This window comes from Balaenoptera musculus, chromosome 7 (assembly GCF_009873245.2).
Source record: "Balaenoptera musculus isolate JJ_BM4_2016_0621 chromosome 7, mBalMus1.pri.v3, whole genome shotgun sequence".
NCBI classification, from domain to species: domain Eukaryota; kingdom Metazoa; phylum Chordata; class Mammalia; order Artiodactyla; family Balaenopteridae; genus Balaenoptera; species Balaenoptera musculus.
Genome location: NC_045791.1, coordinates 11,042,123 through 11,114,211, shown reverse-complemented (window position 1 = coordinate 11,114,211; position 72,089 = coordinate 11,042,123). Strand labels below are relative to the sequence as shown.

The following is a 72,089-nucleotide window of genomic DNA, read 5'->3' as shown; positions in this document are numbered from 1 at the left end:
GAGATATTGTTCAATGGGTATAAAGTTACAGTCACGAAAGATGATTAAGTTCTAGAGGTCTGCTGTACAATTTTGTGGTTACAGTTAACAATACTGTAATGTATACTTAAAACTTTTTTAAGAGAATAGATTTCATGTTATGTGATTTTTAATGTGTGTGTGCACGCACACACACATGCATGATAAAAAAGAGTGGGAGTTATTTTGGTGGGGCTAGTGGTGGACTCAAGGAGGGCTCATGTCAAGGGGTGCTTCCCAGAACTTCTGCTGCCAATGTCCTTGTCCCCATGGTGAGCCATAGCCACCCCCATGCCTCTGCAGGAGACACTCCAGCACTAGCAGTTGTGGGGTTGACAGGGTCTAGGTGCTCTGGCTGGGTGTCAGGCGGGAGCCTCTGAGGTGGGAGAGCTGAGTTCAGGGCATTGGTCCACAAGAGACCTACCGGCCCCACGTAATATCAGTTGGCAAGAACTCTCCCAGAGACCTCTGTCTCAACGTTAAGACCCAGCTCCACTCAATGACCAGCAAACACCAGTGCTGGGAACCCCATGCCAAACAATTAGAAAGACAGGAACACAACCCCACCCATTAGCATAGAGGCTGCCTAAAATCATAATAAGTTCACAGACATCCCAAAACACACCACCAGATGCGGTACTGCCAACCAGAAAGACAGGATCCAGCCTCATCCACCAGAACACATGCACCAGTCCCCTCCACCAGGAAGCCTACACAACCCACTGAACCAACCTTACCCACTGAGAGCAGACACCAAAAACAATGGGAACTACGAATCTGCAGCCTGTGAAAAGGAGACCCCAAAAACAGTAAGTTAAGCAAAATGAGAAGACAGAGAAATACACAACAGATGAAGGAGCAATGTAAAAACCCACGAGACCAAACAAATGAAAAGGAAATAGGCAGTCTACTTGAAAAAGAATTCAGAGTAATGATAGTAAAGATGATCCAAAATCTTGGAAATAGAATGGAGAAAATACAAGAAACATTTAACAAGGACCTAGAAGAACTAAGGAACAAACAAACTATGATGAACAACACAATAAATGAAATTAAAAATTCTCTAGAAGGAATCAATAGCAGAATAACTGAGGTAGAAGAACGGATAAGTGACCTGGAAGATAAAATAGTGGAAATAACTACCACAGAGAAGAATAAAGAAAAAAGAATGAAAAGAATTGAGGACAGTCTCAGAGACCTCTGGGACAACATTAAACACACCAACATTCAAATTATAAGGGTCCCAGAAGAAGAAGAGAAAAAAAAAGGGACTGAGAAAATATTTGAAGAGATTAGAGTTGAAAACTTCCCTAATATGGGACAGGATATAGTCAATCAAGTCCAGGAAGTGTAGAGAGTACCATACAGGATAAATCCAAGGAGAAACACGCCAAGACACATATTAATCAAGCTATCAAAAATTAAATACAAAGAAAAAATATTAAAAGCAGCAAGGGAAAAGCAACCAATAACATACAAGGGAATCTCCATAAGGTCAACAGCTGATCTTTCAGCAGAAACTCTGCAAGCCAGAGGGAGTGGCAGGACATATTTAAAGTGATGAAAGGGAAAAACCTACAAACAAGATTACTCTACCCAGCAAGGATCTCATTCAGATTCAATGGAGAAATTAAAAACTTTACAGACAAGCAAAAGCGAAGAGAATGCAGCACCAAACCAGCTTCACAACAAATGCTAAAGGAACTTCTCTAGGCAGGAAACACAAGAGAAGGAAAAGACCTACAATAACAATACAATAACAAACCCAAATACAATCAAGAAACTGGTAATAGGAACATGCATATCGATAACTGCCTTAAATGTAAATGTAAATGGATTAAATGCTCCCACCAAAAGACATAGACTGGCTGAATGGGTACAAAAACAACACCCATATATATGCTGTCTACAAGAGACCAACTTCAGACCTAGGGACACATACAGACTGAAAGTGAGGGGATGGAAAAAGATATTCCATGCGAATGTAAATCAAAAGAAAGATGGAGTAGCAATTCTCATATCAGACAAAATAGACTTTAAAATAAAGACTATTACAAGAGACAAAGAACGACACTACCGAATGGTCAAGGGATAAATCCAAGAAGAAGATATAACAATTGTAAATATTTATTCACCCAACATAGGAGCACCTCAATACACAAGGCAAATGCTAACTGCCATGAAAGGGGAAATAGACAGTAACACAATCATAGTAGGGGACTTTAACACCCCACTTTCACCAATGGACAGATCATCCAAAATGAAAATAAATAAGGAAACACAAGCTTTACATGATACATTAAACAAGATGGACTTAACTGATATTTATAGGACATTCCATCCAAAAACAACAGAATACACTTTCTTCTGAAGTGCTCATGGAACATTCTCCATGATAGAGCATATCTTGGGTCACAAAGCAAGCCTTGGTAAATTTAAGAAAATTGAAATCGTATCAAGTATCTTTTCCGACCACAACGCTATGAGACTAGATGTCAATTACAGGAAAAAAATCTGTAAAAAATATAAACACATGGAGGTAAACAATACACTACTAAATAACCAAGAGATCACTGAAGAAATCAAAGAGGAAATAAAAAAATACCTAGAAACAAATGGCAATGAAAACACGACGACCCAAAACCTATGGGATACAGCAAAAGCAGTTCTAAGAGGGAAGTTTATAGAAATACAATCCTACCTCAAGAAACAAGAAAAATCTCAAATAAACAACCTAACCTTACACCTAAAGCAATTAGAGAAAGGAGAACAGAAAAACACCAATGTAGGCAGAAGGAAAGAAATCATAAATATCAGATCAGAAATAAATGAAAAAGAAATGAAAGACACAATAGCAAAGATGAATAAACTAAAAGCTGGTTCTTTGAGAAGATAAACAAAATTGATAAACCATTAGCCAGACTCATCAAGAAAAAAACGGAGAAGACTCAAATCAATAGGATTAGAAATGAAAAAGGAGAAGTAACAACTGGCACTGAAGAAAAAAGAAAGGGTAATGAGAGATTACTACAAGCAACTATATGCCAATAAAATGGACAACCTGGAAGAAATGGACAAATTCTTAGAAAATCACAACTTTCTGAGACTGAACCAGGAAGAAATAGAAAATATAAACAGACCAATCACAAGCACTGAAATTGAGACTGTGATTAAAATCTTCCAAGAAACAAAAGCCCAGGACCAGATAGCTTCACAGGCAAATTCTATCAAACATTTAGAGAAGAGCTAACACCTAACCTTCTCAAACTCTTACAAAATATAGCAGAGGGAGGAACACTCCCCAACTCATTCCATGAGGCCACCATCACCCTGATACCAAAACCAGACAAAGATGTCACAAAGAAAGTAAACTACAGGCCAATATCACTGATGAACATAGATGCAGAAATCCTCAACAAAATACTAGCAAACAGAATCCAACAACACATTAAAAGCATCATACACGATGATCAAGTGGGGTTTATCCCAGGAATGCAAGGATTCTTCAATATATGCAAATCAATCAATGTGATAAACCATATTAACAGATTGAAGGAGAAAAACCATATGATCGTCTCAATAGATGCAGAAGACGCTTTTGACAAACTTTAACACCCATTTATGATAAAAACTCTCCAGAAAGTAGGCATAAAGGGAACTTACCTCAACATAATAAAGGCCATATATGACAAACCCACAGCCAACATCATTCTCAATGGTGAAAAACTGAAACTACTTCCACTAAGTTCAGGAACAAGACAAGACTGCCCACTCTCACCACTATTATTCAACATAGTTTTGGAAGTGTTAGCCACAGCAATCAGAGAAGAAAAAGAAATAAAAGGAATCCAAATGGGAAAAGAAGAAATAAAACAGTCACTCTTTGCAGATGATATGATACTATACATAGAGAATCCTAAAGATGCTACCAGAAAACTACTAGAGCTAATCAATGAAGTTGGTAAAGTATCAGGATACAAAATTAATGCACAGAAATCTCTTGCATTCCTATACACTAATGATGAAAAATCTGAAAGAGAAATTAAGGAAACACTCCCATTTACCACTGCAACAAAAAGAATAAAATACCTAGGAATAAACCTACGTAAGGAGACAAAAGACCTGTATGCAGAGAACTATAAGACACTGGTGAAAGAAATTAAAGATGATACAAACAGATGGAGAGATATATCATGTTCTTGCATTGGAAGAATCAACATTGTGAAAATGACTATGGTACCCAAAGCAATCTACAGATTCAGTGCAACCCCCATCAAACTACCAACAGCATTTTTCACAGAACTAGAACAAAAAAATTTCACAATTTGTATGGAAACACAAAAGACCCAGAAGAGCCAAAGCAACCTTGAGGGAAAAAAATGGAGCTGGAAGAATCAGGCTCCTGGACGTCAGACTATACTACAAAGGTACAGTAATCAAGATAGTATGGTACTAGAAAAAAACCCAGAAATATAGATCAATGGAACAGGATAGAAAGCCCAGAGATAAACCCACACACATATGGTCACCTTATTTTTGATAAAGGAGGCAAGAATATACAATGGAGAAAAGACAGCCTCTTCAATAAGTGGTGCTGGGAAAACTGGACAGGTACATGTAAAAGAATGAAATTAGAACACTCCCTAACACCATACACAAAAATAAACTCAAAATGGATTAAAGACCTAAACGTAAGGCCAGACACTATAAAACTTTTAGGGAAAAACATAGGCAGAACACTCTATGACATAAATCACAGCAAGATCCTTTTTGACCCACCTCCTAGAGAAATGCAAATAAAAACAAAAATAAACAAATGGGACCTAATGAAACTTGAAAGCTTTTGCACAGCAAAGGAAACCATAAACAAGATGAAAAGACAACCCTCAGAGTGGGAGAAAATATTTGCAAATGAAGGAACTGACAAAGGGTTAATCTCCAAAATATATAAGCAACTCAATATCAAAAAAACAAACAACCCAATCCAAAAATGGGCAGAAGACCTAAATAGACATTTCTCCAAAGAAGATATACAGATTGCCAACAAACACATGAAAGGATGCTCAACATCACTAATCATTAGAGAAATGCAAATCAAAACTACAATGAGGTATCACCTCACACCGGTCAGAATGGCCATCATCAAAAAATCTGCTAACAATAAATGTTGGAGAGAGTGTGGAGAAAAGGAAACCCTCTTGCACTGTTGGTGGGAATGTAAATTGATACAGCCATTATGGAGAACAGTGTGGAGGTTCCTTAAAAAACTAAAAATAGAACTACCGTATGACCCAGCAATCCCACTACTGGGCATATACCCTGAGAAAACCATAATCAAAAAGAGTCATGTACCACAGTGTTCATTGCAGCTCTATTTACAATAGCCAGGACATGGAAGCAACCGAAGTGTCCATCAACAGATGAGTGGATAAAGAAGATTTGGCACATATATACAATGGAATATTACTCAGCCATAAAAATAAACGAAATTGAGTCATTTGTAGTGAGGTGGATGGACCTAGAGTCTGTCATACAGAGTGAAGTAAGGCAGAAAGAGAAAAGCAAGTGCTGTATGCTAACATATATATATGGAATCTATAGAAAAAATAGTTCTGAAGAACCTAGGGGCAGGGCAGGAATAAAGAGGTAGACGTAGAGAATGGACTTGAGGATGGGGGAGGGGGAAGGGTAAGCTGAGACGAAGTGATAGAGTGGCATTGACATATACACACTACCAAATGTAAAATAGATAGCTAGTGGGAAGCCGCTGCATAGCACAGGGAGATCAGCTTGGTGCTTTGTGACCACCTAGAGGGGTGGGATAGGGAGGATGGTAGGGAGACGCAAGAGGGAGGGGATATGGGGATATATGTATATGTATAGCTGGTTCACTTTGTTATAAAGCACAAACTAACACAACATTGTAAAGCAATTATACTCCAATAACGATGTTAAAAAAAAAAAAGAGAATGACAAGCTGAAATAATCAAATGGAAAACTCAGGAAACAAAAATAAAAAAACACCTTTAACTTGCTATTGAAGTAAAGATGTTACAAAAGTAGATATTGGTGATGGATGGCCAACTCTGTAAATACCATTGAACTGAACACTTAAATGAGTGAACTCTATGTAATGTAAATTATATCTCAATAAACTTCTTAAAAAAAAACTAGAGTAAGATTAAAATTTACAGCCAGGCTGGTAAACGAACGTTGGTCCTAGGATTTTGGGCAGGTATTAGAGGTTGGTACAAATTGGGTTCTGAACTTCCTAGCAGCCAAAGCAAAGAAACTCTATCCACCCAACTCACAGTGTCATTAGAAAAATAAAATCTAAATTCTTAGCAAAATCTGAGTTTCCTGTTACTGAAAGCCTATAAATTTTCACGAAAGGGTGGAGTATCCCACTATCCTTGACATAGCCACAGTAAAACCAAGACGGGTTTGTGGTAGGGAGTCATGCTTGGGGTGTGTGTGCGCGCCGTGTGTTTGTGTGTTGGGGTAGGTGCAGGCTGGAGGGGTCCGTAGGGAGCCGAGTCTCTGTGGGAAGGTGAGTGGGTTCCCTTGCTGTACCTGGTTCTCCAAACCTTGAAAGAGGACCTTGGACACCACGTCCCTGTCCGGGCCAACTTGGATATCTGAGCAGACTCAGAAAAGGGCTCCGTGCCCACAGGGACCCCTTAGAGAGCATACATGTCAGGGCTGGGTATGAGCCCTATCTGTAATAGGAAGAACAAATCAGATCTGTTTCTTTTACTTTAACCTTTGTATTCTATGGCCTTTGCTTCCAGTTAAGAATGTTGCCTCTAGCCTGAAATATACAGCATAGCCCATTTTCAAGACTCTGACCTTCAAGCATATAATACTTTTCCATTAATACAGAGATTAAAAGTTGCAGAACAGAAAATACCATTTGTCCTGTTGGAGGATTACAGGAACATCGTGACCTGACGTGCGTGGACGGCTGCAAGAACAAAGGATTCTGACACCAAGATGTTTGCCACAAACGGCCATGCCCCTCCCTCACCTGGCCTTTAAAAATGCTTTGCTGAAACCCTTGGAGGAGTTTGGGGCTTTTGGGGCATGGGCCCCCTGTTTCCTTGCATGGCCCTGCAATAAACTGTTCTCTGCTCCAAACTCCGTCATTCTGGTATTGTCCGGCCTCACTGTGCGTCGGACACACGATCTTCCATTTGGTAACATATCTTGGCTACCACAGGCCCCCCTGATCTTCTGCTCCAGCCGTGTATGGCCTGGAGCAGCTGTAGGACTTCCCCTGCACTTGGATTTCCTAGAACAAGGGCAGTCTGGGCGGTCCTCACTGCTGTGCAGCCTCTGATCTGCTGTGTAAGGAGCAAAGCAGGTGCCAGGCACCTCAGGGAGGCTGTGCCCTCCTAACACACAGGGATGCCATTTTCTCGGAATCAAATGCGTCAACTTGTTGATAAGATTTGTTCGGAGATGCATCCCGAACATGAGATAACAATGTGGATGGGGTCATCTTTTCAGCCAGAGAGACGGATTCCTGTGTTTTGACAATCACTCGTGATGCAAATAGACTTAAATATCTTTGGCTCTCCTAGTGAGTGGGGGTGAAATTCTGTCCCCCAAAGGCAAGAGTGCCTTGTATGCTCTCTGATGGCCATCCCTCCACCAACAGTCTCGCCCTCACTCTGATGACTGACCTGGGATTATTTTCAGTTTCCCGGAGCAGTGTCCTGAGGTTAAAGCACTGCTCCTGGCACTGCAGATAAGCACGTCCTTTCCATCTGGGGCTTAGGAACCTACACAGTGGTGTGAATGCTGGGATGCCCACGGCTCTGACTTGCATGATTCCTGTGGTCTCTGGTAGCTTTCAACACGACTGTTACAGAAACTTCTGGTTCAAAGAGACACTTCACACTCGAGATAATTTCTCTGCAGGAGTGATCAGGCCTTAAGATACAAAAAGTGTTTATTGGGCGGCTGCTGAGTACTTTCTGCCACATGACACTACCTGGGGCGTGGAGAGCTTTTTGTGCGCTTCAGAGTGTTTTTCCTCGCTTAATTCTCACCACGCCTCCGTGAGGAAGTACATCTGTTAGCGTGTATCTGGTTGTAATTGACATAAAATACTCCAACTGGCTTGATCTATAAAGGGGATTTGCGGGCTGGTTCTTGTAACGGATATGCTCAGAGGTACTCAGTCTTCAGGGGAAGACTGATCTGGGCTCAGAAGGGCTCCCTGAGGGCTGGAACTCCTCCTGTTCCTGCTCTGCCTTCCTGGCCCAGGCTTATCCTCAACATTATACTGAAGGCTCCTGGCAGCTCAGGATACCTTACAGTTTCAAAACAGTTGCTGGAGTTCTAATCCTCGCCACCTCTTATTATGTCATCCAGTTGTCAACTGAAAAAAAATGCACAACCTAGGACTTCCCTGGTGGTCCTGTGATTAAGGCTCTGCACTTCCAATGAAGGGGGCATGGGTTCAATTCCTGGTCAGGGAACTAAGATCCCATATGCTGCATGGTGTGGCCAAAAAAAAAAAAAAAAAAACTTAATTAAAGACAACCAGACATGTCAAGTTAATGAATTTAGCCAGGCCCCTCAGGGAGGCTGTGTTCTCCTAACACACAGGGATGCCGTTTCTATGTATGGGAAAATGTAAGAGTCTAGGCTCATTGAAATCATTCCTTTGATGTGCACCTTAGCTACCTAGGGCCCAAATCCTGCTTTTCCCCCTCCTGAATCCCCGCAGGGTGCCCAGTTGGGGGGTGGCTGCAGTGGTCGCTGGCTTGACGGCTGCAACTTTGTTTGTTTACTGATATGGCAGGCGACATTTTTCATTCACACAGTGGAAGAGAAAAGGTTTCTTATAACAGATTTACAGGAACAAGGAGAGATTTTTGAATTTCCCACAAGCCCCAGCTCCTTGCCTCTGACTAATTTATGCGTCCATTCTTGCAGGCCAGAGGCATGGGATTCCATGACTGACCCAAGAACACTTTCTGGGACCTGGGGATGGGTTTCAACCTCATCAAGTCACATGGCTAAGAATGGGGAGGGAAACAAAGCATTCTCTTCCTGAAAGGAGGGGGGATTTGTATGCAGGTGGGTAAGGACGAGGCTTGTACCAGTTAACAGAGGAGAACTCGGGGCTTTTCTAGGGTTGGATAAAAAGGTGATGACACGTATGGGGCTATTTTTCCTCTCCACTGTTACCTGTGAGTTCATGGAGGGCCTGGGTCCACAGATTTCTTTTCTCTGTTTCTCCAAGACCTAGGACAATGCAATGCCCTTAAAGGGTGCTTACTAAGTATTTGCTGAGGGTAGTTAGGGATGCATGAGGCAGAGAGATGGAAGTGGTTTGATGCAAGTTGGGGATTAAAACGGAGTCTGAGGAAGTAAATCCGAACCAACTTTGAAACTCCAAGCAGCTGAGAGTCTGGGCTTGATCAACAGAAAGTGAGATATTCTGTAGCAGAAGAGGGGGGTGACTTCATGAGAGGAGGGGAGCAGAATATGAGCTGAGCTGGTGAGAAGGCCAGGGAGGAGGTGGTGACAGCTCCACCAGCTCCAGCCTGTGGGAAGAGAGAGGCTGTACCAGAGCCCGTACTGCCTCCCCCCACCATCCCCTCTCCCTTATCCTCTGCTGTAGCTCCTCTCTGAAGTACCCAGATAATAGCATCTCAGGCATATTTCCTAAGTTTTTCAGATGCTAAAAACCACCACCAAATGGAAGAAATTAACTACTTGATGATCATGAACCTGTAGCCCCCAGACCTTCTGGTGCCTAAGGATTGATCACCATCAATCAGTCAGAGAATTGTGCATGAGCTGATCCCATACCCTGGGACTCTCCTCCCTTACCTGGCCTTTAAACATGTTTTGCCGAAACCCTTTGAGGTGTTCTGGGTTTCTGGGGAGCATGAGCCACCCATTCTTCTTGCATGGCCCTGCAATAAGCCTTTCTCTGATCCAGACTCCGATGGTTTTGGTATGGTTTGACCTCGCTCGGCCTGAGGCACACAACTTGTGTTTGGTAACACATTCACTTCAAGAAAGAAGTGACTGTCTTGGAATTTAGGGCACAGTGGATAGAAGACATTGACAGCAGAACCACACAATTCATTTTTCCTTCCTGTAGGATTGGAAGTACTTGAAGCTAAACAGTGAAACTTGGGTGGAACTTTGGGTCCTGAGTTTTGAACCAAGAATGCAATGTTGGCATCGACTTGTTTGCTTGGAGTTGGATGGGGAAGTTCAGCCAAGTGGGCTCCAGGGGCCTCCCACAGGCATGAACAGGTGGCTAAGGGACGCATTTAGCAGGTGTTCTAGAAATGTGACCTCCCTCAATGTGCTTTGTGTCCTGGCCCTGCTGCGGAGCCACTGCAAGCTTCTCAGACCTGTCTACTGTCTGCACCTCCTGCAGGGTGAGGGGTGAGAGATCTCCCTGGGTTCCCAGCCTCGTGGTGCTGGGTCTTCTAGACCCCCAGTAGGGTGTCCTCTCAAGGACACCTTGGCAACGCTTGCAGGCCACGTCTCCAGGCTCATTCTGACTTCCTGATACACCACGTTGTCGCTGGGCAGCCTCTATCAAGCTTAACTCCGCTGAGAACCACAGGAGGGAATAAACCAGGCGTGATCTACCAACCCGATGCCCACCCTCTGGGGAGTACAGGACACTTGGGATAACTATTCAGCCTCAGACTTGGATGTGTTAGGACACAGCCCTGGTGTTTTCTCTTTTCTGCCCTTAAAGGATTCAGAATGATTTTGCAGGTGACACACATTCTGTGGATTAGGATAATAAAGTTATCTTTAAACCTAGAATTCTATCAGAGCAAAAAGAATATTAGTCATCTTTGAGATCAAATTGGTCGTCTTTCATTGGTCCTCTGAGCCCCCAGAGGAAAGTTGCAGCCTGGCAGGCAAGTGGGCAAGGGCCCTCTTTTAGTTTCATAAGACTCTTTAATTAAATAGTTACTCTTTCTACAAAGGCCCAGAGGCAATTTAAAACAGGAACACATAAAAGAAAACAATGTAACTATAACAGCAAAGACTTAGGTCCAAGGAAAAGAAGAATAAGCAACATACATTCAGCCTGGAGAAGGCAGGAAGAGCACCCATGGAAGAACCTGCTTTGTTGCTTTCAATCTGACTCTGAGCTCCCTGGTAGCCAAAGTGAAGAAGGAGACAGGTCGGGTTGTACTTCTCAGAAAGAAAAGGACAGCTAAACACGTGATCTCATTTAATCTTTGTAACAGTTCAACAAACTTACATCCACCTTCTAGATGAAGAAATTGAGTCCTATTGAGTTTAAGGGACCTTGGAATTACATGGTTGTCAAGTGGTAGAGAGGGGATTTGAACGCATGTCTGTCTGGTTCCGTATTCTATGCTCTTGATCACTAGGCTCCGCGTTTCTGCGATGAAGGGGGCAAGCAGATAGTGATGTTGGTGCTATTTGATGCTCTCAAAGGACCCATTCTGACCCTCTGGCCTGGATGGATGGTCCTCGCACCTGGATCTTCAGAGGAGCCACCAGAACAAGCCCTGTGGCCCTCAGTGATCTGTAGCCACAGGTAAATCAGTGACGCTCATGTGACCACAGGGAAAGGTTGTTCAAGACCCTTCTTCTCCAGCCCCCCTCCTCCTGGGTTCCCAAGTTCTCATTCTACATTTTCAGATGCCCCTGATGAGAATGCCCCTGAGACAAATGCCCCTGATGTCCATAATCCCACTTCCCTAGAGAGGATTTTGATCCTTTTTTCTTTTGGGAGGGGTGGATGGTGTCATTATGGGCTACCTACCTAGAGGGCAAGGGACAGGTTCACCTGGTTGAAAATCCACTTGCTCAGTAAACCAAGTAGTAAAAGTAAACCGAGAACGAAGTCTCCATCAGTCTCCTACAATTTTCCCATGTGCAAAGAGCTTTCCCTTCCTCTTGTTGCTGAAATTTGGCCTCTGTACACAGGTGCCAGATTAAATCTCAGAGACAGAGCTTTCGGTAAAGTAGAAAGAAATAGCTTTATTGCTTTGGCAGGCACAGTGGGCTAATGCCCTCAAGGCTGTGTGTCCCCCCCTGGAGGGTATAGTGAGGAGTCTTACAGGGTTCAAGGAGCAGGGCGTGGTCAGCTTGTGGACATTCTTCTGATTGGCTGGTGATGAGGTCATTGGGAGTCAGCATCATCAACCTTCTGGTTCCAACTGGTCTGGGGTCTGCGTGCTTGTGGGCAGCAGACAGTTAACTTTTCCCACCGGGTGTGGGTTTCAGTATCTGCAAAACAGGTCAAAGAACATGGCTCAGAATATTACCTATAGCCCTTGAGGAGGAACTAAAGTCGTTGACTTCGTGTAATGGCTAAACTATTATTATTTTGTCTTGCCTGACTGTTTTCCTTTCTTTTTGCATTTTCTCACTTCTCTGATTAAATTTATTTTTCAACTAAAGTTTTTCTACAGACAAAAGGCAGGAGGAGGACACGGGCGGGGGTCCATTCTGGGAAGGCCTTGTAGGGTCCTGCTCGGTTTCACTCTAAGCAGGAGAAAGACTTAGCAGAGTGAGGATAAGGTCTTGGGACAGGGTCTCCCAAAGGGCTTTTGGAGAGAAAAGGGACTCATGGGGGCAGAAGCTGGTCCAGAGGAGAGAGTGGCCTTGGGGACAGCAGGCACATACTCAGCAGGAGCTGGATCAGGAAACGTTCCCTCCATCCAAGCTATGGACTCTCTGGACCCTCCACTGTGACCTCCCAGAGGCAGGAAGAAAGCATGGGCACCTGGAGGGGAGCAGTCACTGGCTTAGCCATCATCTGCTCTCTTGCTTCTGGTAGGGATTCACCAGCTGGGTGTGTCCTTTGATTTCCCTGCGTCCTCCTGTTTTTCATCAGAGTGTATTTGGACCAGCCATTAGGTCAGGTCCTGTCTGACCCAGGGAAGTAAGCTCACCACTGCCTGCTGCAAGGATGTCGATGAGAAGGCAAAGGCGTCGAGGCAGAACAGGAGAGGGAAAGAGAGGGGTGGCAACACATTCCTGGAATTATTCTCAACATAAATAGCCAAATCACTGCTGACCCAGTGTGCGCTATTTGAAGAGCACGCAGGGAAACCTGTAAGCTGGAGGAAACTTTGAGTTGTGTTAATGCTGCTTTTAGAGGTGTTACCAGCTGAACAGATGGTAGACGCTCAACAGAACTGGAGGAGATCAAGTATCCTTCATAGCTTGCTTAAGGTGCCGTGGAGGGTGCTTTATTACTTATAGAGTCACAGAAGCAAGCTCTACTACACCGCAGTGTGTTGTTACATAACTCCTTCCTCTTCTTGAATGCAGCATTGGTGCACCCCATATGGTTATTACAGGTAGATTTGTTTTACTTCGGGTATATATTTATTTCTGGAGGAACTAGCTTTTGGCAGCTCAGAGTGGAAATTAATTCAAAGCAGTAAAGAGGGGTATCGGGAAGGAGGAGCTCCATTCAGACCTAGAAGAGATACATTCAATTTCAATAGACTCTCCTTCTGTGGGCCATGCAAAGGGATGTGAAATTGCGGAAGGAACTTCCCAGGGTACCTTGATCTAGGTGAGCCTGGGTGTATGAAAACCCAGACAAAGGAACATTTACTGCACAGGGACACTTGGAACACTTGCTGGAATTTTAGAGGGATTTTTGCTTTATGAAAACATCCCTAGAAACGAAAACTTCCTTCGTGCTGAAAAGTCACCGAGGATGCTAAAATCGCACAAAGACAGCAGAGAAAATCAAGGTCCAGGGTTAAGAGCCTCCCAATTTTAAGATAACCAAGGAGGGAAGATAATGGGAAATAACGGGGCTCTGTAACAGGGTGTTAATGAACTTGTTTTGGGATCCCTTATTAAACAATTATTTTTGGAAAATAGTTTGCAATATTAAAAATGTAATATATATTCATGGCTTAATTCAAATTGTCAGGAAGGGTCTAAGGTGAAATGCATGTCTCCCTCCACACCCCCTCCCTGTGAAGTTACCATGATGAATCGCTTATTGTTTATCTGTCCAGAAATTTCCTATGCAAATGAAAGGATGTATATTGTATCATTAAAACAATCACCCATGGAATCACATTGCATGGATCGTTCTGCAACTTACATTTTTACTTTATATTCTACATTGGAGAACCTCCCACATCGGTGTAAGGATCAACATTGGTCTCTGAAATGGCCATACAGTATTTCATTGTGTGGATGGGTTATAATTTTTCTAACTTGTTCTCTGATGACAAATATGTATACTGTTTCTTGGCTTTTGCCATTACCAAAAATGCTGCCAGCAGCATCTTCTTTCACGTATCTTTGTGCACGTCTGCAAGTATAGCTAATAGATATGTTCATTCTATTAGGTACCACTTAAGCTGGCCTTCAAAAATTATTTTTGCCAGTAGTGTACATGCACGCTTGATTCTCTCTGCACCTTTTCAGTATTTGCCAAAATCACAGGAGAGAAGAATTCTTTCATTTATTCAACCACTGAAAAATATTTCTTGAGCACCTACTATATGCCAAGCATGTGTGTTAGGGTCTGGGAAAACACGGAGGGCAAAAAGCAAAATGGCAGGACGCTTTCCCAGTGGAGCTCACGGTCCAGATGAGGAGACAAACATTCAGTAATCACATCGGTAAATGTAAATGATCACTTTTAGAAGTGCCATAAAAGAGAAATACATAATAGTTAGAAGAACATATAAAAGAGAGAGCTGATGTAATTAGGGGCTAGGCTGGCTGGCCAGGACTAGCTTCCCCCAGGAATGGACAATTGAGCTGCAAAATGAGTAGAGACTCATTAGGTGGAGAAGGAAAGGAGAGAGAGGGAATACACCATAGACAAAGGTCCTGAAAAGAATCCAGGTGGGGAGAAGTTAGAAAGGAGAGGTGGGTTCAGGGCCAGACCACACAGGACCCACTCAGGGTTTAGATCCTTTCATAAGAGGAAAGGATCTTTTCCTTTCCTAACCTTTGAAAAGGTTGAAATGGGGGAGATACATAATCATATTTGTGTTTTGAAAAGATTGTCGTGTTTGCTCCTAGAGGCAGACAACAGTAGAAGATAACTCCTGCTTGCATTTATTTAATTTTGAGTGAGGTTGATTGTTTGTTCTTATGTGATTGATGATCCACTGCATTTACTGTTCCTTGAATTGCTTGCTAAGTTGTGAAGGTACAACTTTTTTTTTCTATTGGGTTCATCTTCTTATTGATTTATAAGAGCTCTTTGTATATTAAGGACATTAGTCTTTCATATGCCAAAACACTTTCCCGGTTTTGCCTTTTGGCTATTTTTAGATGCTCTTTAATATTTATATGGTCAGATTTATCAATATTTCCTTTATGGCTTCTCAATTTTGTGTCATGCTCATAAAGACCTTCTCTAAGATTTTAAATATATTTCCTTATTTTTCTAGTGCTCATATGTTTTTATTTCCTACGTTTTAATTGATTTATCTGGAATTTATTTTTGATGGGAATTGAGGTAGGTTTACTTATTTATTTTTGCTGATTGCTGGTCAGTTGTATATCATCATTTAATAAATCTCAATTTTTCTTGCCAATTTGAAATGCTACCTTTATCACTTACTCAATTTCCATCTGTCCATTATGCATTTAGATGTAACTTTATTCTTTTTTGTTTCATTTGATTAATTATTGTCTATTCCTGAACAAGTACTAATTTAAAAAATTACAGTAGCTTTGGGATATATTTTAGTATCTGCTAAGGTTCAACCTCATTTTTCTTTCCCCCTCGCCTCCACACAATTTTCTTGGCAATGCTGACATGTTTCTTGGCAAAGCCTTACTCGGAGAAATGAGCAGCCAATGTGACCTCCAACACCAGTGTGAAGGTGCTTGTTATTTGTGGTCTCTTCCTGTGGGTGACATTCAGTGACCATTCTAGAACATTCCTTTGTTTGCAGTGTGATCCAGTGCTCCCCACTTCTTGGCATCAAGATGCCACTGGGTTCACATGTTTCCTCCCCTCTGTTCAGCATCAGTAGAACAGGCAGTTTTCAGAAGCATCTAAACCGTGCACCATCTGGGACATGGAGAATGCGGGCAAGCCTTACCTCTCTCTTTTTTACCTAAAGATACAAAAAGCAAATATTGTCAGGAGCAGCAAAACTTCAGCTGCAGAACACAGGGCAGAAAAATACCACCCAGATAGGCTGGACTGCAGACCACTCTCCCCTCCTCTCGTGCCCAAGCCTGCTTTCTCTCAGCGGGGTCCAGAGAACTTGTTTTTAAGTCTCCTTCAACAGACAGAACATGAACTTGAGAGTCAGGCCCAAGGACAAACTCACCCACTTGCTCTGTGACCTTGGACCTCTTAACTTCTAGGACCGCATGTCCTTCTCGGGACAGAAAAGGCCCTGATGCTTGCTTTGAAGAGTTGTTCTGAGAAAAAAAAGAAATAATATCTGGATCGCACATGGCACAATGGAGCTGCTGAACGGAAGCCATGGTTATGCGGCACATCCCACATTTGTCTCATAAAAAACTATTGTCCTCATCATATCCAATCCTTCCGAATGTTGATGTAAATCAGACACCAGACTGGAATTTTCAAGCCCCCTCCAGTCATTGCTGGGTCATTTACGGGCAGTATTTAATAAAAAGATAAGGGGTAGGTATTCTAAAATGTGAAAGGAAGCCATGAAGAATCATGTCCCAAATATCAGACTTTCCCCCAGTAGATGTCACGGTCCTGGCCCCCATCCCCACGCTACCAGGGCTGTACCAGGCAGGTGATAACGGAATAGCAGCAGGCAACCTGCAGCATCTCTCTTTTGTGAGGGCTCAATTAGCATGAAAAATCGCATCACCCTGTACCTCTGGAATGAACTTCTACCCACTCCTTCGTTTCATAAGTTTAATTAGCTAAAACCGAGCCAGTGGTCTGGCGTAGATGGAAATGCTTTCCGAATAAAAATATCAGTTACCCTGAAAGCTTTTATGAAAAGTCAGGAAATGAAGTGAACGAACAACAAAAAAAGTGAGCTAACAAAACAAAACCCGAAGCCCAAAACCTACTCTCTTGGCCACTCTCCTTCTAAGAAAAAAAAAAGAAAAAAAAGAAAAAAAAAGAAAAAAATCAGGGCTGGGTCAAAAGGAAATTCTCCCAAGTGATGGAGCTTTCCAGGCAGTTTGTCAAGTGTGTTCTCTAAAAATCCACTGATACTTTCAATCATCAAGCCTGACGGAGGTTTTAATCATCACAGCATTTCATTAACAGGGAGGGTCACCAGGCAGTCTGGTCAAGGGAAGATAGTGTAACTTTGACAGGAATATGGAAATGCAGGGTTGGCTTTACTCAGACGGTTGCCCTTGGATTTGAGAGGCTGCAGACATTCATTAGGTGATAAATACCAAGTGATGGGGATTCGTGACGGGGATTCAGTGATGCGGCTAGAGGAGGCATGGCCTGGGGAAACCCAGGGCACACTCGGAGGCCGGTGCTGTCAGAAGGGACTGCAGGTGCAGGTCAGGCCAGGCTCTCCTCACCCTCCCCACCGCTCAGCTCAGCGATGAGGGATGGAGATTCCAGACCCACTGCGAGGAAGGGACAGAACGATGGGGCGTGTGCAGTACAGTGACCTCTCTGACTTTCCAGTGGATGTAGGTCCAGCGTTCAGGATGCCTCTCACGTCCAGCCGTCTAGCTGTATCTCCTCCTCCCCTGTGGACCCTGCATCCTGTTCCCTTGGGTCCTCCCGTCTGTGTCTGCCTCACCTGGTCCCTGCTCCCCTTTCCAGCTTTATCTCTCTGCCTCGTACATTCACGTCCTGTCCCCAGTGGACCTGACTTACTCTCACCTGTTCCTTTGCACTGAACTTAGGCAGCTTTTTCTTCAGGAAGTTTCTCTGGGGCTTCTGCTTGGCCGGGTCCCTCCAGGAACCGTGAGAGGCTGCGGATGGCTGTGTACCTTCCTTCCCTGTAGCTCCATTGTCATGCTGTACCTGGGGGCTGGTTCATCACCTGTCTCCCCAGTGTGAGCACCTGGCCTTGCGTCGCTGTGATGCGCACCTGGAATGGTACTGAGCACCAGGAGGGGCTTCGTGCAGGGTGGGCTCCCCAGGAAGCAGGCTCAGGAAGGAGTTTAGCTGTCAAAGAGGTTTGTGAAGGGAGCATCCTTGGGAACTGCCTCTAGACAGGAGGGGAAGTGAGCAGGAAGTGAGCTGTGTTTCCCAAAATTATAGAAACGGACACCTGATTGAAATTAAAGGGGTTTTTAAAAAAAGTAATTAATTTTTAGTTTATTTTATTGAAGTATAGTTGAGTTACAATGTTGTGTTAATTTCTGCTGTACAGCAAAGGGATCCAGTTATATATACATATGTATGTATAAATCTATTCTTTTTCAGATTCTCTTCCATTATAGGTTATTACGAGATATGGAATATAATTCCCTGTGCTATATAGTAGGTCCTTGTTGGTTATCTATCTTTTTCACTTCTTTTTTGTAATTTAATTTTTATTTTATTTTGGAGTATTGTTGATTTACAATGTTGCGTTAGTTTCAGGTGTATAACACAGTGATTCAGTTATACATATACATATATGCATCTTTTTCAGATTCTTTTCCCATTTAGGTTATTACAGAATATTGAGTAGAGTTCCCTGTGCTATGCAGTAGGTCCTTGTTGGTTATCTATTTTATATTTAGTAGTGTGTAGATGTTAATCCCAAACTCCTAATTTACCCCTCCTCCCCCTCTTTGCCATTTGGTAACCATAAGTTTGTGTTCTATGTCTGTGAGTCTGTTTCTGTTTCATAAATAAGTTCATTTGTGTCATGTTTTAGATTCCACATATAAATGATATCATATGATATGTGTCTGTCTTTGTCTGACTTACTTCACTTAGTATTATAATCTCTAGGTCCATCCATGTTGCTGCAGATGGCAGTATATCATTCTTTTTGATGGCTGAATAATATTCAATTTTTAAGTATATATATATATGGACCACTTCTTCTTTATCCATTCATCTGTCGATGGACACTTAGGTTGCTTCCATGTCTTGGCTATAGTGCTGCTATGAACACTGGGGTGCATGTATCTTTTCGAATTCGAGTTTAAAAAAGGTGCTGATTTACGGTTTGTTAGGACTGCAGCCCAGGAGACACATATTTAAGAAGCACTATGTTCCAATGGACTACAGCATGGGGGAGGCTTATAAAGGCAAAAACCTCCAGGTGACAGTTAGTTACTTGAGTTGTTTCTGAAGAGTAATAGTTGGAGCTGACAAGAAGTAAGGGTGCTTGTTAAGTGAGGATTGGTTGGGGTCTGAAGTGGCTGCATAGTTACCAGCAGAGACTTTGAGACCATAAGGTTGCAGCTGGCAGGTGCTGTTCTGAATACAGCTGGTGGTGTCCTTGGACCCGGTATAGTTCAAAGAGAGTTCAGGTTCTCAGTGGGGCAGAGACCTGTCAGACCAGATCACCTGAGCTGTGATCACTCCCACTATAATTTTAATTTGTCGTCAGCTGGGAGGCAAGTCCGACAACAGCCCAGCCCAGCCCTGTGGGGCGCACTGGGGGCTAGAATAACCCCTTAGAGATGTACCTCCTTGGCCCCAATGTCTGGGCCTTTGTACCCTCACCTCAGTTGGTCTTTGGATGAGGGTCACTCCGAGAAGGGTGTAACCTGAGGTGAGGCTCGGTGGTGAACCTGGAGGGGCTGACAGCTGTTTGGCTTGCTGACAGCACCCCCAGCAGCTGGAGGTCCCCACTGGAGTGGGACCTGGTTGGCACGTCCCCCTGTTCACACAGAACCCGAGAATATCAGGATGAGTTAATGCACAGGCAAGTCCATCAGGCCGGCCGTTTTGGGATCTTCAGCCAGGACTTGTCCTCCGCAGACACCCTCTGTGGTCATTCATCTTCATCCCGCAAATATCTGGGCACTGGGACGAGTGGGGAACTAGACAGACACAGTCTCTGCTGTTCCGGAGCCCAGATTCTAGTGGGGAGACCGACAAGAAACACGTCAGTGTATAAGTAATGCAGTTTCCCCGACTCACTGGGGCCTGGCAGAAAATAAAGAGGGTGATGTGAGCGTGTCAGGGAGTGGGACGAGGAAGCTGGCTATTCTAGACGGGGTGTTTGGGAAGTCACCACGGGGAAGTGACATGACTTACCGCCTAAAGGTGAGGAGGAGTTGGCCAGGAGCATTTGCAACAGAGGGAGAAACAAGTGCCAAGGCCCTGGGGCACACCAAGCTTGACGTGTGGGAGGAAAGAAGGCTCATTTGTCTGGAGAGCAGTGATGCAGGGAAGGAAGGGCAGCAGATGACATCAGACACCGAGGGGGGACCAGGCCTTTGCTTTGCAGACCAAACAGGGCTTTGATTTTATGGCAGGAACAATGAGAACTTTTTAGAGTGTTAAAGCAGGAAGTGTGAATTCATCTGATTTATGTTTTGAATAGATCACTCTTCTCGCTATTAGAGTGTGTGATGGAAGCAAGGAGATTAGTCAGGAGGTAACACTAGGCAAGAGGTGACTCGGGTCCCGGCGGAGGATGGAGAGAGTGGATGGAGAGGGGATGGGAGGAGCGCATCGACTGGAATTGCCCACGGACCGAACGCATCCTGTGAAGGGCGTGGGGAGGACGGGGAGCTTCCAGAGCTGGTTATCCAGGTTACCCACTGGACGTCCAGTGGTGCCATTTCCTGAAGTGAAGTGGGTCTGTTTTTTCCTCCTTTTCCCCATTGTTCATTTCCTGCTTTATATCCCATTTCCTTGCAGTCAGAGTTTCTTACGGAGAAGATAGATTAACCAAGTCATTCATACTGATTGCTACCAACCACAAGTTCGTGTGCTCACGACACAGTGAGGCCAAACAAACCAAAACGTTGGAGTTTGAAGCAGAGAAAGGATAATTGCAGGGCCATGCAAGGAGACGTGTGTTTGGTATCCAAAAAGCCTCAGACTCCTCGAAGGGTTTCAGCAAAGCACTTTTAAAGGCAAGCTGAGGGAGGAGCGTGGTTAGTTGTGGCAAACTTCTTGGTGTTGGAATCCTTTGTTCTTGCAGCCGTCCATGTAGGTAGGTCACGATGTTCCTGTAAACCTCCAACAGGACAAATGTTATTCTCTGTTCTGCAACTTTTTATCTCTATATGAATGGGAAAAGTGTTACACCCTTAAAGGTCAGAGACTTGAGAATGGGCTATCCTGTATATGTCAGGGTATAGGCAACATTCTTTTTTTTAATGTCTATTTTATTTTATTTATTTTTTATTTTTGGCCACACCACATGGCTTGTGGGATCTTAGTTCCCAGACCAGGGATTGAACCCAGGCCCTCGGCAATGAAAGCGTGGCATCCTCACCACTACACCTCCAGGGAATTCCCTAGGTAACATTCTTAACTTGAAGCAAAACCAGTAGAATACAAAGGTTAAAGTAAAAGAAACATCTAATAGGGAGTTAGATTTGTTCTTCCCTATTACATGTTTCAACTGACTGACAAGTGATTTCTCCAGAAAATCCATCTACAATGGTGGAATTTGTGCAGAGCAGTGGTTTTCTAGTCCTTTTTTACACACAAGTTTGTGTTTTCACTACATTTTATCTCTTGCCTCTGTGGAAATAAAAGTAAAGCTGATAAATGCCTAAGAAATGGGAACCTAAAGTCAATTTCATGGACCTTTCTTAATGGGTGAGCTGTAGAAAGGAAGGTTGAATTCTTTTCAGGCAAAGAATTGTTAGCATTTCACAGCCTCTCCAGTGCCAGGGATGTGGGTAGATGCTGTTTCCGAGCTTTCCAGTCTCAGGGCCCATCTCCAAAACAAGCATTAGCTGACAGAGTGGTCTGGGGGCGGTGCAGCAGGTCTGGTCCCCTGTGGAGCTGGTGGAGATCACTGTTGGGGGCCGGCGGATGTGTCTGCTCCCCTGCTTACCTCCCTGCCCTCAGCTACACAATGAGCTGCCGGTCAGGGTAGGTGATGTATAAAGTGTCTCAGGGCCACGGGTGCTTCACAGGGCTGATCTCTAGGGCATCCAAAGTCTGGACCTGGGGTCCAGAACCAAGATGCAGAGGAGCCAAGGTTATAACTACAGCAATGATGCTGAGAAATCTCATCTGAGAAGCGATTTGAGGATGAGAATGGAAGGCTGAGTAGCTAGGACGGTGCAGGACCAGATGGACTGAGTCCCAGGCTGACTGGGGAGCACCAGAGCCAAGTAGAAGCTTGCAAAGTGTGTGACCTTGGGAGGGGCCGGAGGTGGGCTTGCAAGGAGAATGCAGGCAGGACAACAAAGGAGGCTCTATGCCTTTCAACAAATAAAGAAGTGATGCCAGATGACCCGCCCTAGCTGTGGGACGTTTAGGAAGAGCTCTGTGGGATAGAGGTGGGCTTTTAGGCCTGTGAGATCCCATGAGGGTCTCCCAGTGTGTGACTAAGCTTCAGAAACAGAGAATGATGGCAGTTGATGGTGGGTGAGTCACCTTGCTTCCTGAGGCTGGGAGTCAGTGCTGAGCGCCCCCGTGGAGGCATGAGGTTTGGGTCAAACCTTCATTCTCAGGGGTCTGAGGCTGACCCAGCCTGTGGTTGGCATGAGCCTGTGGCTGCCCAGTCCTGCAGTGAAAAACAACATTCTTTAAATGGTGACTATAAGGAGGGGAGTATTGGGTAGTGGTCAGGGCCTGGAGTCTGGAACCAGGCTGTGGGGCTCGAGCCCAGCTGCCTTGCAAGAGCTGCACAAACTTAGGCAAGACAAGGAATCTTGTGGAGCCTCTATTTCCTCATCAGAGAAACAGAGGGTAATGACTGCCCTTTCCTTGCAGGGCTGTTGCATGGATTCAATGAGCTGATATTTGCAAAGTACTTAGAAGGAGTTCTGGCACATAGTAAAGCACTCAGCAGATGTTATCTCTTATCATTGTTACCATTTATTGAGTACAGACTGTGCCAAGAACGATGCTAAGTGGTACCTACACACAGAATTATTTCAGCCTCATGATAGCCCTGAGGGTAATCTTCCCATTTATACATGAGGAAACTGAGTTGCAGTTATGTCACGCCCTGGGATCGGGCTGCTGGTAAGTAACAGAGTTACCCAGTTCCCCAGTAACTGGAAGGGTGTGCAGGAAACAGGGTTAGTATCATTTGGAGTCCATAAGGATTATTATTACAGGACTTAACACTAGGCTCAGACATTGTCTCTGATGCCTGTTCCTGGAGCAGGTGCCAACCCCAGGGATGACCTGTTCTGGTCTTCAGGTGGTGGGCAGGTGGGTCACCTGCAGCTGGCAGTGACAGAATCTGTGCGGCTGCAGGGAACAGAATGGGGTTGGAGCCAAAGGCAGGTTTTGACCTCAGTGGGGGAAATGTGAGCTCAAGCCAACTCAGAAAATTAAGACCGCTGTTTTTCCATCGAAGGATCTTTTATTTCAAAGCACCACGGCAGCACTGAGGATTGGGGATGTGCTAGGTTTTTCCTGTAAAGGATAAACGGCGGAGCTCGGCCAGGTTCCAGGGTCCACCATGTGCTTCTTCCTGGGTCTCGGAGCCTTGGCAGGTACAGACGGGCTCCTTGAGGCTTGCCTCTGGCCCTTGGCTGTCTCCCTGATAATTAGGCTGTGCAGCTGCTGCATGTGAGGTTTTAGTTAAAGAGTAACTGGTGAGAAAGAGGAGGACTCAGCTCATAAACTTTTATTTAAAGGAGATTGAAGACTGCTCAGATGACTGTTTTGTAGCCCAGAAATCTGCAAGTAGCATCGGAATGGTGCTGAAAGTTAGCTTCCTGCCAACATGACCATTTACGAAGTGCCCACTGCATCCTGCATTATGCTAAGTGTTTTGCAAACACCATCTCCGCTCCTTAGGCCAGTGGGCAGGTCAGCTTCACGTAGGAGGACGTGAAGGCTCAGAGAGGCTCCAGAACTTTGCCAACACCCCACAGTGAGAGGCTGGTAGGCTGGAATGTCATCACGAGGATTCTCATTTGCCTAGACCCTGGCAGTTCCCAAAATTTGCTGATAGCACATCTCTCTCATTTTGATCAAATTTGGTTCAAATGGGACTGAAGTGTCCCTTTCATGAAATTTCCAAGCATGAAATGAGCTGGTCTGAACTGCAACACAGAAGGATCCTTCTTTAAGAAATGACACAGGAGATGGGGGGAGGTGTGGGGGACAAATTAAGAGCTTGGGATTAACATACACACGCACGACTATATATAAAATACGTAAACAGCAAGGACCTATGGTAGAGCACGGGGAACTATACTCAATATCTTGTAATAACCTATAATGAAAAGAATCTGAAAAATAATATATATATGTATAAATGAATCACTTTACTGTATACCTGAAACTAACACAACATTGTAAATTAGCTATACTTCAATTAAAAAAAGAGCAAAAAAATAAAAAGATATGATACAGGTCACAGGTTTATAACTGATGTTTATAAATTGGGAGATGGGTGGACTGGCCTTGCAAAAGCTTCCATAGTGTTTTCATTTAATTAAATGCTCCTCTCATTCATTATGACGTGGACCTGATGAATCGAGCTCCTTGTCTGAGACAGAATCACACAATTTAGGCAACATTCCACAGCCTCTGTCATCTGCTCCCTCTGTGTTTGCAGCTTTAAGGTGTTGCAATGGACCAAAGTTTTGTGTCCCTGCAAAATTCATATGTTGAAAGCCCATCCCCCAAGGTGATGATATTGGGAGGTGGAGCCTTTGGCAGAGGCTTAATAGAATTAGTGCCCTTATAAAAGTGGCCTGAGAAATTTCCATTGTCCTTTTGGCCACCATGTGAGGTTACAGAGAGAAGATGGCCAACTGTAAACCAGGAAGACCTCACTAAACACCAGATCTGCTGGCACCTTGATCTTGGACTTCCCAGCCTCTAGAACTGTGAGAAAGAAATTTCTCTTGTCTCTAAGTCACTCAGTCTATGGTACTCTGTTATAGCAGCCCAAACAGACTAAGACAGGTGCTGTAGCAGAGCCCAGGCACTGGCCCATCCTGAACTTTTCTCATGAATTCCTGTAACATCCTTCCCCTTGAATGTACTTGTTCACTGACATCCCATCTCCTAGCAGAAGATTGGCCTTATTTCATCAACCAGATAAAATATAAGATGCCCAGTTATATTTGAATTTCAGATAAACAATGAATACTTTTTTGTGTATAAATGTGTCCCAAACATTTTCTGTATCCTATATTTTTGTTTGCTAAATCTGGCAAGAGCTATGGGATCTTTTCCCTCTGACTCTTAGAGCACTGAACTGTCTGAAAGACTCTGTCCTGTGCTGCATTACTGTCTGTCTTCTCTCCCTTGGTAGGTCATCGGCACTCAGAGACTGGGGACAGCTTTTGCATGGGACCCTTCACAACGCCTGGTGCACAGTACATGCTCAAAACATTTTAAAGGAGTAAATCGGTCTCCTCATGGTTTCATAAGTGTCAGGACTGTAGCCTGAGTTGGACTGGGGACTTCTGAGTGGACATTTACATCCTAAGGTTTGGGTGGCTGCGGTGAGCATGGAGTGGAGCTTAGGAAACGCTCTGTGTACTTCTATTTTCAAGAACACAACACACATCCAATATCCATTCTTAAAGTGTGGATCTTTCTGAGTGGTTTTGGATCACTGTCCTTTGTCCCTTACCCACAGAACAAAACGAAGAAAAGCAAAGCCAAGCCAAGCAAAAAAACCCAAAATGAAACAAAATGAAAGTGAAACTAAACTAAACCAAACCAAACCACACCAAAGTTAACAACTGGGAGGGCTATTCTGGCTGGTCCTTGTGGGTCCTGGCATGCCCTAGGCATGTGTTTGGGACAATGTGGTCCAGAGAGCCTGAGTTTAGCTTGTACCCTCTTTGCTCAAGTTTATCGTTCTGTAAAATGGGTAGATGAAGGACAACCACACTATGGAATTTTTCAGAGTTAGGGAAGACTTATTTAAAAATTTTAATTTCAGAACTGATGATTAGTCCCCTCAACAGGCAGGGCCAGGGCTTATTGTATTCTTTTGAATAAAACATCTGTTAAACAAATTAAGAGTATAAACAAGATTTTAGTGGTGTCCTTAACCTACTGAAAAGAACAAATTGTTTTTGCATTTAATCAAACCAATGCGGCTAATGCGGGGTGTGTTTTAACTCATTAAAGTTGGGTCAACTGATTTGTTTCTGATTTTTATGCTTATCTTAGTTTAGTTTTTAGTGCTTGTTATCATTGGGGGATTTGTTTATTGGTTTGGTTGCTCTCTTACTTTTTCTTTAATTTTTAAAATTTTATTGATTAAAAAAATTTATTTTATTTTATTTTATTATTTTTTTCTTCCTTTTCTTCTGAGCTGTGTGGCTGACAGAGTCTTGGTGCTCTGGCCGGGTGTCAGGCCTGAGCCTCCGAGGTGGGAGAACCAAGTTCAAGACACTGGACCACCAGAGACCTCCCGGCCCCACATAATATCAATCAGCAAGAGCTCTCCCAAGGATTTCCATCTCAACACTAAGACCCAGTTCCACCCAATGGCCAGCAAGCTCCAGTGCTGTAAGCCCCATGCCAAACAGTTAGCAAGAAAGGAACACAACCCCACCCATGAGCAGAGAGGTTGCCTAAAATCATAATAAGGTCACAGACACACCAAAACACACCACTGGATGTGGCCCTGCCCACCAGAAAGACAAGATGCAGTCCCACCCACCAGAACACAGGCACAAGTCCCCTCCACCAGGAAGCCTACACAAGCCACTGAAACAACCTCACCTACTGGGGGCAGAAACCAAAAACAACAGGAACTATGAACCTGCAGCCTGCAAAAAGGAGACCCCAAACACAGTAAATTAAACAAAATGAGAAGACAGAGAAATATGCAGCAGATGAAGGAGCAAGGTAAAAACTCACTAGAGCAAACAAATGAAGAGAAAATAGGCAGTCTACCTGAAAAAGAATTCAGAGTAATGATAGTAAAGATGATCCGAAGTCCTGGAAATAGAATGGAGAAAATACAAGAAACGTTTAACAAGGATCTAGGAGAACTAAAGAGCAAACAATGATGAACAACGCAGTAAATGAAATTGAACATTCTCTAGAAGGAATCAATAGCAGAATAACTGAGGCAGAAGAACGGGTAAGTGACCCGGAAGATAAAATAGTGGAAATAACTGCCGCAGAGCAGAATAAGGAAAAAAGAATGTAAAGAATGAGGACAGTCTTAGAGACCTCTGGGACAACATTAAACACATGAACATTCGAATTATAGGGGTCCCAGAAGAAGAAGAGAAAAAGGAAGGGTCTGAGAAAATATTTGAAGAGATTATGGTTGAAAACTTCCCTAACATGGGAAAGGAAATAATCAATCAAGTCCAGGAAGTGCAGAGAATCCCATACAGGAAAGATCCAAGGAGAAACATGCTAAGACAAATATTAATCAAACTATCAAAAATTAAATACAAAGAAAAAATATTAAAAGCAGCAAGGGAAAAGCAACCAATAACATACAAGGGAATCCCCATAAGGTTAACAGCTGATCTTTCAGCAGAAACTCTGCAAGCCAGAAGGGAGTGGCAGGACATATTTAAAATGATGAAAGGGAAAACCCTACAACCAAGATTACTCTACCCAGCAAGGATCTCATTCAGAGTCGATGGAGAAATTAAAATCTTTACAGACAAGCAAAAGTTAAGAGAATGCAGCACCACCAAACCAGCTTTACAACAAATGCTAAAGGAACTTCTCTAGGCAGGAAACACAAGAGAAGGAAAAGACCTACAAAAGCAAACCCCAAACAATTAAGAAAATAGTATTAGGAACATACATGTCAATAATTACCTTAAATGTAAATGGATTAAATGTTCCAACCAAAAGACATAGACTGGCTGAATGGATACAAAAACAAGACCTGTATATATGTTGTCTACAAGAGACCCTCTTCAGACCTAGGGACACATACAGACTGAAAGTGAGGGAATGGAAAAAGATATTCCATGCAAATGGAAATCAAAAGAAAGCTGGAGTAGCAATTCTCATATCAGGCAAAATAGACTTTAAAGACTGTTACAAGAGACAAAGAAGGACATTACATAATGATCAAGAGATCAATTCAAGAAGAAGATACAACAACTGTAAATATTTATGCACCCAACATAGGAGCACCTCAATACATAAGGCAAATGCTAACAGCCATGAAAGGGGAAATCGACAGTAACACAATCATAGTAGGGGACTTTAACACCCCACTTTCACCAATGGACAGATCATCCAAAATGAAAATAAATAAGGAAACACAAGCTTTAAATGACACATTAGACAAGATGGACTTAATTGACATTTATAGGACATTCCATCCAAAAACGACAGAATACACTTCTCAAGTGCACATGGAACATTCTCCAGGATAGATACATCTCGGGTAACAAATCAAGCCTTGGTAAATTTAAGAAAGTTTTATTCATATCAAGTATCTTTTTCGACCACAGCACTATGAGACTAGATATCAATTACAGGAAAACCACTGTAAAAAATACAAACACATGGAGGCTAAACAACATGCTAGTAAATAACCAAGAGATCATTGAAGAAATCAGAGAGGAAATCAAAAATACCTAGAAACAAATGACAATGAAAACACGAGGACCCAAAACCTATGGGATGCAGCAAAAGCAATTCTAAGAGGGAAGTTTATAGCAATACAATCCTACCTCAAGAAACAAGAAAAATCTCAAATAAACAACCTAACCTTACACCTAAAGCAACTAGAGAAAGAAGAACAAAAAACCCCAAGATAGCAGAGGGAAAGAAATCATAAAGATCAGATCAGAAATAAATGAAAAAGAAATGAAGAAAACGATAACAAAGCTCAATAAAACTAAAAGCTGGTTCTTTGAGAAGGTAAACAAAATTGATACACCATTAACCAGACTTATCAAGAAAAAAAGGGAGAAGACTCAAATCAACAGAATTAGAAATGAAAAGGAGAAGTAACAACTGACACTGAAGAAAAAAGAAAAGATCATGAGAGATTACTACAAGCAACTATATGCCAATAAAATGGACAACCTGGAAGAAATGGACAAATTCTTAGAAAAGCACAACCTTCTGAGACTGAACCAGGAAGAAATAGAAAATATAAACAGACCAATCACAAGCACTGAAATTGAAACTGTGATTAAAAATCTTCTAACAAACAAAAGCCCAGGACCAGATGGTTTCACAGGCGAATTCTATCAAACATTTAGAGAAGAGCTAATACCTATCCTTCTCAAACTCTTCCAAAATATAGCAGAGGGAGGAGCACTCCCCAACTCATTCTATGAGGCCACCATCACCCTGATACCAAAACCAGACAAAGATGTCACAAAGAAAGAAAACTACAGGCCAATATCTCTGATGAACATAGATGCAAAAATCCTCAACAAAATACTAGCAAACAGAATCCAACAGCACATTAAAAGCATCATACACGATGATCAAGTGGGGTTTATCCCAGGAATGCAAGGATTCTTCAATATATGCAAATCAATCAATGTGATGCAAAACCATATGATAATCTCAATAGATGCAGAAAAAGTTTTCGACAAAATTCAACACCCATTTATGATAAAAACTCTCCAGTAAGTAGGCACAGAAGGAACCTACCTCAACATAATAAAGGCCATACATGATAAACCCATAGCCATCATCGTTCTCAATGGTGAAAAACTGAAAGCATTTCCTCTAAGATCAGGAACAAGACAAGGTTGCCCACTCTCACCACTATTATTCAACACAGTTTTGGAAGTTTGAGCTGCGGCAATCAAAGAAGAAAAAGAAATAATAGGAATCCAAATCAGAAAGGAAGTAAAACAGTCACTGTTTGAAGATGATATGATACTATACATAGAGAATCCTAAAGATGCTACCAAAAAACTACCAGAACTAATCAATGAATTTGGTAATGTTGCAGGATACCAAATTAATGCACAGAAATCTCTTGCATTCTTATACACCAATGATGAAAGATCAGCCATTTTAAGGACTAGCACAGATCTTACCTTACCTATGCTATTGCTACAATCAGAAGGTGATTGTGTGGGAGGATGAAAAGGAGACCTGCAACTAAGGCCATGTTTACTATTATATCTTTTGCAGAATTAGCATTGTGGGCCTTTTCCCCCCATTTTTCTAAAGCAGCCTATAAGATTGAAGGAATATAAAAGGAACCAATGATTAGGCATCAAGGGTTAGTAGAGAAGATACTGTTCAATGTACTTAGCTAGAAAAAGTGGATCCTGCCTGTTCAGAGCTTTGCTCTGAGGTCCATCTTTGAACAGGAAGGTTTAAAAATAAATGTATTTATTTAAAAATAATTTTTTCTCCGATTGTGGGGAAAAAAAAAAAGAAAGGTCAGAAAGAGAAATTATGGAAACAATCCCTTTCACCACTGCAAGAAAAAGAATAAAATACCTAGGAATAAACCTACCTAAGGAGGAAAAATACCTGTACTCAGAAAACTATAAGACACTGATGAAAGAAATCAAAGATGACACAAACAGATGGAGAGATATACCATGCTCTTAGATTAGAAGAATCAACATTGTTGAAATGACTATAGTACCCAAAGCAATCTACAGATTCAATGCAATCCCTATCAAACTACAAATGGCATTTTTCACAGAACTAGAACAAACACTTTCACAATTTGTATGGAAACACAAAGACCCCAAATAGCCACAGCAAACTTGAGAAAGAAAAATGGAGCTGGAGGATTCAGGCTCCCTGACTTCAGACTATACTACAAAGCTGCAGTAAACAAGACAGTATGGTACTGGCACAAAAACAGAAATATAGATCAATGGAACAGGATAGAAAGCCCAGAGACAAACCCACACACATATGGTCACCTTATCATTGATAAAGGAGGTAAGAATATACAGTGGAGAAAAGACAGTCTCTTCAATAAGTGGTGCTGGCAAAACTGGATAGCGACATGTAAAAGAATGAAATGAGAACACTTCCTAACACCATACAAAAAATAAACTCAAAATGGATTAAAGACCTAAATGTAAGGCCAGACACTATAAAACTTTTAGGGAAAAACATAGGCAGAACACTTTATGACATAAATCACAGCAAGATCCTTTTTGACTCACCTCCTAGAGAAATGGAAATAAAAACAAAAATAAACAAATGGGACCTAATGAAACTTAAAAGCTTTGGCACAAAAAGGAAACTGTAAACAAGAAGAAAAGACAACCCTCAGAATGGGAGAACATATTTGTGAATGAAGCAACTGAGAAAGGATTAATCTCCAAAATATACAAGCAGCTCATGCAGCTCAATATCCAAAAAACAAACAATCAAATCCAGAAATGGGCGGAAGACCTAAACAGACATTTCTCCAAAGAAGATATACAGATTGCCAACAAACACATGAAAGGATGGTCAACATCACTAATCATCAGAGAAATGCAAATCAAAACTACAATGAAGTATCACCTCACACCAGTCAGAATGGCCATCATAAAAAATCTACAAACAATAAATGCTGGAGAGAGTATGGAGAAAAGGGAACCCTCTTGCACTGTTGCTGGGAATGTAAATTGATACAGCCACTATGGAGAAAAGTATGGAGGTTCCTTTAAAGACTAAAAATAGAACTACTATATGACCCAGCAATCCCACTACTGGGCATATACCCTGAGCAAACCATAATTCAAAAAGAGACATGCATCACAATGTTCATTGCAGCACCATTTACAATAGCCAGGACATGGAAGCAACCTAAGTGTCCACCAAGAGATGAATGGATAAAGAAGATGTGGCACATATATACAATTGAATATTACTCAGCCAGAAAAAGAAACGAAATTGAGTTTTTTGTAGTGAGGTGGATGGACTTAGAGTCTGTCATACAGAGTGAAGTAAGTCAGAAAGAGAAAAACAAATATTGTATGCTAACACATATATATGGAATCTAAAAAAAAAATGTCTCTGATGAACCTAGGGGAAGGACAGGAATAAAGAGGTAGATGTAGAGAATGGAGCTGAGGACAAGGGGAGGGGGAAGGGTAAGCTGGGACAAAGTGAAAGAGTGGCATGGACATATATACACTACCAAATGTAAAACAGATAGCTAGTGGGAAGCAGCCACAAAGCACAGGGAGGTCAGCTAGGTGCTTTGTGACCACCTAGAGGGGTGGGATAGGGAGGGTGAGAGGGAGACGCAAGAGGGAGGGGATATAGGGACATATGTATATGTATAGCTGATTCACTTTGTTATACAGCAGAAACTAACACAACATTGTAAAGCAATTATACTCCAATAAAGATGTTTAAAAAAAAAAAAGCTGGCTCAGCCAACGTGTCCTCCGTAAGACAATGCCAGAGGCGTGGTCAGGAGGTAATGTGGGTGTGTGGAGCTATGAAGCACTTTTACATGATCAGCACGCATGGTGGCCTCCCTGTTTTGAAGACTGAACTGTGAGGATTGAGTGTCTTAGACCTTTGGAGGGAGAAGTTGGAAGTTCATCCAATTCCCCCTTTTGTCCAAGGCTGGGCCTTGCCACATGGTCCTGGGGGCTCTGCCAACACCTTGGACTGGTGTGGAGTGCACCACCCTGCAGGTACCTGGTCTGCAGTGGGACAGCTCCCTTGACAAGAAAGATCTGTCCCCTCCTGAATTACGATGCCCATCATTTGCGCCGTTTGCGCATATACACCACACAGAGCAAGTCTATTCCCTCTGGCCAAGACAGCCCCTTGGAGAGCTGTCAGCCGCTCTCAGGGACCACACGAGCCTTTCATGTGTAGCCAAAGCGATGTCTACAGAGAGAGGGGCTGTGCCTTTCTCATTCCTCCTCCTCTCCTCATCTCCACTGATGCCATGAAGGGAATATGGAATTAGGTGGGAAGGGCTTCTTTCACCCTAATTCTTCCTGGTCAAGTACAATTTGTGTTTAAGATGACTTGGTAGGCTCTTTCGGGTAGAGTTTGGGAGTGAGATGTGGTTAGTAACTAAAGATGGTTGATAAAATCTCTTCTATAAGGGGACCTCTTGTTTGGATTGTTGACCAAAAAAAGGCACAACCTAAAAGTTGAGAATTATGTTTTATTCGGTGGACTTACTGAGGACTTAAGCCTGGGATACAGCCTCTCAGAGAGCTCTGAGGACAGTTCCGAAGAAGTGAGGAGTCAGGATACATATGAATTTTTGTGAAAAAACCAAGTAGTTGAACATGAAAAGATTATTGCTAATTAAAGAAAACCAGACATCTCAACTTAATGAATTTAGTGCTTTTCTATTTTTGGGAAGATGCAAGAATCTGCGTTCATTGAAATCATTCCTTTGATATTTACCTTAACTATCCTGAGCCAGTGTCCTGCTTTTCTCCACCCTGAATCCCCTCAGGGTGCAGAGTCAGGGCGACTGCAGTGGCTGAAGGCTTGATGGCAGCAACATCCTTTGTTTACTGATACGGCAGGTGACATTCTTTGTTCACAAGATGCACAGAGAGCACAAGTGCAGAGGGAGGTGCTGGGAGGGGAGAATTTCTCTGAACAACACAGGGAGAGGAGTTTGAAATCCAGGATCGAGGAGCCAGGGAAGCCAGGATTCCTATGGGAGCAGACAACCAGCCCCCTGGGGGAAGGAGGGGCCCAAGAGGGACTTTGAGAACTGAAATAACAAAGGAAGAACTTAGAGCTGTTTGCTGTGGAAGGTGTGATGTAAACTCCCTCCTCATCTCCCCTCGGCTCCTTCAGTAAAGTCTACATAAGGTAGCTCGTGAGCTGCTTTGGAACGAGGCGATTCTTGGTGGGGAACATCTGGGTTGTCAGAGGATCAGTCCAGGGAAAGCAAATGTGGGTGTGTCGGGACAGGAGATGGTGTATAAAGAGAAAGAAGCCCCTCCATCAGATAACTCCAAATTGCTGTAGAAACCAACAGTTTCAACGAATTGGTCTGAGCTGGTGGTGATCAAGGCTGATGATGGATAAAAAAGGTCTACTCATCACCACCACGTTAGGCTACTACTAACTGGTGAGTAGATGTTGGGATATTGGGGGGTTTGTTGTCATGGACCAGAATGCCAGAGTCCTGATTGGGGGAGTCACTTAGATGCTGAAACTCGGGTGGGTAGAGCTGTTGCAACCACCCCTCTTGTGAGAATGTTTGCCCATTGTGCAGTGCAAGGGTTCTGGTCCTGGTCCAGCCCCGCATTCTTGACCTGGAGATCAGCATGGCGGTCCCCACCCCGGAACTGCCTGAGGAAGTTCCTCTCCTGGGCCTTGTCGCTTAGGAAACCCTTAAGTGAAGTAAGAGAAGTGATGTACCTGATTAAGTTGTATCCTCTTCAGTAGATGTAATTGTCAAGCTGTTAGTATCGTTGTTGTCATCATTATTACTTCTCTTCCATTCTCTTCCTTTGCCCTTTAATTTCATGACCCTGGACCAAACTGCTTAACTTTTCTGCTTTGTTTTTTTCCCCATTAGATAGGAATGTTAATTCCTATCTCTCAGGGTTGTGGGGAATATTAGGTAAAACTGGGAAAAGGATGTCAAAAACTACACCCAGCGTCTGGTGCAAAGAAGATGCTTAAGAACAGTGAGTCTTTTTTGCTCCTTCCTTGAAGATTATGATGGATTCACTCCTTCCCACTCATGAGCTTCATGTTTGTTAACAGCTTCCTTCTCTTCCCTGACTCAGGAAGGAGAGGGTCGGAAGCTAGTCAACATGCTGTAGACGGTTCTAATTACTTTAAAGCTGTGAGGTCCGCCCTGGTAACTGGGCTCACCTTCCTTGTGGGTGGCGAGCTTCACCCCCTCAAAAAACCCTCCTGGAGACTGAGTCTTAGCAGAGTGCTATTCTTCAACCCTTTCTCTCCCTTGTCCTCCTGAAGGAGAACAGCTCTTGCTAAAGGATTTTGGCTGCATCACTTGGCATTTACTGCCCACCCTTGTTATTTTCAAATCAAGCAATTTTTCAACTGTGAGCAAGTATGCAGATCATGCTAAACAGAAGACTGTCATATGCTTTATATTCATCACAACTTCAGAGCAAATGTTTAAAACCCAAGCCGTCTTGGAGTAATTTGCATTTTAATTAACACTTCAAATAAATTGCCCTTTAAAAAAGAATTTCTGTTTTTGGCTTTGGGAATCTTTAAGAGCAAAGACCAGGTATGAAAGTGCCTGCTCCAGCCGGCCTGTGGCTGCCTTGGGGCCCTGCTTTGGCTGGCTAGGATGCTGGGAGAGAGCCCTGAGATCTGGTTGCCTGCCAATTATTCTTTTGGGAGGGGGCTGAAAATTCTTACTTAATTCCTTTCTTAGAAGAATAATGTGTTAGAGTTGCTGTCTGATTGAAGACAATTAGAATTGTCTAGGAGAAGAGAGGTCATGCATAAAAGAAACAGTTGTCAAAATTCCTCAAACTGTTATTTGAAGGTGGCCTTATGATGTTATTATTTTTATAACCCTTCAGGACTTTCTGTAAATGCACGTATACACACAGTAAAGAACATATACAGATCTATATGATTTTCTTTTTATATAAATGGGGATAGATTTGTTTTTCAACTCGTGCATATTGATCCGGAATTTGCTTTTTCTTTTTAAACTCAGGTCTTGGCAAACTATGGTCTCTGGACCAAATCTGGCCCCAAGCTTGTTTTTGTAAATAAAGTTTTATTGAAACACAGCCATATTTTTTTGTTTATTTATCTTCTTGGGCTGCTTTTGCACTATAGTGGCAGAATTGAGTAGTTGGAACAGAGACAGAATGGCCTACAAAGACTAAAATATTGACCCTTTATGGAAAAAGTTTGTTAATCCTTGTTTTAACACAATTTGCTTTAAGATCTTTTTCTGAACATCCAGATCATCATTTTCCTTAACTTCAGCATAGTGTGGAGAAATAATCTGGTCATTCTTCTAGGGATGGGTGTTGCGTGGCTTCCAGCTTTTTGCTATTATAAATAAATACCAGGAATGATTCTAAATATGACTTTCTGTGCACACATGCAAAAATTTCCTGAGATAGATAGCTGGAAGGGGAGTTACCAGGTGGAAGGATAGACCTATTTCAGATTTGGATAGAGATAAATTGCCCTCCCCAAAGGCTGTACCTATTTATACATTTGCCAACAGTGGATGAAAGAATGAATTACCTGAATTAAAAAAAATTACCCTCTGTGGAGAAAAGGGAACCCTCCTAAATTGTTGGTGGGAATGTAAATTGGTGCAGCCACTATGGAGAACAGTATGGAGGTTCCTTAAAAAACTAAATATACAGTTGCCATACGACCCTGCAATCCCACTCCTGGGCATATATCTGGACAAAACTATAATTCAAAAAGATACATGCACCCCTATGTTCATAGCAGCACTATTTACAATAGACAAGACATGGAGCAACCTAAATGTCCATCGACAGATGAATGGATAAAGAAGATATGGCCCATATATGCAATGGAATATTACTCAGCTATAAAAAAGAATGAAATAATGCCATTTGCAGTGAACTATATTCAGTACCCTGTGATAAACTATAATGGAAAAGAATATGAAAAAGAATGTTTATATATGTATAACTGAATCACTTTGCTGTACAGCAGAAATTAATACAACATAGTAAATCAACTATACTTGAATAAAATAAAATTTAAAAAATTACCCTCAATGTCCGAATTTTGGAAATCCTTTCCAACCACACCTAGTCCAGCCCATCCCCTTCCGTGAAGATGGCCCTCGACCCCAAATGCTCAGAGGAGAAGGGAAGGCAAAGACCAGTCGAGAAGTTAAGGTGATTCGGAAACATGGGTGCCAACATGACAAAAGTCTCCTAGGATTCAGAGATGGGAGAATGCATGTAGGTCCCAGTGGACAGGGGAGGCTTGGAGGAGAGGACGGGCTTGGTCTGGGATGGAGAAAGTCGTAGGGTTAAAAGAAGAGGGGACAGCCACGCGGGTGAGATAGGAACTGGCTTCTGTCTTCTCTGCATCCCAGATGCTGCCCGCAAGCTCCGCAAGACATGAGGAGTGCAGGCTTCCCTGGTGGCGCAGTGGTTAAGAATCCGCCTGCCAACACAGGGGACATGGGTTTGAGCCCTGGTCCAGGAAGATCCCACATACCACGGAGCAACTAAGCCCGTTTGCCACAACTACTGAACCTGCACTCTAGAGCCCACGAGCCACAACTACTGAAGTCCGTGCACCACAACGAAGAGTAGCCCCCGCTCACTGCAACTAGAGAAAGCCTACGCACAGCAACGAAGACGCAACGCAGCCAAAAATAAATAAATAAATAAATATATTTAAAAAAAAGATTAAAAAAGAAGATACGAGGAACGCAAACTCAGTCTTTATAAGTAGTTCCTGTACCAAATGCTCTTTTTTCATCACATGCAGAGCAGTGGGGGTGGGAGGGTGAGGGCAGGCAAATGGATATGAGGGTGAATCCCCTGCTGCAGGTGGGGATGTTTAACAGACACAGGAAGTGGGGCTGCAGCTGTATTTCTGTGCAGTGGAGGAAGGTGGAATGCACCTTCCGTTCTTGGTGAAGGTGCCACCAAGGAGGCACTGCACCCACCAAGCCTGCAGGACCTCCCTTCTCATTGTCCCTGGGTGGACAAGATGTGGCACAAAGGGGAGGGAGAGGGGAGGTGGTCCATTACTGGGTGGCGGGGTGGGCGGGCGGGTGCTCAGACACTCAGGCTGGAGCCTGTGCAGGGGACCTGGGCGCACAGGGAAAAGGACGCTGCTCCTCGGGGGTAGGTTATTTGCACAGACGTGTCACAGAGCATGGGAGGGGACAATTTCCTTTGGAATACTGTACCACAGCAATGACATCTATTGATTGCCTATCATGCATGCAGTGCTGTAAGCGTTTTGCAAGTTAACTCAACCGGCCAGCCCCACTACAATTTTATTACTGTTCCTCTTTCTTAGATGAGAGAAATGAGATTTAGAGCAGTTAAATAATTTCACAGTAAGAGATAGAGTCAGGATTTGAACTCCAAGCACATTGATTCCCAACCCATGCTCCAAAGTAAACGAATTCGTTATATTGGCAATGACCAGCTGTGTGTCCTTGGGCAAGTTTCTTAACCTCTCTGTGTCTGCATTTGTTCATTACAAAATAGGTGCAGCACTAGTCCCTCATAGAGATGCTGAATCTCAATTATTATTATTCCTCCTACTACATCTACTTAAGTCTGAGAATTACAGATGAAGAGACTGAGGATTTCTTTTTTTTTTTTTTACTTTTTCAATTTTGTTGTTTGTAATTTACCTTTATCATTTAACCTCAGGTGAGTTCCTTGTACACAGCATATAACTGTCCCACGTTCTTTTTATTTTTTTTATTTAAAAATTTTTTAAAAAATTATTTATTTATTTCTGCTCACATCTGTGATTTTTTTTGTTTTTAAGTTTAGCTAGTTTACAATGTTGTGTTAGTTTCAAGTGTACAGCAAAGTGATTCAGTATACGTATGCATATAATTCTTTTTCAGATTCTATTCCATTACAGGTTATTACATGTTTTTCTTAAAAAAAATGAAGTATAGTTGATTTACAGTGTTTCAGGTGTACTGCAGAGTGATGAGACTGATGATTTTTCAGTGTGCTGACAGGGGCTATGACTGAGCAGACAGGCCAGGAGGAGATTGGGTGGGGAAAGGAGCTCCAGCAGAACCTGATGGTCACGGAAGACTTCAGTCTGGCTGAGGAAAGAGACCAGGCTCGTAGCAGCCTGGGCTGAAGGGCTTCACTGTTTTCTGAAAAGGAAGAACCGGGAGGCCATCCAGGGACCCCCGAGATGGCAATTTACAGGACGCTCTGTTATTGTGGTCAAGTTAACGATCCAGGTCTTCCTCCTTCCAGACTACGTGTGGTCAGCCATTTTCAACAAGCCCCTTTCTTGTCCTCTTAAAGTCGTGGAATGACCCCTACTTCCAGGAATGGTTGCAGAGAGTTAACTCGATGGGGGGACCTGCCTCCCGGGCGCTGACAAGCTGCTTATGACTGGTGTGAGCGCGAGGGAAGCCCTCGCCCTGACTTAAATCAGTATCACCTGAAGAGTCGTGACATTGCCATCCAGGCCCCGCCCAGGGATTCTGGTTCTGTAGGTCTGGGGGTGGGGAGAGGGTATGCACGGTCTATGAGCTCACGCACGGGGGATCTGGGCTTGTGGTCTTCACCCCCACCTCGGAGAAGCTGGGGGACAGGGCATCACCTCCATAAGGTGGGTTTTCCTCTGTGTGCCACAAGGCACCGGGGCTGGAGTGTACCTGGGTGCACACATCCTTAGGTGCACGTCAATTCTATTCCCTTGCAGAAACAGATATGTTCCCAGGTCCGACTCCCTGCTGGTTTAATTACTGGTCTGGAAAAGAAGTTCAGTTTGAATGTTGACATAATTATTTGCCATATATCGTTCTTCATCAATTGAATTGTCCTTGCAAATGGCTCTCTCTTAGAGCCTCCCGAAAGTCCTTTAAAAGAAGTTTGGGATTAACATATACACAATACTATACAGTATACAAAATAGATAACCAACAAGGACCTACTGTATAGCACAGTGAACTATACTCAATATTTTATAATAACCTATAAGGGAAAAGACTCTTAAAAAGAATAGATACATGTATATGTATAACTGAATCAATTTGCTGTACACCTGAAACTAACAAAACTTTGTAAATCAACTACAGTCCAATAAAAAAATAGTAGTCGGGTTGAGCTCACTCATTCTGTAGAATTCTCCAGGGGTGAATCCGTGGGCTGGAGAAGGGAGTTCAGTTATGACATGTCATGGGGTGAGTCATTTAAGGAATGTAGGGACATAGTTTTGACATTTTAAGAACCGATAGCATTTAAAATCAGGGCAGGAGAACGACTTTTATTAATTACCCATGTCTCCTCCTGCCCCTCTCTCCTTCGCCCCCCACCAGCTGTTAAGCACTTGAGAAACCGGTAAATGAACATGATTATAAGCAATTATGAGGTTTTCTTTTTTAAGAGACAGATGGAATCAAGGTTTCTATTTGTAGAGGTTTTCAAATTTAGGTTGTGTCTACACAATGCCACATTATTACCAGGGAACCATATGTTTTCTTTCAGTGCCATTGAAATTTCATTCTGGAATGGGTCTGAACCAATGGTTAGTGGTATGTATTGGTGCAGGTTCACAGATGTTTTCCTGATAAACACTACTTCAAACCCATAATTCCACTTTTTCCCAATTAACTTTTTTCATTTATCCACACGTTCCTCCCTTCAACAAGCATTAATTCTGGACCAGTTTTGTGCTGCGCCACGAAGATACGGGAAACTGTGAAAACAGTGTGACGTTCTGCCTTTAACAAATTCATTGTTAGCTTAGTATGGTAATTTGAGTGGATTCGGCTTAATATGATGACACTTTCAAGTTTCGTATATTTCTCTATGCATATAAAACACTGGGAGGAATTACTGATTAGCCTCTTGTGTTAAACTTTAAGCTTGTAGTAAATCATAGGACAATCAACACCTTTGAGAGATTGTTACACAAGTTAGCCAGCAAGTAAGAGGAAATAGGGCCTCTGTTCTAGGGGCATTTGGTTTGAGCCCTTGTGGTTGAATATTCCAGGTCCGTAAGGACATTTTGGGTTAAATGTCTGATTCCTTAGAGCAGTTCCCAAGCTTTAGTGTGGATCCGCGATAACTACGGGGCTTGTTTTAACATGAGTTGCTGGACCCCTGGCCCAGACTTTCTGATTCAGTAGGTTTGGGATGAGGCTTGAGGATTTGCATTTCTAGCAAGTTCCCAGGGGTTGCTGCTGTTGGTCCAAGGACCACACTTTGAGAAGCATTGCCTTGGAAGTTTTAGAATGTGTGTGGGTTCTCCGTTGATTTGAATGCAAATGCTATTCAGCAAATAAAAACTACCCACTATGGTGTACCTATCAGGTGCTCTCCCAGTTCTGGGCACTTTGTAGGTAAAAGGAGAGTCAGGGCAATGAAGGCAGAAAACAACAAACCCAGTTCCTAAAGGAGACCCTCACAGCTCCGTGGAGAGGGCTGCACTTGCTTCTCAGTCTTAACCGTGCCCTTAACGCCTTCTGCCATGGGGCTCTGGGGAAACTACGCTGCTTTTCACACGATGACTCTTCCCCCAGTACAATGGTTTCTCATCCCCAAGTATTCTGCAAAAATAAAAAGTGAAAATTTTTCATTGCACTTTGGGCAGACGTATACTCAGCAATTGATGTGATAGTTTTGAGTCAGAGAATACCCTGTAGGACAATCTAAATTTGTGCCTTTGTAGACAAACCCAAACTCTGGTGAGCAAGCATGTGCCAAACGAGGGGGATAAAGAGGTCGGATTTTCTATATCTCTTTAGTCTGCAGAATTCATGTGCTTTTTGCTCATGCTTTGAAACTCTCTCTTCCCCCCTTTTTTTTTAAACCTATAGATCCCACATCTTCTACGGACATGTCTTCCACATCAGAAGCTTCTTCTCGTGTCAGTCTGAAGGAAAAGGAAGTTATCACCAAGCTCACCTGACTTTGATACGAAAGGCTTGCCTGAAAGTCGACCACCTGATTCTCTACCAACTTCCAGAGGGTGACTCTTCTTGGCCTCCATCATCCACAGCTACTAACAACCTTCCTTCCTTCCTTCATTGCATTGCATTTTATGTACAAACTTTCAAGCTGTTGTTTATGCCTTAAACTTATTTCCAGGCTTCAATGGATATGTTTTTCTACCTACAAAATCTCCAAACATTTCCCATCAAAATCGATGAAAAGATTTTTCCTATGCTTTTCCCTTCACATTTGGGGTTTCAGGAGTGAATGAGGTGGTGACACAGGTGAGGGGTGTGCTTGTTACCGAGAAGATAAGAGAGGCATAGAAGAAGAACTTGGCCAAATTCACCACCTGCCATGAATTGTTCCAGCTAAATATGTTACTCTTCAACCAGTGTAAAGGATAAAATAGGAGGACGGAGGAAAAAGGAAGAGTAACTTTATCTTCTTTAACCTTCTCCCTTAGGAGGCCAGCTAAAGTGCTGTTCAAGGTCAGTGGAGAGGAATGAAGAAGCTCCTTCCTGGCAACAGAGTGGGGACTTGAGGGAAGAATATTAGCTCTTGCAGTTCATGGCAGCCATGGCATATCAAGCTGGCACCCTCATTTGCAAATGGCCTTGGAAATTCTACTGTTCCCATCAATCTTCATTCAATTAGGGCTCATTGCAGATAGGTCGTCAGGGGTATCTGGTTCATGGTGGGACAATACAGATGACATACTCATTTAACTTTGAGTCAGAGCCACAGCCAAAAATTGATGGCTCCTGGGACAGCAGTCACTTGGAGTGAGCTGGCCCTACCTCTATGGCTGGCGCATGACTCTTGTCCTTTTCCCCGTAGGCAGCTCTGTCTTCCAACCTGGCAGAGTCTAATGTCTTCAAACAAGCCTTCATGAACTGCACAGCAGGTGCCATGAATGGTTCCGACCCCGAGGAAAAGGCGTGCTGGTTAGATGGAAGGGATTTAAAAACCGTATGCATGAAAAACAAATATTTCCAGGCTTTTCTTTGCACGCCAGTTTGATTGTGGCCCAGGGTTCGTCCTGGCTGTGATGTGGGGTGGCTGGGACAGGAGTGGTGCATGCAGAGCAGAGGTTTCTGCTCCGCCAATGGCTGCTTTTGCCCCATCTCCATCTGCTTGGGACCTGGAAAGGTGATGACATTATTGCACAGGGTTTTGGCCTGTGTGGCCACACATTGTGGTTATGTTTCGTATGCAGGTAGGAAGCTGCCTAACTGTCTTATTATTTTGTTAAGATGCTTGGGCTTAAAAAAAATTCCTTTTTGTAGCAAAGTAGCCTGACATTTTAAGCTAATAAGCTTGTTGCCTTTATCTTGTCCTGCTCTAAGTTAGACTGGATCTGCTTATAAAGTGCAGACTCTTAATTGCTATTCTTAAAAGGCCATCTTGCCAGGAAGGGTCTGGTTAAGGAATGGCTTTCTTCATAATTAATAGTAAGCAAGGAAGTTGCTTGACCCCCTCCACTGAGGCGGGGAGAAGCCTGACCTCTTTGGGGACCCATGCCAACTCTCAAGGCTTTAAGAGCAGAAGAAAAGCACAGGTTTTATCGTTGGACGACATGACAAGGAATCCCTGCCTCTCCCACTTACGGTGTAGTAATGTTACCGAAAGTGGGGTCTAGCTGCTTGCCCCTTGAAAGCCAGTACTCAAGAGGCAAGGTTGGTGGAAAGGAAAATTTGCTTTATTTTCAGAGGCTGGCCACTGGGGGAGAGGGCAGACTCGTGTCCAAAGGCCAACTCCTCCACTGACAATCAGGGGGCAAGAGCTTTCAAAGGGGAGTTTCAGGGGTGCACAGGCGGAGGGAGGGGCTACGTGCAGGAACAACACAGTCAGCTCTGACGTCATCTTGAAATTGATCACGCGGTGGTCTGATCAGCCTCATCTCGATTGTTTTCAGTACAGTTAATCTTTGGTTCCAGGGTCGGTTTGTTCCCATTTCTTTGAGGCCAGTTTTTGGAACTGTGGCAGCTTAGGTCATGGCGACAGGCTGGTCATCATGTAGTTAACTTCTTCCACCTGGTGGGGGTTTCAGTATCTACAGAACAGCTCCCGGGACATGGCTCAGAATATTCTCTACCGCCCTTGAGGAGGCACTAAAGGTCCCTGACTTGGCTTAATGCCTAAACGATTACTTCTTTGTCCTGCTGGACTGCTTTCCTTTGCTTCTGCCTTTTCTCACTTCTCTGATTAAACTTATTCTTCGGCTAAAGTTTTTCTGCAGACAAAAGGCAGGTGAAAGACATGGGGGGTGGGGGGAGGGACCATAGGGCCCGGCTCCGCTTCAGTACTGAGCAAGACACTCAACTTCAAGCCATAGTTTCCTCATCTTTAAAACGGGAACGATAACTAACAGCCCTGCTGCACAGGACGGAGGTAACGTCTGGGAGACACCTGCGTGGTGTGCAGCTCCACCAGGGTTAGGTGGGTGGTGCCATTACTAACTGGCTCTGGTCCCACAGGAGCCAGACCTTGGGGATGGTGGTACAGGTCCTAGAATATGAAACTGTGCACTGGGAACCATCATGGACACATCTGGGGCTAGGCTGGGAAAAGCACAGGAGGCAATTCTCCATGACGTTCCTATGTTTTTCACGCTATCGGTTCAAGCTTGTCTGAATAGCAGCCAGCCTTAGAAGCTCGAGCTGAAGAAATGAAGCATAGAGCTGCCGCCCTCTCTGGAGATATTCCAGGATGGTAACCCCTCCTGGAGAGATGTGCTTACTTTCCAAGTAAAAAAAAGGTGTCTCTCTCTCTCTCTCTCTCTCTTTCACCTGTAGGGGTTGGGGTTTAGGTAACTGACACAAGATTTTGCTCTCACTGTGGCTTTTGCCATGAGAAATAACTGGTCTTTGTCTCTGCCCCAGAGGTCTTGTGTCTTCTGTTATTATACGTGCATAAACTAGGGGCAGCTTGCAAGGAGGTTGAAATCTCAGGCCCTTCACAGTTTCTGATTTAACACTTTCACATTTAGTGCTGGGTCTTTGAAAAGCAGATAATTCTCCATACTCAGAAGGGTTATATATGTATAGATATAGTATCTATCTATCTATCTATCATCTATCTATTATCTATCTATCTATCTATATCCATCATCTATCATCTATTATCTATCTATCTATATCCATCATCTATCATCTACCTATTATCTATCATCTATTATCTGTCTATCTATCTATCTATCTATCTATCTATCTATCTATCATCTATGTATGTATGTATGTATCTATCTACCTTCCTATCTATCTGTCTAGATGGATGAGTGGATGGACAGACAGACAGAGAGATAGACAGATAGATCCCCATCCTAGCATGATGTCTGGTATATACCTGGCTCTCGAAAAATGATGACCATTTGCTAGCCAGTTATTATTGTATCCACTGAGACTGCTGGGTGGGTGGTACTTGTACATGCAAATAGGGACGAGATGATGTTGAAAGAAGGGAAAGATGCTGGAGCAGCACCACGGGATGGGAGCCCCACTGGACAGTCCCCGTCCCCCAGGGAGCCGCGCTGGGCAGGCACGTGGAACACTGAGGGCGAGTGCAATGCAGCCGCGTTCAGGTTGCACACCTGACAATGTGTGGTTGGGAAAGGAGCAGCAGGGCAGGTGAAGGTTGCTAGGGTGGCTTCCTGGAGGAGATAAAAGTAGCCCTCTGGCTGGTGGACGAGGAAAGGAAGGGAGGCAATGATGAGGCTGGGAGTCGCTGGGCAAAGGCTCGGAGGAAGGAATGAGCATAAAGGTACTTGCCTTTCTTTCCTTCAAACCTGAGGTTCTGCCTATTTTTCCCAACAAATAGTCACCAAATGCTGCCTATTTATTTCTTGAACGCTGCTCACGTATACCCTCCCCTGCCGACGCTGGGCTCCCTGCCTCCTGCTGGCCGTGGCATCATCACCAGGACCACAGCGACTGGCCCAGAGCTGCCCTTCGCTTGCATCCTTCCCTCCAGCCAGCCTCCCTAGAGCCGAAAGCGCAATCTCCCTTTGCTTCAACCATATCTGGGGTCTCACTGGCTTCAGGATGAAGATGAGCTGATTCCTCAGTTTGGCTCAGCAGCGCCTCTGGGAGCTGGCTGGTGCTGGGCACGGCAACCTCATCTTTTCCTACCCACCCTTAGAGCGGCTGCTCCGGCTTCTCTGAAGGGGCCACGGCTCTTTGAATGGACCATGCTGTTTCTTACTTCTACGACTTCACCCCTTTGCTCAGATGCTGCTCTCCTCCTGTGTGACAATCCAGTGCCCTCTCCCCTGCACACAGGATTCCAGCGCTTCCTGCCTTTCCAGTGGGTGCAAATCCTGGCCCTCCTGTGCATCTTCTTTGCTGATGGTCTGCTCTCTAAAGACGGGGTCGTGTCTCACTTGACTTTGCTTCCTGCGCTGAGGACTGCACCCAACCCATTACAGGTGCAGATGGATAACATTTATGAGATCAGCTTGGCTGAAGATGGAAGAGGCCTTTGGGAGTAGCTGGGTCCAGGGTAGATGTGGTGGAGGGGCAGCAGGGGGAGAGAGAGAGAGAGGAGTCTAAACTGGATCTGAAGGAAAGGGACCAAAAGATGTTATTTTTCCACCTTGAAAGATTTCAAAATGGCAGCACATCTTTCTCTGAAGTTTGAATTAGTGGCTTGGAAAGAAAACCTCCTGGTTCTAACACAAGTGTTGAAAAAAAAGTGGACATCTTTGCCTGTCCCTGCTCACCTCTTATCAGCACTGGTGCTGGGTGCAGGTATGCCTATTTGCTGGGGCTGTAACTGTGACCCTGTGGGCAGGTAGGATTTCTTCCCAGGGGGTGGTCATGTTGGGGTCCTTCGAGGTGGCTCCTTGGAGAAGAAGCCAGCCCTGAACTCTAGGCAGGAAACCCTTCTCTCTAAAAGCATCTCTTACGCTGATTCAGGTTTGGAGGAGAGGAGCGTCCTGGCATGGGGGCTCCGTGGTGAAGCCAACATGGTGCCCACCACAAGGATATAAGGCAGGACCAGGAAAGAAGAGTCCCTGGGTTAGAGGGGAAGCCTGTGAGTCAAAGATGAGGTTGTCATGTCTAGTAATCTGGACTACCCATTTTCAAAGGTAATTCATTCTTTCCCTTACCCTTGACATCTGAATTGAGTCTTATCTGAATGTGCTGTCATGGTCTTCAATCATCCACTGCTTATAGGAATAGCTTTATTCCCCCTCGAATTATGAATATCCCTCCACAAGCCTGATTCTTTGGCTAGATCGTAAACTCCTTGAGGATGGAGACTACATCTTTTTATCTCTTCGGAGTCCAGTAAAATTTACTAGATAAGAATGGATGCTGGGTGGCCTGGGGCAGCCTAATTCCCTCAGAGTGCCTCACTGCAGCACCTCTCTGCAAGACCACATGTTAAAGCACTTCACCTGTGTCTTGATTTCAGTCAAGTGGAACATTCTGTTGACAGAATGGAATTGCCTGTGGCAATTTCCTCAATGCAACATTGGGAATCACTTCAAGTTTTCCATTTTATCAGGTTACCCGCCGCACCCTGCCCGCCCTCTGAAATGGCTTTCCCCGTGGCTTTTGCTAATGGTCCCATACCTTGATGCCAGAGAGAGAAACTTAATGGAAGAAAACAGAGGTGCAGAAGAAGTTGCTTCTAAGTAAACTTCGAGATTGTGTTGGTGGGGGGGATGGCATCATAGAAATATTTTCCCTTAGTTTGATGTGGGTGTCAGAATATCAGGCAAGTTACATTCACTGGGCCCCTAACATGAAATATAATCTTTTTAAGACCTCTGTTAAACAAAAAATGTATAATCCAATTGCCTATTAATTGATTCAAGGAGGATAAGAGTCTGTCTCCTCCACAACTCTAAGAGCAAATTAAGGGTAGGGTTTGATGTTTTATTCATCTCCACTTTCCCAAGATTTCTTATTATTTCCACATAGTAGGTGCTCAGTAAATGTTGTTGACCTATTGTTGAATGAGGGGTCTTTTCCACCTGGGGTTTCTTCTGTTCTGTGGCATTAGGACCACAGCAACAACCACATCTCCATAGCAACAACCACATCTCCATAACATTAGGACCACCACAACAACCACATCTCCATAGCAGCAACCACATCTCCATAGCAACAACCACATCTCCATAGCATTAGGACCACAGCAACAATCACATCTCCATAGCAACAACCACATCTCCATAGCAACAGTGGAGGTAATGGAGATGAATAATACAATAATTTGCAACTCCCAGGTCTCTGAAAAAGAATGTGACTGTTTGGAGTCACAGCAATGAGAATAGCAGATGAAAGAAGTATGAAGGAAGGCAGAATTAGCAGGAAACCTTAGGTCAGTGCTTAATCTCCAAAGAGCCCACCACCCATATCTTTGTAAATCAGGAACTCAGTGTCAAGGGCTTTATCTCCTCCCAACGGTCCACACCAGCAGTCAAACTCAATACAGCTTCTGAAATACTGGGAGCTGTTATTAGAGTCACTCCAGCCTTTTTGTTGTCATTTGGTATCGGCATTTCATAGGTGCTGTGTTGTTTGATCTCCAAAATGTTTTTAACTCCCTCTTGGTCTGAAGTCAGGATTTAAATATAAGGGGGGGGGCGGTGTACAAAACATATGGCGGCCTTGCTGCTGTGATCTGTAGAGATGGCATGCCTCTGACAACTTCCTTTCTCCCCAGAGTTCCACTTTTGGGGAGTGCAGAACAGAGAACTCTCTTACTGATCTTGAAACTGAAAGAGTTAGTTCTCCGTCACTGCAATTGACAAAGGCTTTTGTAGCTCATTACTAACCAGGTTACATGGCACAATTCATTAAAATTCTGTTTCATTGACTGCATTTGTAAATAGGCTTGGGGAAGTTTATCACTTCTTGCCTCTTTCAGAGCTTTCCTTCAATGAGTGCATTTTTCTTCTCCTTTTTCCTGCTAGAAAAAGTCTGCAATAATTTGCCACAAGATGTGTTATCATTTAAATGCAAAGGAAAATGAAATACTGACTTGGAATCACAGGTTCCTAGATTTTTTCCCCCCTTTCTATTTGCTGCTATCTGATTCTGTGGGTTACTTTAATAAATACATTTGCTTCGAGCTCTTGTGACATTAATTTTGTATAAACTGTCAGGCTTTTTAGCAGGCCTCTGCCCTGTAATTGCTCTTATTTGAATACAAGCAGAAAGGGAAAGATTAAAGGTAATTTAAAAATCTCTTTTCCTTTTATTAATACCTAAATGTTAAAGAAGTAATTCTTTGGAAAGCGTCCATCTTCAGATGAACCCAGAGCATCTGACAAAGGGCAGGAAACTGGATATAAGGCTTCCCCCTCAGGTGTGCTGTGAGGTCACTGGCTTACCCTAGAGTAAGGTTTTCCTGTAAAGGACCACATGGTAAATATTTGTGGGCTAGACGGTTTCTGCTGCAACTACTCAGCTCTGCCATCACGATGCAAAAGCAGAGATAGACAGCATGTAAATGAGCATGGCTATGTCTCAATAAAATTTTTTCTATGGACATTGAAAGGAGAATTTCATATGATGTTCAAGTGTCATGAAATTCTCCCCCTATCGTATCCCAACCATTAAAAAATGTAAAACCATTCATAGTTCATGGGCTGTATAAATGCAGGTGGCACGTGGGATTTGGCCCACTGGCAGGCTGTAGTTTGCTGACCCCTGCCCTAGAGCAGCGGTTTTTTCAACTGTGATCCCTCAATGGCCCTGGGGACTTGTGACATGCAGTAAGAATTTCTCCAGATATCTTCTTGTGTTCTAATACTTCTAACAAAGTCATCCTCTGTCTGGGTTATCCTGGCCACACCAAGGGGGATGGTGGGTAAAGCTCTCTTGCCAAGGACATTGTTGTGATAAGGAATGGCACTTGGGTATCGAAAGCTGTCTGCTATTTGTCCATTGTCATCAGAGGCAGAGCAGGTAGCGTGCTGATACCTTAGCATCTCCTGAGCATAACAAATAAGGTTGATGTCCTTATTTATTTATTTATTTATTTATTTATGGCTGTGTTGGGTCTTCATTCCTGTGCTAGGGCTTTCTCTAGTTGCGGCAAGCGGGGGCCACTCTTCATCGCGGTGCGCGGGCCTCTCACTGTCGCGGCCTCTCTTGTTGCGGAGCACAGGCTCCAGACGCGCAGGCTCAGTAGTTGTGGCTCACGGACTATAGTAGTTCCGCGGCATGCGGGATCTTCCCAGACCAGGGCTCGAACCCGTGTGCCCCGCATTGGCAGGCAGATTCTCAACCACTGCGCCACCAGGGAAGCCCTGACGTCCTTTTTATGTAGAGGTACCTGGGGTGCTCCCTGCGCTCTGGACAGGACGTCAAATGAGAACCATCCCATCCTGTGACTCAACACTGACATTTCCCTCCTCTGTCAATACCCAGTGACTCTTAGGATCAGTAGCTTGGATTGTCTAATTAAACGTCTCCGAAGCTGAGCCCGACCATCCCGACTCTTAATAACGATGTGATCCTGATTCGACATGTGAACAAGGACAAAAATAACTCCCTATCACCCTGGGCTCTGCTAATGTTCCTGAGCTTCACATTTATTAACTCAGAGCCTTAAAGTGGGACTCTGGGAATAGAGGATGTATGTTAATATCCTAATCCCGGAAATGAAGACTCCAAAGCTTGGAGTTTAAGTTGGTTTGCTAAGCTCTCACAGTTGGAACGTGACTGAGCCGATTTGTACATTCAGTTTCATCAGAATTAAAAGTTTCTCTTTTCTTTTTCTTCTAGGCCACTCTAGGTTTGGAAACTACCAATTCACCACACTTTCTGAGAAGTAGGCATCAGGAAAAAATAAACTGCTTGAAGTATGAGTCTGCATCATGAAATCTCCAGTTCCCCGGGAGCGCTCCAGTGAGGGTTCCGCTGGCTACAAGAGGCGGGCCAGGAGTCTCCTCTCCACCCTGACTGGTAATAAGCTGTCTCCAGGGCTCTTAAGGTCATGCAGAGCTGCCATGGGGGCGACTGGCCACTCGTGCTGGGCTCCGTTTGTTGTATTTCTTAAGCACGGCTGAGCCTGGAAAATCACTCACTGTAGGTTCCATTTCTGTGACTTTTCTGCATCCTTGGAAGGGTTAAAATTGCACAACATTATTGGAGGTCATTTTTCCTTTCTTGTAAAAGAGAAAACACTGGCTTGTTTAAGGCATGGCAACTGGAATTATATTTGCAAAGCTTGAGACTCAGTATTGCATGAAAGATGGCCTTGCAATATTTCTTCTTTTTCTCTTGTACCAGCATCAAGAAAGCTGCGAGTCAAACCCTGCTAGGCAGTGGTGGGAGGTGCCCATCGGGAGGCGATTGTCCCTCTTGGTATCTTCTGCATTCAAATGTAGTGGGGGAATTAGCTTCTCCCCCAAATTCACTTCTTCTCCCTTAGCTTTTCTTAGGCCTGGAAGCGGGAAGTGGCCGTTGCCTGGAGCAAAAATGCCAGTGTTCAGCGTGAGTGTCAAATCAAAGATTTTAAAGTCCTGAAAACCAAGTTTACAAAAGAGAAGAAAAGGATTTGATTGGGTTTTCCTGAATTGTGTTTTTACATATCGTCCCTGACTAGCCATTTTTCTTTTCTTTCATAGTGAAAGAATTCTTATCTGGCACAGTACCAGCCAGAATAAAGCTACCTAACCCAGCCTCCCTTGCAGCTGGGAGAGGATGTCACAAAGTCACAAAGCTGGACCAATGGGATGAAGGTAGACGTGTCATGAGGCAGCTGCTGGGAACCTTCCTTAAAACCTGGTCAGAGTGAACCCCATGCCACCTCCTGGACCATGGGGGGCGAGGGGCCCTCCCCAGGGGTGGGGAGAGGTGCAGAGAGGTGTCTGGTCCTGAGGACTTCATAGGGCAGAACTGCTTCACCAGCCATGGAAGGCAGAGCTTTGGCCCCATGACCTTGCCCCTGGTGTTATCCCATGAGTATGTTACATTACATGGTAAAATGGACTTTGCAGATGTAATTAAGGTTACTAATCATTTGACCTTAAGCTGGGAAGAGTATCCTCGATTAATCAGGTGCATAGAATCCAAGCTGTGTGAGTCCTTGCAAGGAGGGATCTTTCTCCAGCTGTCATGGGAAGGGAAATCAGCATTTCAAAGCACGAGAAGATTCGACTTGTGGCTGTTGGCTTGAAGATGAAGGGATCCACCTGTCAAGGAAACGAGACTTCAGCCCCACAGCTGCAGTGAACAGAGTTCTGCCAACGACCTGTAAACAGAAGCGGATTCTTTCCCAGAGCTTCCGGGTAAGAGCGCAGCCCCGCCCACACCCGGAAGTCAGCTTTGAGAGGCTTTAAGCAGAGAATACAGCCGAGCCACGCTGCGCCTGGACTTCTGAACCACTCAACACTGTGAGATAATAACTTCACCTTGTTTAAAGCTGCTATGTTAGTGGTAATTTGTGACATGGCAATAGAAAACAGATATGCTAACCTTCGTGTGAGTGGAAAACAAATCTTATTATTTGGATCTTTTATCTGTTGCAGCCAAACCTAGTCACGACTCATGCACATATCAAGAATCCAGAGTTGAGTTTTTGGCCCTAGAGACAGTGGTGGCGCAGCAAAGGATGCTCCTGTACAAGGGGCTGGGCTGAGGAAGGGAGAGTGGATGGCAAGCATGTGGATCAAGCGTCCTTTATGTGCGAAGGAGGCAGATGAACAGAGGCTTCCAGAAAGGTTTGGGTGAGTCCCAGAGTGGGACGTTTGTCCTGGCTCTTCAGGCAGAGCCTGGGAAAGACCATACACTTCTCAGAAAAGAAACTGGGGGGTTGCCACTTCTCACCTGGCACCAGAAAGCAAAGAAAAAATGCTTGGAGATGGGTGTGAGATGTGACTCCCAGGTTCTCAGGGTCTTGGGTAAGCCATCCCTAGAAGGTGCGGATCCCAGGGGAGTGATGCCAGCCTCAGGTTCTCGGAGTAATGACAGCTCCAGTGAGAGAGCTGAGTCAGCAGAAAGGACCAGAGCCACAGACACCCGGCTTAGTAGTTGGTCCAGTGGGGAAGCAGCCACTCTCCCAGAACATCAGGAACCCTAACATTTCCTGGCATCCACGTGACATTTGAGAAAGTAGGAAGGAGAGAGAGAGAGGTTCTTAAAGAGAGGAGACATTCAGGAAGACGAATTACCCAAATACTTTCGACTGACAAGATCGAGCTTTTACAGGCATCCTGCAATCAATAAAGGTTCAAGAACAAGATAAGTTGAGAAAGAGAAAATAATGGTGGGGAGAGATTTTTTTCTTTTCTTACCTTTTGCTCATACTCTATAGTTTTCTAGCCTGTGACATACAGATTTATCCCTTCCACATTTTTGGTTCTTTCTCCCCACCATTTTCATCCTTTAGTTTCAAAGACTTTTCTTCATATTAGAAACAAAACAAAACATAATTCTATGTCACCACTGTGCTGAGTGCTATCGAGTTAGTCTATTTGTTTGTTTTTCCTTTTTAAATTGCTCACTATACTGGCATACACAATAATAGATGTGATGGTATTTGTAGTTTAAGAACTGCAATTAATAGAATAAATATCCATCCTGAATTTTGTGTTGATTACATCCTTGTTTTTCTTTATTGTTTCACCACATTTGTATACATTCTTTAATATACTGTATTTAGTTTTACCTGCTTTTGACTCTATATTGATTGAATCATGTAGTTTCCCATGGGCTTCTTTCATTCAACCGAGGCTTCGGTCCATCTGTGTTGTGTGTGTGTGCCTGTGTTGGTTTTTATTGCTATACTGTGTTCTATTGAATAAATATGACAACACTTATTTATTCATTCTATTGAAGAGGGCCAATTAGGTAGTTTCTAGGGTTTTTGCTGCTGAGAAAGCGTTGCTATAAACACTCTCACAGTTTCCTGGTGCACGTTAATAAACGTTGCTCTAGGGTGAAACTCCGACAGGAATTGCTGGGTCGTGGGTTACATGCATGTCCATCTTTGCCAGATCGTGACAAAGCGTCTTCCAACAATGGGGGTGTTTAACCCTATGTGGCACATGTTCCTTCCTTTATGGGACTCACAGCACAGCTGGGGAGACAAGAGCAGCCCTCAGGAATAAGCTAGTGTCCATACGAGGTAATTAGGAGCTACGGGGTTCATTTAAGACATTAAAAAGAGAGCCCTATTACTCGGCCATAGAGAAGAATGAAATAATGCCATTTGCAGCAACATGGATGGACCTAGAGATTATCATACTAAATGAAGTAAGTCAGACAGAGAAAGACAAATACCATATGACATTCCTTATATGTAGAATCTAAAATACAACACAAATGAACCTATCTACGAAACAGAAACAGTTTCACAGACATAGAGAACAGACTTGTGGTTGCCAAGGGGGAGGGGGGTGGGGGATGGAAGGAGTGGGAGTTTGGGATGAGCAGATGCAAGCTAGTATATAGGGAATGGATACACAACAAGGTCCTACTGTATAGCACAGGGATATAGAGTCAACATCCTGTGATAAAGCATAACGGAAAAGAATTTGAAAAAGTAATTATATATGTATAACTGAGTCATTTTGCTGTGCACCTGAAACCAACACAACGTTGTAAATCAACTATACTTCAATTCAAAAAAAAAGAGAGAGCTCTGTGGAGGTCTCGTGATATTTCTGCAGAGAAATCAGCCCCTGGCGGGGAAGTCTTCCACTGCGGGGGCGGGGGGGCAGGAACTGATTACTTGACACACAGAAGAAGAAGGCTGGAAATAACACAGGGCAGCTGGGGAGGAAAAGATGACAACTATAATGGTACTAAATACCCCTCCTTCGGTGAGAATGGTGGAGGGCGCGGGCAGGAGTGAGCATGGCGCATCATCCCCTGGCCCTGGCTGGGTACTGGCTGCACTCAGGCAAGTGCACTCCTCATCAAGAGCTGCGATTCCCTCTGTCTGGGGAGTCTGTCTGGGCTTGTCCCCCTCTGGTGGCTCTCCCTGGTCACATCTCCTCCTGGCTTCTCCGCATCGCTGTGGTCCGTGGCCGGCTCTCAGGGGTCTGGACATCCTGTTTAAGGTTCGCTTACTCTGTCCCCAGGATGTCTAGTCCATTCCTCCCCTGAAGTCAGTGAGAGGCATAGAAATAAGTGTATCATCACATATGGGGAATGTGAGCTGTGCACGAAAACTTCAGGGTGTGATGAGTGATTATGACAGACGGAAAGCATCATATTTGGGTATCAGATTAAGACTGCTGAGGAAGGGACATTTTACATGAGAGCTGCAGAATGAGCAGGAGAGAGCCGGATGAAGGGGTGGCAGGGGTAGGGTGGGGTCTGGAGCCTTCCAGGCTTGTGGAGTAACACGTGCAAGCGCCCTGAGGCCAAACGGTTTGGCCAGTGTGACTGGACTACGTAAGTGAAGGGCAGAGTGACCTCAGGTGAGGCTGGAAGGGGGAGAGAGGAGGCAAGGGGACTCCTGTAGGGATTTCGCCGTAAGTGTAAAGTGGAGACGGTGAGGGCTTGAGCAGGGAGTGAAGCATCCCAGGGGCGGCGTGTGGGAAGCCAGGCAGGACAGCAGGGGTGGCAGCTGCGAGGCTGCTGGAGGTGCTGCTGCAGTGGGTGGACCAGCTCAGAAATCCTGGTGGCTCCCTTCCTCCCATCTGCTACTGGAGTTGGTGCCCCTTCAACACCCACTGCTCTCTTTCCTCTTTCTTTTTCTTTATTTGTTTCTCACTATTTCAGTGAACATCCTAAGTTCTTCGAGAATGGCTGGACTTTTATAGACTTCACCCTGGCAATCAGAGTGCCTCTTCTGGTTGGGAAATTAACCACCACAGGGGTGGAGCACAGGGGTGTTTGGTATTTGACTGTATTTTATTGATGATGAAAAGTTTTGTTTTCCTTAGAGCAAAATCTTGAACTCCTTCCTTCCATCATTTTTTTTTTTTTTGGCCGCACTGTGAGACATGCAGGATCTTAACTCCCTGACCAGGGATGGAACCCGTGCCCCCTGTAATGGAAGCGCGGAGTTCTAACCAGCAGACCACCAGGGAAGTCTCCCTTCCTTCCATCTTTTATTTGAATGCGTCTGTCCTCCTAGCCCTAATCTCTGTCTCCAGCATTTGATTAAATTTGGCCCAAGGACTGCTCTTTAGAAAACAAGCAGGACTTTGGATGTCCTTTGTATCACTCAGTGGCCATGGCAGGGTGTGTACAGAGCGGACATAAATACAACAAGTGTGAATACTTGTCGTTGGCATTCCTTCCCCCAACATGTGCCAACATGTCCATTTTCAAGTGCAGGTAACCATTGTAAGTTGACGCTAATGTGAAGAAAGAAAAAGGCCAAACCCCAGATTCTGTCTCCCACGGGTAGAAAGCATAGACCCAGGCATCAGAATTCCTTCCCTGAATACATATTGAGTGCTTGGTGCCACATGAAACACAATTTCTACCACTACCAGCCTCACTGCTGATGGACAGAAGACACAGAAGGAAGTGGGAGCCAGGTGGGATAGAAGCAATAAGGAAGGGCCCACGGAGGGAGTGGTCGCCCCTCTCTGGGGGGTCAGGAGAGCTTTCTAGATGAGGCAGGGTCCTCTGATGAGGTCTCCAGTCCCAGCTCTTGGGAGCTCATCTAATCCCGGAGCACTTCCTTTTCCTGGCAGCAAGCAGAGAAAACAGTGCCCTTGAAACCATATACCGGTCTGCATCCCTGTCCTTTGAAGTAAAAGGCTTTAGTCTCCCAGGCCTCCCTTCAGTCTCTAAAGGCTGGCTTAGTGAGGTGGATGGACTTAGAGTCTGTCATACAGAGTGAAGTAAGTCAGAAAGAGAAAAACAAATACTGTATGGTAATGCATATATATGGAATCTAAAAAAAAAAAAAAGGTTCTGAAGAACCTAGGGGCAGGACAGGAATAAAGATACAGACATAGGGAATGGACTTGAGGACATGGGGAGGGGGAAGGGTAAGCTGGGACGAAGTGAGAGAGTGGCATGGACATATATACACTACTAAATGTAAAACAGATTGCTAGTGGGAAGCAGCCGCATAGTACAGGGAGGTCAGCTCGGTGCTTTGTGACCACCTAGAGGGGTGGGATAGGGAGGCTGGGAGGGAGATGCAAGAGGGAGGGGATATGGGGACATGTATATGCATATGGCTGATTTGCTTTGTTGTGCAACAGAAACTAACACAGTATTGTGAAGCAATTATACTCCAATAAAGATCTATTAAAAAAAAGAGTTAATTGTTAGGAATGTGAAGATTCCATCACATTCTGTGTAGAAACAAAGAATAGCTGTTGGGCTGGGGAACTGGTAACAATTTAGACTGTAAGTCAGCCACATGCAGAGTCACTGAACTTAGAGTTCCCTGAAAGATACAGATACAGGCCTGACACACATTCCTAAGTTGTTTTTATAGGAAGCAGACCCTCACCAGATGAAAACTACTGACTACAACAACAGAGACCCTAGACTGGTTGAAACCATAGACACTAGACTGGTTGAAACCAGAAGGTGGATGATGCTTGAAAATTCACCTTGAGGCCAGCCAATCCGAGAATTGTGCACAAGCTGATCACGTAACCTGCAGCCCCCTCCCTCCAAATGCCTTTAAAACCCCTTCCCTGAAAGCCATTGGGGGGGTTTGAGTCTTTTGAGCATGAGCTGCCCGTTCTCCTTGCTTGGTGCCTGCAATAAACACTGTACTTGTCTTCACCACAACCCAGTGTCAGTAGGTTGGCTTTACTGCTTGTGGGCGAGTGGACCCAAGACTGGTTCAGTAACACTCTTGCCTATCCTGCAGAGCTTTTGTGGAAGTCAAATCAAATAATTTATGTGAAACGCTTTGTTGTAATTTTTCAGATATCAAGGTTTCACAGAGGTGGTCGGATACACCTCTGGCCACTCTGCCCTTTTGCAGAAGCTTTTGGCCTGTGGCACTGCTCTGTCATCTCAACTCCAAGCCTGCCAGGTCCTGAGCGAGTCCCCCATCCATGCAGATGGCCCTTCCAATACACCAGTCACTCTCTCGGCTCCTGTAATTCTTTCCCCCACTCCACCTCAGCCAGCCCCTGACTGGTCACATGATAGAGCTTGCCAGAAATTGCTCCACATCCAGAGTTTTGCTAATTCCAGCCTCCTGCTGTCTGATCACAATTTTCTGTTACCTGGTTGCTCATTTAATGATTCCCTTTACGCTGGTTCTTCAGTCTTATCAGACCCTCAGTGCCGCTGACTATTTCACCCTCTGTTAATCCATCCGCTTGCTTCTTAAAGAGATTAGATTCCCACGCACATCTTTCTGATATTCTGACCCTCCCTGTGCAAAACTCACCCTGCATGAAAGTGGCAATATTTTTCACCCCACCTGCAAAAACATGGCATAGCCACATCTCCAAGAAGACAAAATTGATATTACTATAAATTCTTGATTACTGGTCTCAGAGATATCACCAAGTTTCTCAGGACAATGCACTGTCCCACAAACAGCCTCTCCCTCACCCCCCCAATTTGAGCAGAGCATCTTGTCTCTTCTCAGAGAAAAGTGAATTCATCAGACTTTCCCACCATCTCACATCCACATATACTCACAGCTGGACCCATTCTTTCTCCCTTTCTTCTTCTTCTTTTTTTTTAAAACATTATTTTAATTAATTAATTTATTTTATTTGAGTATAGTTGATTTACATTGCTGTATTAATTTCTGCTGTACAGCAAAGTGACTCAGTTACACATAGCCATACATTCGTTTCTTCTAACCACTGCTTGTGTTGGGTGCTGTGTTGCACTGTCCAATCCCACCCCCTCCCCCCACCCCAGCAATGAAGGACTTTAATTAGCCAGCTCCTGGGAAAGCTGCCTGCAGAAAACCATCCACTGTCACCTCATTCAGGGGCTGCCTCAGCTGATGAGAAACCCCCTGGCAATGGTCTGGGAATGATCCACGCCAAGGCGTGGGAGCCGGAGTGGCCTCACCCAGCAACCTAGTCAGGGAATTTGGGTTTCTTGTATCTGCAAATCTGGGCTCCGTGGGTTTCAAGGTCCTGGTCCCCCAAAGAGGAACACTCTACCGCAGGACACAATGAGGTTCCCATTGACCAGCAAGCTACAGCTGCCACCTGGGCACTTTGGCTACTTGTGTGAAAACACCCACAGGCAAGGCGAGGGGCCACCATCTTGGTAGAGGCGATTAACATTGATCATCAGGAGTGGAAAGGACTGCTGTTATGTAGTGGGGCTGGGAGGAATTGTGTGGCATTCAGGTTATCCATTTGGGGCTTCTTGGCATTCCTTTGCCCAATGATAGCAGTGAATGGACAAGACCAGTGCACCAACTCTGCCTGGGTAGGGCATGGCGACTGGGGGCTCAGGCCCCTCGGGAATGACATCGGGGTCATGCCACCAGGTGAGGTACCAAGACGAGCAGAAGTGTGGACCGAGGTAAGGAAAATCTAGAATGGCTGGTGGGGAAGGGATGATGAGTTTCAACTTGGGGCCCGAGGTCAGATGCTGCGACAGGGCTTCTGATTGGTCCCACTAACCTTACTAACTCTTCTGAATTTTCCCCTGGCAGAGCAGCCCACCAGGATCCTGGAGGAACTGTCCCCAGGCTCACACCAAAAGGATCCGAGTGGCGTAAGAGGTGGGTGTGATGGATGCTGGGATGTGCTGTCAGGGCCCCCTGCAGGAGTGTGGGACTCACAACCCAGCTGCTTTGTGTGCAGCCCAGCTCTTCCTGGGGTGACCTCCATCTAATCACCCATCAGTTTGGGGGTATAAAAGTCTGGCTTTCTCTTCCAGAGCCTTGTAGCAACCAAGGCATTGGTACCCTGGGCCAGGAGGGAATTCGGGGGAAGAGAGTCTTTTGAGGAACAGTGACCTTGGGTTGAGGGGCACAGTCAGCTCTCATGACCTTTCAGGGATGGGGCTGATGAAGATATGTCTTGACCTCCCTCTTCTCCTTCTCTTGAGTTCCTGCCAGGGCTCCTTATTGGCCAAATCCACACAGAGGCCATGGCTCCGCTGGTCAGCCCCCAGGGCAGAGAGCAGGGTGGGGGAAGAGGATGGAGATGGCATCCATCCAGGAGGGCAAATGGAGGACATCCCCCGCCCCCCACAGCAGCCTCTGTAACCCTATAGTCATGGACACCTTCTCTTCCTGCCCTTGCCGTGCCTTCCATGGTACCACGCTTTCTGGATCCCTTTCCTGGCTTCTCTGGGCACTTTTTGTTTCCTTTGCAGCATCCCCTTCTGTGCTCAGCTATGAAGAGGGCGGGTGGGGGGGCCTCTTCCAGCCATGCCTTTTCTCTCCTCTCTCCTTTCTCATCCCTTCCTCTTCCCCTTTTCTCCTCCTCTAGTTTCTTTTCCCTCCTGTCCTCTTCCCTTCCCTTTCCTCCTCCTCCTCCTTCTCCTTTTCTCACTCTTTCCTGGCAAATGCCTTCCACATCTGTGGCTTAAATGACCTAAGGTTCTATCCAGTCCAGACCTTGCCCCTGAGCTCCAAACCCCTAAATCGGACAGCTCACCCCATGTCTCATCTCCAGTTGCGCATCAGACCTCAAACTCCACACGGCCAAGGCAGGACACAGGAACTTCCTCCCCAGCCTGCCCTCTGCCAGCCGTCTCTAACATCCATCCAATTACGCAAACCAACGAGCTAGGAGCTAACCTTTATACCTCCCCCTCTTTGCACCTTCAAATCCTTTCCGCCACCAAGTCGTGGCCGATTTTGTCAACTCAGCATTCCTGGGATGCACCATTCTTTCCCTCTCTGCCATCACCGCCCTGGTCCCTCCCACTGACATCTGTGATGTCCTAGGTAGTCTCCTTATTTCACTTGGGTGGCTCTTTCACCACCCACCACACTGCATATTCAGTGTTATTTTCAATGCAAATTGAATCATGACACCAGACCCTGCTGAAGAGTCCTCATTGGCTGCCCATTGCTCTCAGTGTAACGATCCACATTCTTCAATTGATCTGGTCTGACTTTCACCTTCCCTCACTCTCGTGCTTCTTAACAACATTGGTGCACCTTCCTCTGTGCTGATACAGGGCCTCGTCACCTGTGTCTCTTGGTCCCCCAGCAGCCTGTGACCATGAGCTCATACCCAGTCTCCAGATAACAGAACAGAAGACTTTGCTTCCAGGCCAAGATGTTTTCTGTTTGTTTGTTTGTTTTTGTCCGAGCTGCGTGGCTTGTGGGGGTCTTAGTTCCCCGACCAGGGATCAAACCCTTGCCCCCTGCAGTGGAAGAACAGAGTCCTAACCACTGGACCACCAGGGAATTCCAAGATGGTTTTTTTAAAAAAATATATTTTATTCAAGTATAGTTGATTTACAATGTTGTGATAATTTCTACTGTACGGCAAAGTGATTCAGTTATACACACACACATATATACATCTTCTTTTTCATATTCTTTTCCATTATGGTTTATCACAGGGTATTGAATATAGTTCCCTGTGCTCTACAGTAGGACCTTGATGTTTATCCATTCTGTATATAGTAGTTTGCATCTGCTAACCCCTAACTCCTGATCCATCCCTCCTCCATTATTTTTTTTTTTTTTTTTTTTTTTTTTTTATTCACACACACACACACTGTATTTTATTTTTACAAGACATAAATAGACTGACACCAAGCATTGTACATGGATGACCACAACAAAAGCAACAATGATTGCAATTACCAAACATGAAACACACTCATACTATGTCATAATATTGACATTCAGTCCAGTAATCCTCCACTGTAACAGCTCTCCATTATTTTTTTAAAAAATATATTCTCATGGTACCACATTCCTTTTCCTCAGGGCACTCTGTAATTGCGCATTCAATTGTGTGGCTCTCTCTTGAAAGCCTCCCTCCTACTGGACCTTGAGTGGGGACCAGGTCTGTTTTTGCTCAGCATTTTGTCTGGATCTCCTGGCATGGGAAACCTTGGTCAATGATTGGCTGACTGGTGCATGCTCTTAACCCTGCCCACTCCATGCACTCCATCTAGAAAACATGGGGCCCGGGGCTCATAAGAGCCTAGACATCCTCAAGGAAAAAGCATCTGTATGCTATTTACAAGGTGGAGAAAAAAGACTACGCTCACACTAATTTCTAAAGAGTTGGGTTGTTTGTTTTGTTTTGTTTTGAAATGCATTTATCTGCTGAGAGCTTTGCGTAGCACACACCCTTAGGGGCAGTGATTATCTGCTAATTAACTTTGTTGATTAATGGTAAACGAACGTTGGGTTGCAGTTAAAAACTTGTGAGCCCACCCCTCTTCCTTTTGGGTAGTCAGATCTGCTTTCAGGGAGATTTCCCTGACTTAATGCCTGCTTTTGGTGTCACACTCTATCCGGCAGAGCCAAATCGGGAGACAATTTCCCTTCTTCAGAGTGGTCCCGCTTACACATTTCGTACTTCGGGGAGTGACAGACATGCAACCCTCCCCCTCTCACCTGTCATAACCTTAACCCTAACCTTAACCCTAACCCTAACCCAAACCCTAACCCTAACCCTCCCCTGCTCCCAATGAGACAGGCTGGGACCTGGGGCCTGGAACCCTTTGCTGCAGTGCTTGCACCTGGACAAATGTCTCCAAGCAACAAAATACAAAGAAACTATAAGGGACTAAAAATAACTGCATGCATGTGCAGTTGGGGCAAATTATGGACAAAAAGACCAAAAATCCAACTGCCACTTCTGAAGATCTGGGAGCAAAAGCAGGGTACTGCGCATGCCCCCTTCACTCAACACCACCTAAGGGGTGGGCAGACCACCTCAGCCACCCCTCTGCCTCAACCCCTGGACACACCACTGCCCTCACCCCATATAAGGAAGCAGCTCGCCCCCTCTCCGTGAGTGAGCAAGCAAGGGAATCTGTTACTTGTTTTCGATCTCCCCTGCTGCAGCAGGGGCCCCAATAAAGCCTTGCCTGAATTTCTTGTCTGGCCTCTGATCAATTCCTATTGATTAAGGAGGCCAAAAACCCTGGTCAGTAACACCAATGCTGGTTGAATGATCTCTGTTTATTTTTGTGAAAGTCAGAGGTATTAAGAAATATGAGCTAAAACTTGGAGACAAGTCAAAAAGATGACAGCTTATCTCTTCAGCATCATGCTGGAAAAGTACTTCCCAAAGTGTGGGCTGGGAAATCCCTGGGAATGCCAAAACCCTTGCAGGGGGTCTGTGAGCTCAAAACTATTTTCATGATACCATGAAGATGTTATTTGCATTTTTTGCTGGGTTGACATTTGCACCTGGGACAAAACCAATAGTGGATAAAACGGCTCGTACCTTAGCACAAATCATAGCCCTCGTTATTGCATACTTCCTGCCACATACAGTAAAAAAAAAATCTGTTTCACTGACAAAATCAGTGGTGATATTAATGAATTTTTTGCTATAGTATAATCAAGTGTGTCAACATTTGGAAGATCTGTAGAATGCACTGAATCAACATTTCCTAAATGACCAATCATGAGAAAATAATGCATGGGTAAAATATCCATTTAAAGTATAAGGTGGACCAAGGGGTTTTACTGTAACAATACAAAAAGTTATTGATGTGGTTTCAGAACAAAAGTTACTCATATTGCTCATCACAACTTGCAAGGAGAAACGACCACTTGTTCAGTTTTAGTGGAGTGTCAAAGAAAATGATCCAGAATGATCTAGAAGGGTTATTAATATACCCCTCCTCCCTGTTCTGACAGCATATCTGGATGAGGTTGGATTTCCTTTGTCTACTCAACCAAAATGACATGTAGTAACAGACTGAATGCAGAAGCAGATATGAGAGTCCAGCTGTGTTCTATTAAGCCAGACATCAAAGGAAATTTACAAAAATGTAAAACATGCCCACTTTTCTCACTAAAAATTTTTTTTTGTTGGAAAATAGTTATTTTTCATAAAAGTATGTTATTTGCAATTTACATTAACCTATAATGGGTTTATTATTATTATTTTAAAATACTATTTAAAAAGTCTTTAGTTTTAATTTTTATTACAGCAATTATTGCTCTATTTAAAATGTCTTTAGTTTTAATTTTCATTACAGCAACTTTTATTACAGCAATTATTGCACAGAGCTCTTGGGGGTGCCCTTCTGCTGGATTCTCCAATGATCAGTTAAGTAAAACTTTGACATGTGCTCACTCTTGGCAGGCAAATTATGTCCTTAAAAACATGATGAGAGTTTCATCTTGACAAGGGACAAGGGTAAAAATGTTGGTAGAACTGTCCACCACTCCTCACCTCCTCGTTATGCACAATGAAAAAGACACCAGCCCAGAGACCCCTCTGAATGCCCAGGACCCACCTCTCCAGCTGCACCCTTGTCTGCCTCCCAGACTGAGATGTCTCACCTGGACACAGGGTTCCAAAGCCCATCACACAGAGCTGTGACACAAGTAAAGTACCCGCCTCTTGTCTTGTCTAAGTGCCCGCCTCTTGTCCAAGCCTCAGTGATCATGGTGTGTTGGTCAGCAACAGCAGAATACCACAGATCTGGTGGCTTAAACAAAAAATTTCTTTTCTCACCATTCTGGAGGCTGAAACTCCAACATCAAAGTGCTGCCATATTGGTTTTCTCTGAGGACCATTATGGAAGCATTGTTTCCAGGCCTCTCTCCTTGGCTTGTAGGGGATCATCTCCTCAATGTGTTCTCACGTGGTCTTTCCTCCGTGCACGTGAGCCCCGGGTGGCTCTTTGTGTGCCCACATTTCCTCTTCTTATAGGGACACAAGTGACAGCAGATCAGGGCCAACCCTAAAGACCTCATTTTAAGTTAACTACCTCTCTAAAGGCCCCATCTCCAAATACAGACACTTTTTGAGGTCTGAGGGTTAAGGCTTCAACATATGAATATTGGGGGGAACACAACTCAGCCACAACACTGGGTCAGCTGTGAATTACCCCTTCTGTGTAGCAAACACCCAGAGCTCAGTGGCCCTCAATAATACATAGTTATTTCGCTCACTGGTTGGGCTTGGTCTTGTGTCAGGGGTCTGCTGCAGGCTGGCCAGGTGACCCTGACTTGGCTGGCCCACATTCTTAGGGGCTGGCTGGACATTGGCCCATCCAGAAAAGGCCTTAGCTGGGACCACTGAGATGGCTGGGCTCTACTCCCCCCTGCTTTCTGTTTCAGCAGGTTACCCCGACCATGTCCTTCTCAAGGTGATGGGAAATGGCAAAGCAGACCAAGTTCAGAGTGAAGACACCTTTAAGGCCTCTGCTTGTGTCATGTACCCCTACATCCCACTATTTAAAGCCAGATGCTATAGACGGAATGTTTGAGTCCCCTTCCAAATTCATCTGCTGGAACATAATGCTCAATGTGCTGGTATTAGGGGGTTGGGCCTTTGGGAGGTGATTAGGTCATGAGGGTGGGCCCCCATGAATTTGATTTGTGTCCTTATAAGAGACACTCCAGAGCACTCCCTCACCCCTTCTGCTCTGTGAGGTTACAGGGAGAAGATTGGGGTCTGTGAACCAGGAAGTGGGTTCTCACCAGTTACCAAATCTGCCAGTTTCTTGACTTCCCTTCCTTTAGAACGGTGAGAAATGAATTTCTATTGTTTATAACCATCCTGTTACAGCAGCCCAAACAGACTAAGACACCAGTCATATGGCCAAGCACAGAATCAGAGTAGGAGGGCACCACAAGGTCACAGAGCAAAGGGTGGGAATGTGGGGATGGGAGGGTTAAAGCTGGGGCCATTAATGCAATCAGGCTACCACAGACCCTTAGTGAACAGAGCGGTCATTGTTCTGCTATTTAAGCCCTTCTTGAATCTATTTGAATTTCCATTTGCTTCCATCTTATAAGGAATTAGACCTGTTTATTATGTACTGGCTGTATTCTAGTCATTTTATCATACTGTTCCATTTAATTTTCCCAACAACCCTAAGAAGTAGGCATTATTATTATTTTTTAATATAGTTTATTGAAGTACTGTTGATTTACAATGTTGTGTTAATTTCTGCTCTACAGCAACGTGATTCAGTTATACATGCATATACATTCTTTTTCATATTCTTTTCCATTATGGTTTATCACAGGATATTAGAATATAGTTCCCCTTGCTATACAGTAAGGCCTTGTGTTTATCCATTCTATATATAATAGTTTGCATTTGCTAATCCCAGACTCCCACTCCATCCCTCCTCCAACCCCGCCCGCCACCCCTTGGTGACCACAAGTCTGTTCTCTATGTCTGTGAGTCTGTTTCTGTTTTGTAGATAGGGTCATTTGTGTCATATTTTAGATTCCACATATAAGTGATATCATATGGCATTTGTCTTTCTCTGTCTGGCTTACTTCACTTAGTATGATAATCTCTAGGTCCATCCATGTTGCTACAAGTGGCATTATTTCATTCTTTTTTATGGTGGAGTTGTATTCCATTACATATATATACATATCCTATCAAGAAGTAGGCATTATTATCCACCTTTAACAGATGAGGAAACTGAGGCTTAGAAAAGTTAAATAACTCATCCCAAATGACTCTGTAGGAAAAAAACATGTTTGAATCTAGAGCCTGAGAGCTTTTTCCCTCACCAGTGATTTTTAAACCTTTCCATCAGAATTACTCTATGGGCAGCGGAGAGTGAATTCGTACCCCTAGGGGGCCTGATGACTACTGCCCAAATTGTCCATAACGGTATGAAAATTCTTAAAAGTTCTACATTTTCTCTTAAAAATTAATATCAATTTGCCATTCTACTCCATCACATTTCCTTTTAGCTATAAAAACTGCTGATATCTTTGAGCAGAATAGATGCTCCTGGAAGAAATGCATGTTTATTGAGCATCTTGCAGACCCCTGGCATTCAGCTGTGTTCCCTGGGAGCTTGCTCAACTAAGTTTGAGAGGCATGGCATAGCACCGGGCAGCCTTCCTGGAACAATAGAATTGAGTGGCAGGCCTTGTTTGGTTGTTAGTATGCATCATTGCAAATGGATATGACAGATTTCTGGCATCTCCTGTCACTTTTTTTGACATTACCAGACACTTCACTGGTCCTACATTTAATTTGTGAATGGAATTTCCTTGAAGAAGTAAGGAGCAGCCTAACAAGGAAAGGGCAGCATCGATTCTGGGCTTTTGAGGTCTGCTGCTTAAATGTTCCTTTAGAACTGACCCATTTTCTTTCAGAGCTCTATTACGTATTGATATAAAAACTGGCTTGAAGGGTGCTTTCGTGGTGAAAGCTATCTATCTCAACATCCTGTTAGGACACAGTATTTTCTGTGCCTTCAAGGAGCTCAGAGTTTCCTTTTAACAGCACTCAAGATCACCTTGTGACCTCAAGGTAGAGTTGGAATATTACATGGTGGATTTTGTACAGTTTTGGTCTTCAAGGCAACATGTAAATGAGTCTCTGGTTAGAACCTTGAGTTTCTGGTTAGAACCTAGAGTATCTGGTTAGATGGTAGTGATAGGAGCATGGGCTTCCTAAGTCTTCCAGAAACTCTTCAGGTCATTGTCATACACCTGTGACCCACAGAATATGCATTAGCATTATGGGATCAGCTCAAAATCTGCTGTTTGTAGTAGATGCCACTGGTGCTCCGATTTGCATTCTCTTGACCTCACCTCTGTGTTCATCCACAACAGGGGTGGACAGTTCTGTGCAGGCTTTGATTCTGTTTCTGCTGATGGTGTCTGGCCTTAAGAATGTGCTCCTTGACTTGGCCTTCTGCCCTAAGGCTCTTTCAATCACACGCAGTGTGTGTGCAGATGTGCAGGGGAGTTAAGCCCTGCAGGATCCATCCTTTACCACCGGGGAAAGGACCTGACCAGACCAATGATCCTGTCTCTCATTCTCCTGGCAGATAATCCTGAGGGGCTATACTCAATACAAAATATTGAGTATAATTCCCTGTGCTCTACAGTAGGTCCTTGTTGTTTATCTATTTTATATATAGTAGTTTATATCTGCTAATCCCAACCTCCTAATTTATCCCTCCCACCCCCCCAGTTCTTATTTTTACCCATAGCAAATGCTTGAGAAATATTTGTTGAAGAAATCAGTGAGCAAATGGGACTCGGAAGTTAAGAATTTATCTTAGGTGGTATAGCTGGCTAGGATTTAAATCCACATCTGGCTGAGTCCTAAGCCTGTTGCTACCCCCATGGCACCCGCTTAACTCCATCGGCATCTCTACCGCATCCCGACATTTTTGCCGCCATTGCTATTTGTGTACCAGGCTCATTTCTGCATCGATATTTTGTTCTCATGTCTCTACCAATCTACAATATTCCTCTCCCTTCCGTTTATCCAATTTCTTGCTTTTCTTCAAAGTCATGCAGTTGGTTCAACACACACAGTAGCTGAGCTTATTTTGCACAGATAATTTTGTAACATTTTGCACGTAGCACGAGTTATTGAAGACTCTTTGTAAATATCATACTTTAGGGCTGCATGCGTGGGAAGGTAGGGTTCAAGTTAACTCACTGGAAGGTTAGTAAATAGCTAAAGGGCTCAGAGTTGAGAGAGCTGGTGCAAGTCTAGTATCTTATTCTTACCTTAGGAACTCGACACCCCTTGTTTTTCTCACTTACAATCGAAGGGGCCTGGCTGCCATGATTTCAGCTCTCTTGCATTCTAAGCCGTTTGATTTTGTGAAGTCAAGATGAGCAAAATGAATCATGAGAACAATGTCCGTTTATAGAACAAGTTTTGCCCTTAAGATGTTTCCACCTCGGTGCCACTTCTGTTTCAAGGAAGGCAGGGCTGTGCCGACCTTGAGAGCTGTGCCTGCCCCTCCCCTTCCAGGCATGGTACCGTCCGTCCCTTCTCTGCACTCTTAGACCCCATGATGTCTGTTTCCAAGCGGTGTGAAAATAACAGTTTCAGCCCTGTCTCTTCCACTGGGTGGGGCCGTCCAGCTTCCAGGTGCCATTCCAGCCTGGCATCCCCACTGCTCACCCAGCAGGGGGCCTGTTACCCTGGGAGACAGTGCCTGACCGCAGCCCTGTGCATGGTCTCCTAGATTTGCATTCTTTCCACTGCAGAAATATGTTACCAACTTCCTTATAAATCAGCCTTTCTGCAGGAGTGGAAAGCTTGCTGTCCACTGCCACTTTGTGTCCCCAGGTGCTCGTGGGGTACTGAGCTATAGCACGCATTTTCAAGTCCAAGAATTACAGCCACCAACAATGACATCCTTCCAACATCTGATCAGCCGTCACCAGGTTGGTCCCCCTTGGGATGTTCTAATAAGCGGTAATTCGCTCTCCCAAATGAAACATTCCCATGCCACAGTTACCTTTTAATTAAACTATCATTGTCTCTAGAACTTAATGATCCTAATCTTCCTGAAAAGGAGGAAGAGACTACAGTTTTCACAGGTGGCAGTTCCTGGGTTTACATAGACCTGTTGATTTAAATGAGTTCAATTGCTTTGAATAAGTAAGGGATGCCAATGAATGTGAATCAATTAATGTGAATCCTATTCTATAGGTGTCTTAGGGTTGTTTTCTCACTTAATGAACAGTTTAAAGTGGTGGTTACATGCACAGTCTCTGAGGCCAGACTGTCTGGGTCCAAATCTTATTTGTGCCACTTAGTTGCTGTGTGATATGGGCAAGGTAGTTAACATCTCTGTGCCTTAGGTTTCCTCATCTGAAAACTGGTGGTACTCCTAGTGCCTCCTGCAGGAGGTTGTTGAAAGGACTACATTAATTAAAGCTGCAAATGCTTAGAACAGTTCCCGGCATCTAGTGCTCTACAAGTGCTAAATATACGTACATTAGTTACTATCATCACATCATCGTTATCATTGGGATCCCAGTTCCAGACTGCCTATATCAGGGCTGATCTAAGACCAAATACAAGCAAGGGTCTTTATTACTAAAAGTTAGTGTTAAGGTTATTGTAGCGTTACTATTTTTTTTAGTGGAAAGAATCCCACGGAAAGTACAACTCTGATTTCTTTTTTAAAAAATTTATTTTATTGAAGTATAGTTGATTTACAATGTTGTGTTAATTTCTGCTGTACGGCAAAGTGATTCAGTTATACACGAATATACATTCTTTTTCATATTCTTTTTCATTATGGTTTATTGCAGGATATTGAATATAGTTCCCTGTGCTCTACAGTAGGACCTTGTTGTTTATCCATCTTGTATATAATAGTTTGCATCTGCTAATCCCCAACTCTCAATCTATTCCTCTTGCACTCCCCTCCCCCTTGGCAGCCACAAGTCTGTTTTCTATGTCTGTGAGTCTGTTTCTGTTTCATAGATAGATTCGTTTGTGTCCTGTTTTAGATTCCACATATAAGTGATACCATATGGTCTTTGTCTTTCTCTTTCTGACTTACTTCAACTCTAATTTCAGAGCATAACTATTCCACACACATTATTTTAGGGTCTGGAAACCATTGTTTGATTATATAGAATTCTTAAGAAGTTTTCTGGGAGTCATGGATGTTTTGGGGGTAGAACATGTGAATGTTTGAAGGTGAAAGGCATAATTCCTATTCCATCTTCCAGCAAGAAGTCTTGAGAGCTAACTTTTCTCAAAGAGATTCCCCAGGGCTCAGCAAGATTTCACAAAGTGACCAAAGCATCTGCTCCAGTTGGCTCTGCCTTCTCTGTGTTCTCTATCTGTGGGGTATTACATTCTTGGCCCCAGTTCTTCACCCCTCACTTTATCCATGCCATTTGCCCTGCAATTTGTGTTTCTTTCAATGAAATGCGGAATGTACTTTCCTCGTCCTGGATGTTGGACTGTCATGCAACTTACTTTAGCCAATGGAATGTGGATAGAAGTGACAGGCCCAGGACTTAAGAAGCCTTGCCTGTTCTGTTCACCCCACTTTTCCTAGGCCATTGCCATTGAAAGAATATGCCCTGGCTAGTCAGCTGACCCAATGTGGATGAGAGCCATGTGTAGCAGACCTGCACCCAACTTGAGCACAACCAAGATATCAGAATCACCCCAGTGGACCACAGATGCATGAGAAATAGATGCTTATTGTTGTATGCCAAGAAATTTTGTGGCTGTTTGTTACACGGCAGTAGCTTATGATAGATAATCTCTTATTAATATCATGACAATCCTCTACCCTCATCTCTGCCCCATCATGTTGGTAACCAAATTATCTTGAAGATCTCTGTGTATCAGCTAGGAAGGCATTCAGTTGGAAGTAATGTATCCAGTTAGAAAAGCCTGAATGTGGAGGAAGTCAGTCCATGGCTAGTACAGCTGCTAAGCGATGCGCCAGAAACCAGACCCTTTGTATATTTTTCTCTGCTATCCTTAGCATGTAGCCTCCGTTCTTATTTATGTTGACTTGTGTACACAGATGTCTGTTCCAAATCCATCTGAGTTCCATACAGGAAGAAGAAAAAAGAAGCACACAAGGCTGAATGAAAGCATGCCAGCTGAGGCTGCCCATCTTAAAAAGCTCCTTTCCAAGCCCTATCTGGAGATATCCATTTACATCTCATTGGCCATAATTGAGTCTCATGGACAACCCTATTTTCAAGGGGATCTGGGAGAGTGAGCAGTTTTAGATGAGTGTATTGTTACCTTGAACAAATTTGGGGTTCTGTTATTCATGATGAAGGCAAGAGAGAGTATGGAGTAGGCTGCTTGCAGCATTTACTAGGAGGATCTGAGGTCAGGGGTTGGCAAACTACAGCTGCCCATTGTTATACATAAAGTCTATTGGAACCCAGCCATGCTCGTTTGTTTTTAGTTAGTCAATGACAATTTTTGTGCTACAACGTCAGAGTTTGGCAGTTGTGATGAAGACCGTGTGATGTGCAAAGGCTGAGATATTTACTCTCTGGTCCTTTACAAAAAGCTTGTCCACAAACTTATGGTTACCAAAGGGGGAATGTGGTGGGGAAGGATAAATGAGGAACTTGGGATTAACATACACACACTACTATGTATAAAATAGATAATCAACAAAGACCTGCTGTAGAGCACAGGGAACTCTACTCAATATTCTGTAATAACTTATAAGGGAAAAAAATCTGAAAGAGAATAACTATATGTGTATATATAACTGAGTCACTGTGCTGTACACCTGAAACTAACACAACATTGTAAATCAACTCTACTGCAATAAAATTGAAAAAGAAAAGCTTGCCCACCCCTGTCTTAGGTAATCAGATCATGTTGTTCCTCTAGTTAAACCCTCCCACTGGCTTCCAATTCTACTTAGAATGAAACCCAACCCCTCGCAGTGCATAAGACAGGACCCAGTATGGTGGCTGCCGACCTCTCTCCCAGGTGCTCCCTAGCTCAGGAGGCTGGCTTTCTGTCTCAAACACACAGGGCCCCCTCCCACCGTGGATGCTTCTGCACTTGCTCTTCCCTTGACAGAAGGCCTTGCTTCAAGATCTGGAAGCCACTTAGGCCCATGAGGTATTGAAATTTAAATTGATCAAAATGAAATCGATTAAAAATCAGTTCCCCAGGTGCACTAACCACATGTCAAGTGCTCTGTAATCACATGTTGGACAACACAGCTGTGAAACAGTTTTATCCTCACAGAAGGTTCTACTGGAGAGTGCTGCTCGAGGGCTTCTCAGGGTCAGCATTACCTTCTTTTTCAAATATCACCTTT

General features: G+C 44.0%; 1 long non-coding RNA gene across 1 annotated transcript; it reads left to right on the top strand.

The window, feature by feature from the left end:
* The first annotated feature begins 43,417 nt into the window (after window positions 1–43,417).
* Window positions 43,418–58,928, top strand: LOC118897775. The gene is made up of 3 exons (XR_005020546.1): window positions 43,418–43,502; window positions 47,366–47,370; window positions 58,918–58,928. It is a non-coding gene; the product is annotated as an uncharacterized LOC118897775 (long non-coding RNA).
* The last annotated feature ends 13,161 nt before the right edge of the window (window positions 58,929–72,089 follow it).